Source organism: Dendropsophus ebraccatus, chromosome 1 (assembly GCF_027789765.1).
Source record: "Dendropsophus ebraccatus isolate aDenEbr1 chromosome 1, aDenEbr1.pat, whole genome shotgun sequence".
Taxonomy (NCBI): Eukaryota; Metazoa; Chordata; class Amphibia; order Anura; family Hylidae; genus Dendropsophus; species Dendropsophus ebraccatus.
This window is the reverse complement of record NC_091454.1, coordinates 217,635,588-217,707,676: the sequence shown is the minus strand read 5'-3', so window position 1 is coordinate 217,707,676 and position 72,089 is coordinate 217,635,588. Positions and strand designations below refer to the sequence as shown.

General features: G+C 45.7%; 1 protein-coding gene across 1 annotated transcript; it reads right to left on the bottom strand.

The window, feature by feature from the left end:
- Nucleotides 1-20,534: 20,534 nt before the first annotated feature.
- GAL3ST4 (galactose-3-O-sulfotransferase 4) lies at nt 20,535-50,043 on the bottom strand. Its single transcript, XM_069948451.1, has 4 exons — nt 49,290-50,043; nt 38,343-38,453; nt 32,191-32,485; nt 20,535-22,053 (listed from the first exon to the last, which is right to left on the bottom strand). The coding sequence occupies exons 2-4, from the start codon at nt 38,447-38,449 to the stop codon at nt 21,226-21,228; spliced, it is 1,230 nt and encodes a 409-aa protein (XP_069804552.1). The 5' UTR covers nt 38,450-38,453; nt 49,290-50,043; the 3' UTR covers nt 20,535-21,225.
- Nucleotides 50,044-72,089: the final 22,046 nt, after the last annotated feature.

Sequence of the window (72,089 nt, the reverse complement as noted above, 5' to 3'; positions counted from 1 at the left end):
ACTATAATACTGCTCCTATATACAAGAATACAACTACACCATGGACTCCGCTCTAAGTTCCCAAATTGACATGTCGGTGTGGACTCCGCTTAAAATTCTGCGCTAATGTGTGATGGACCCTACGAGGAGATGTGTATGATATGACTGAGCACTCTCTGGCAGACACTGTATATGGGTCTCCATTTGAGGAACACTTTATCAGGCTGTGTATGAGGGGTTAAATAACGTCACACCCATATGTACTAGTACTAGGCAGTTTTCTCTTGGCTATCGGCCATGCTGTGATGCTGTATTTTATTGTGCATTACGGTACATCCTATTGCTCAGCACATATTAGTGCCAAGCCCTCGCCGTGCCCATCCTGATCATCAGTCATCCGGCTACATGTAAGTTATTGATGTCCTGTCACGGCATGCTCTCTCTCCTCCTCGTCTCCCAGCTTACGTTGGTAGCCGTACACTGGCTGATTTTCCCCAGATCTGAACATATTTACCATCATTTCCACAAGTGACTCTTTATAGTCCAGGTCAAGTGTGGTCTGGGGTCTGTAACAACCTAGGAGGGGGTCTAGGGTCTGTAAGAACCTAGAAGGGGGTCTGGGGTCTGTAACAACCTAGGAGGGGGTCTAGGGTCTGTAACAACCTAGGAGGGGGTCTGGGGTCTGTAACAACCTAGGAGGGGGTCTAGTGTCTGTAATAACCTAGGAGGGGGTCTGGGGTCTGTAACAACCTAGGAGGGGGTCTAGGGTCTGTAACAACCTAGGAGGGGGTCTAGGATCTGTAACAACCTAGGAGGGGGTCTAGGGTCTGTAACAACCTAGGAGGGGGTCTGGGGTCTGTAACAACCTAGGAGGGGGTCTAGTGTCTGTAACAACCTAGGAGGGGGTCTGGGGTCTGTAACAACCTAGGAGGGGGTCTAGGGTCTGTAACAACCTAGGAGGGGGTCTGGGGTCTGTATCAACCTAGGATGGGGTCTAGGGTCTGTAACAACCTAGGAGGGGGTCTAGTGTCTGTAACAACCTAGGAGGGGGTCTGGGGTCTGTAACAACCTAGGAGGGGGTCTGGGGTCTGTAACAACCTAGGAGGCGGTCTAGGATCTGTAACAACCTAGGAAGGGGTCTGGGGTCTGTATCAACCTAGGAGGGGGTCTGGGGTCTGTAACAACCTCGGAGGGGGTCTGGGGTCTGTAACAACCTAGGAGGGGGTCTAGTGTCTGTAAGAACCTAGGAGGGGGTCTAGTGTCTGTAATAACCTAGGAGGGGGTCTAGTGTCTGTAAGAACCTAGGGGGGGGTCTAGGGTCTGTAATAACCTAGGAGGGGGTCTGGGGTCTGTAACAACCTAGGAGGGGGTCTAGGGTCTGTAACAACCTAGGAGGGGGTCTAGGGTCTGTAACAACCTAGGAGGGGGTCTGGGGTCTGTAATAACCTAGGAGGGGGTCTGGGGTCTGTAAGAACCTAGGAGGGGGTCTAGGGTCTGTAATAACCTAGGAGGGGGTCTAGGGTCTGTAATAACCTAGGAGGGGGTCTAGTGTCTGTAATAACCTAGGAGGGGGTCTAGTGTCTGTAAGAACCTAGGAGGGGGTCTGGGGTCTGTAACAACCTAGGAGGGGGTCTAGTGTCTGTAATAACCTAGGAGGGGGTCTGGGGTCTGTAAGAACCTAGGGGGGGGGGTCTAGGGTCTGTAATAACCTAAGAGGGGGTCTAGTGTCTGTAATAACCTAGGAGGGGGTCTGGGGTCTGTAAGAACCTAGGAGGGGGTCTGGGGTCTGTAACAACCTAGGAGGGGGTCTGGGGTCTGTAACAACCTAGGAGGGGGTCTAGGGTCTGTAACAACCTAGGAGGGGGTCTAGGGTCTGTAACAACCTAGGAGGGGGTCTAGGATCTGTAACAACCTAGGAGGGGGTCTGGGGTCTGTAACAACCTAGGAGGGGGTCTAGGATCTGTAACAACCTAGGAGGAGGTCTAGGGTCTGTAACAACCTAGGAGGGGGTCTGGGGTCTGTAATAACCTAGGAGGGGGTCTAGGGTCTGTAACAACCTAGGAGGGGGTCTAGGGTGTGTAATAACCTAGGAGGGGGTCTAGGGTCTATAACAACCTAGGAGGGGGTCTGGGGTCTGCATTTGTTTAGGGACGACTGGTCTGGGGACTGACTGTACTAGCTTCCGACAGGGTCTGAGGCCTCTGTTTGTATAGAGGTCTGGTCTGGGGTCTGAATAATTTAGAGGTCTTGTCTGCTTTTAGAGGGTCTGGTTTGGGGAGAGCATACTGTATTCTAAGTGGTCTATGTTCTGTATTTATTCGGGGGGTCTGGTTTGAGTCTGTTCTAGGATCTGTAATGGTTCACAGTCTGGGGTGTGTAATAGATAAGGGGGGTGTGGGGTGTAATAGATAAGGGGGAGGTGGGGTGTAATAGATAAGGGGGAGGTGGGGTGTAATAGATAAGGGGGAGGTGGGTGTAATAGATAAGGGGGAGGTGGGGTGTAATAGATAAGGGGGTGTGGGGTCTGTAATAGATAAGGGGGTGTGGGGGGTGTAATAGATAAGGGGGTGTGGGGTGTAATAGATAAGGGGGTGTGGGGGGTGTAATAGATAAGGGGGTGTGGGGTGTAATAGATAAGGGGGTGTGGGGTCTGTAATAGATAAGGGGGTGTGGGGTGTAATAGATAAGGGGGTGTGGGGGGTGTAATAGATAAGGGGGTGTGGGGTGTAATAGATAAGGGGGTGTGGGGTGTAATAGATAAGGGGGTGTGGGGTCTGTAATAGATAAGGGGGTGTGGGGGGTGTAATAGATAAGGGGGTGTGGGGTGTAATAGATAAGGAGGTGTGGGGTCTGTAATAGATAAGGGGGTGTGGGGTGTAATAGATAAGGAGGTGTGGGGTGTAATAGATAAGGGGGAGGTGGGGTGTGTAATAGATAAGGGGGTGTGGGGTGTAATAGATAAGGGGGTGTGGGGTGTAATAGATAAGGGGGTGTGGGGTGTGTAATAGATAAGGGGGTGTGGGGTCTGTAATAGATAAGGGGGGTGTGGGGGGTGTAATAGATAAGGGGGTGTGGGGTGTAATAGATAAGGGGGTGTGGGGGTGTAATAGATAAGGGGGTGTGGGGGGTGTAATAGATAAAGGGGTGTGGGGTCTGTATTAGAGAAGGGGGTGTGGGGTCTGTAATAGATAAGAGGGAGGTGGGGGGTGTAATAGATAAGGGGGTGTGGGGTGTAATAGATAAGGGGGGTGTAGGGTGTAATAGATAAGGGGGTGTGTGGTGTGTAATAGATAAGGGGGTGTGGGGTGTAATAGATAAGGGGGTGTGGGGTGTAATAGATAAGGGGGTGTGGGGTGTAATAGATAAGGGGGTGTGGGGTGTGTAATAGATAAGGGGGTGTGGGGTGTGTAATAGATAAGGGGGTGTGGGGTCTGTAATAGATAAGGGGGTGTGGGGTGTAATAGATAAGAGGGAGGTGGGGTGTGTAATAGATAAGGGGGTGTGGGGTGTAATAGATAAGGGGTGTGGGGTCTGTAATAGATAAGGAGGTGGGGGGTGTAATAGATAAGGGTGTGTGGGGTGTAATAGATAAGGGGGTGTGGGGTGTAATAGATAAGGGGTGTGGGGTGTAATAGATAAGGGGTGTGGGGTGTAATAGATAAGGGGGTGTGGGGTGTAATAGATAAGGGGTGTGTGGGGGGTGTAATAGATAAGGGGGTGTGGGGTGTGTAATAGATAAGGGGGGTGTAGGGTGTAATAGATAAGGGGGTGTGTGGTGTGTAATAGATAAGGGGGTGTGGGGTGTAATAGATAAGGGGGTGTGGGGTGTAATAGATAAGGGGGTGTGGGGTGTAATAGATAAGGGGGTGTGGGGTGTGTAATAGATAAGGGGGGTGGGGTGTAATAGATAAGAGGGAGGTGGGGTGTGTAATAGATAAGGGGGTGTGGGGTGTAATAGATAAGGGGTGTGGGGTCTGTAATAGATAAGGAGGTGGGGGGTGTAATAGATAAGGGTGTGTGGGGTGTAATAGATAAGGGGGTGTGGGGTGTAATAGATAAGGGGGTGTGGGGTGTAATAGATAAGGGGGTGTGGGGTCTGTAATAGATAAGGGGGTGTGGGGTTTAATAGATAAGGGGTGTGGGGTGTGTAATAGATAAGGGGGTGTGGGGTCTGTAATAGATAAGGGGGGTGTGGGGTGTAATAGATAAGGGGGTGTGGGGTGTGTAATAGATAAGGGGGTGTGGGGTGTAATAGATAAGGGGCTGTGGGGTCTGTAATAGATAAAGGGGAGGTGGGGTGTAATAGATAAGGGGGTGTGGGGTCTTTAATAGATAAGGGGGTGTGGGGTCTGTAATAGATAAGGGGGTGTGGGGTGTAATAGATAAGGGGGTGTGGGGTGTAATAGATAAGAGGGAGGTGGGGTGTAATAGATAAGGGGGTGTGGGGTCTGTAATAGATAAGGGGGTGTGGGGTGTAATAGATAAGGGGGAGGTGGGGTGTAATAGATAAGGGGGTGTGGGGTCTTTAATAGATAAGGGGGGTGTGGGGTCTGTAATAGATAAGGGGGAGGTGGGGTGTAATAGATAAGGGGGTGTGTGGGGTCTGTAATAGATAAGGGGGTGTGGGGTGTAATAGATAAGGGGGGTGGGGTGTAATAGATAAGGGGGGTGGGGTGTAATAGATAAGGGGGGTGGGGTGTAATAGATAAGGGGGTGTGGGGTGTAATAGATAAGGGGGTGTGGGGTGTGTAATAGATAAGGGGCTGTGTGGTGTGTAATAGATAAGGGGGAGGTGGGGTGTAATAGATAAGGGGGTGTGGGGTCTGTAATAGATAAGGGGGTGTAATAGATAAGGGGTGTGGGGGGTGTAATAGATAAGGGGGAGGTGGGGTGTGTAATAGATAAGGGGGTGTGGGGTGTGTAATAGATAAGGGGGTGTGGGGTCTGTAATAGATAAGGGGGTGTGGGGTCTGTAATAGATAAGGGGGGTGTGGGGTGTAATAGATAAGGGGGTGTGGGGTGTAATAGATAAGGGGTGTGTGGGGTCTGTAATAGATAAGGGGGTGTGGGGTGTAATAGATAAGGGGGTGTGGGGGTGTAATAGATAAGGGGGTGTGGGTGTAATAGATAAGGGGGTGTGGGGTCTGTAATAGATAAGGGGGTGTGGGGTGTAATAGATAAGGGGGTGTGGGGTGTGTAATAGATAAGGAAGGGGGGGGGGGGTGTAATAGATAAGGGGGGTGGGGTGTAATAGATAAGGGGGGTGGGGTGTAATAGATAAAGGCGTGTGGGGTGTGTAATAGATAAGGGGGGTGTGGTGTAATAGATAAGGGGGTGTGGGGTCTGTAATAGATAAGGGGGTGTGGGGTGTAATAGATAAGGGGGGTGTGGGGTGTGTAATAGATAAGGGGGTGTGGGGTCTGTGATAGATAAGGGGGTGTGGGGTGTAATAGATAAGGGGGTGTGGGGTGTAATAGATAAGGGGGAGGTGGGGTGTAATAGATAAGGGGGTGTGGGGTGTGTAATAGATAAGGGGGTGTGGGGTCTGTAATAGATAAGGGGGTGTGGGGTGAAATAGATAAGGGGGGTGTGGTATAATAGATAAGGGGGGTGTAATAGATAAGGGGGGTGTGGGGTGTAATAGATAAGGGGTGTGGGGTCTGTAATAGATAAGGGGGTGTGGGGTGTAATAGATAAGGGGGTGTGGGGTGTAATAGATAAAGGGGTGTGGGGTGTAATAGATAAGGGGGTGTGGGGTGTAATAGATAAAGGGGTGTGGGGTGTAATAGATAAAGGGGTGTGGGGTATAATAGATAAGAGGGGTGTGGTGTAATAGATAAGGGGGTGTGGGGGGTGTAATAGATAAGGGGGTGTGGGGTGTAATAGATAAGGGGTGTGGGGTCTGTAATAGATAAGGGGGTGTGGGGTGTAATAGATAAGGGGGTGTGGGGTGTAATAGATAAGGGGGTGTGGGGTCTGTAATAGATAAGGGGGTGTGGGGTGTAATAGATAAGGGGGGTGGGGTGTGTAATAGATAAGGGGGTGTGGGGTCTGTAATAGATAAGGGGGTGTGGGGGGTGTAATAGATAAGGGGGTGTGGGGTGTAATAGATAAGGGGGTGTGGGGTCTGTAATAGATAAGGGGGTGTGGGGTCTGTAATAGATAAGGGGGTGTGGGGTGTGTAATAGATAAGGGGGTGTGGGGTCTGTAATAGATAAGGGGGGTGTTGGGTGTAATAGATAAGGGGGGTGTTGGGTGTAATAGATAAGGGGGTGTGGGGGGGGTGTAATAGATAAGGGGGGTGGGGTGTAATAGATAAGGGGGTGTGGGGTGTGTAATAGATAAGGGGGTGTGGGGTGTAATAGATAAGGGGGTGTGGGGTCTGTAATAGATAAGGGGGTGTGGGGTGTAATAGATAAGGGGCTGTGGGGTGTAATAGATAAGGGGGTGTGGGGTGTAATAGATAAGGGGGTGTGGGGTCTGTAATAGATAAGGGGGTGTGGGGTCTGTAATAGATAAGGGGGTGTGGGGTGTGTAATAGATAAGGGGGTGTGGGGTGTAATAGATAAGGGGGGTGTGGGGTGTAATAGATAAGGGGGTGTGGGGTGTGTAATAGATAAGGGGGGTGTTGGGTGTAATAGATAAGGGGGGTGTTGGGTGTAATAGATAAGGGGGTGTGGGGGGGTGTAATAGATAAGGGGGGTGGGGTGTAATAGATAAGGGGGTGTGGGGTGTGTAATAGATAAGGGGGGTGTGGGGTGTAATAGATAAGGGGGTGTGGGGTGTGTAATAGATAAGGGGGTGTGGGGTCTGTAATAGATAAGGGGGTGTGGGGGTGAAATAGATAAGGGGGTGTGGGGTGTAATAGATAAGGGGGTGTGGGGTGTGTAATAGATAAGGGGGTGTGGGGTCTGTAATAGATAAGGGGGTGTGGGGTGTAATAGATAAGGGGGTGTGGGGTGTGTAATAGATAAGGGGGTGTGGGGTGTAATAGATAAGGAGGTGTGGGGTGTAATAGATAAGGGGGAGGTGGGGTGTGTAATAGATAAGGGGGTGTGGGGTGTGTAATAGATAAGGGGGTGTGGGGTGTGTAATAGATAAGGAAGTGTGGGGGGGGGGGTGTAATAGATAAGGGGGGTGGGGTGTAATAGATAAGGGGGGTGGGGTGTAATAGATAAGGGGGGTGGGGTGTAATAGATAAGGGGGTGTGGGGTGTAATAGATAAAGGGGGGGGGGTGTGTAATAGATAAGGGGGGTGTGGTGTAATAGATAAGGGGGTGTGGGGTCTGTAATAGATAAGGGGGTGTGGGGTGTAATAGATAAGGGGGGTGGGGGGGCCTGTAATAGATAAGGGGGTGTGGGGTGTAATAGATAAGGGGGTGTGGGGTGTAATAGATAAGGGGGAGGTGGGGTGTAATAGATAAGGGGGTGTGGGGTGTGTAAAAGATAAGGGGGTGTGGGGTCTGTAATAGATAAGGGGGTGTGGGGGTGAAATAGATAAGGGGGGTGTGGTATAATAGATAAGGGGGGTGTAATAGATAAGGGGGTGTGGGGTGTAATAGATAAGGGGTGTGGGGTCTGTAATAGATAAGGGGGTGTGGGGTGTAATAGATAAGGGGTGTGGGGTCTGTAATAGATAAGGGGGTGTGGGGTGTAATAGATAAGGGGGTGTGGGGTGTAATAGATAAGGGGGTGTGGGGTGTAATAGATAAGGGGGGTGTGGGGTGTAATAGATAAGGGGTGTGGGGTGTAATAGATAAGGGTGTGTGGGGTGTAATAGATAAGGGGGGTGTGGGGTGTAATAGATAAGGGGGGTGTGGGGTCTGTAATAGATAAGGGGGTGTGGGGTGTAATAGATAAGGGGTGTGGGGTGTAATAGATAAGGGGGTGTAGGGTGTAATAGATAAGGGGGTGTGGTGTGTAATAGATAAGGGGGTGTGGGGTGTAATAGATAAGGGGGAGGTGTGGTGTGTAGTAGATAAGGGGGGTGTAGGGTGTAATAGATAAGGGGGGTGGGGTGTAATAGATAAGGGGGGTGTGGGGTGTAATAGATAAGGGGGTGTGGGTGTAATAGATAAGGGGGTGTGGGGTGTAATAGATAAGGGGGTGTGGGGTGTGTAATAGATAAGGGGGGTGGGGGTGTAATAGATATGGGGTGTGGGGTGTAGTAGATAAGGGGGTGTGGTGGTGTAATAGATAAGGGGGGTGGGGTGTAATAGATAAGGGGGGGTGGGGTGTAATAGATAAGGGGGTGTGGGGTCTGTAATAGATAAGGGGGTGTGGGGTGTAATAGATAAGGGGGTGTGGGGTCTGTAATAGATAAGGGGGTGTGGGGTCTGTAATAGATAAGGGGGTGTGGGGTCTGTAATAGATAAGGGGGTGTGGGGTGTAATAGATAAGTGGGTGTGGGGTGTAATAGATAAGGGGGGTGGGGTGTAATAGATAAGGGGGTGTGGGGTGTAATAGATAAGGGGGGTGGGGTGTGTGTAATAGATAAGGGGGTGTGGGGGGGTGTAATAGATAAGGGGGGTGTAGGGTGTAATAGATAAGGGGGGTGGAGGGTCTGTAATAGATAAGGGGGGTGTGGGGTGTAATAGATAAGGGGGTGTGGGGTGTAATAGATAAGGGGGTGTGGGGTGTAATAGATAAGGGGGGGTGGGGTGTAATAGATAAGGGGGTGTGGGGGGTGTAATAGATAAGGGGGGTGTGGGGTGTAATAGATAAGGGGGTGTGGGGTGTAATAGATAAGGGGGTGTGGGGGTGTAATAGATAAGGGGGTGTGGGGTGTAATAGATAAGGGGGTGTGGGGTGTGTAATAGATAAGGGGGTGTGGGGTCTGTAATAGATAAGGGGGTGTGGGGGTGAAATAGATAAGGGGGTGTGGGGTGTAATAGATAAGGGGGTGTGGGGTGTGTAATAGATAAGGGGGTGTGGTGTAATAGATAAGGGGGTGTGGGGTGTGTAATAGATAAGGGGGGTGTGGGGTGTAATAGATAAGGAGGTGTGGGGTCTGTAATAGATAAGGGGGTGTGGGGTGTAATAGATAAGGGGGTGTGGGGTGTGTAATAGATAAGGGGGTGTGGGGTGTAATAGATAAGGAGGTGTGGGGTGTAATAGATAAGGGGGAGGTGGGGTGTGTAATAGATAAGGGGGTGTGGGGTGTGTAATAGATAAGGGGGTGTGGGGTGTGTAATAGATAAGGAAGTGTGGGGGGGGGTGTAATAGATAAGGGGGGTGGGGTGTAATAGATAAGGGGGGTGGGGTGTAATAGATAAGGGGGGTGGGGTGTAATAGATAAGGGGGTGTGGGGTGTAATAGATAAAGGGGTGTGGGGTGTGTAATAGATAAGGGGGGTGTGGTGTAATAGATAAGGGGGTGTGGGGTCTGTAATAGATAAGGGGGTGTGGGGTGTAATAGATAAGGGGGGTGTGGGGTCTGTGATAGATAAGGGGGTGTGGGGTGTAATAGATAAGGGGGTGTGGGGTGTAATAGATAAGGGGGAGGTGGGGTGTAATAGATAAGGGGGTGTGGGGTGTGTAATAGATAAGGGGGTGTGGGGTCTGTAATAGATAAGGGGGTGTGGGGGTGAAATAGATAAGGGGGGTGTGGTATAATAGATAAGGGGGGTGTAATAGATAAGGGGGTGTGGGGTGTAATAGATAAGGGGTGTGGGGTCTGTAATAGATAAGGGGGTGTGGGGTGTAATAGATAAGGGGTGTGGGGTCTGTAATAGATAAGGGGGTGTGGGGTGTAATAGATAAGGGGGGTGTGGGGTGTAATAGATAAGGGGGTGTGGGGTGTAATAGATAAGGGGGGTGTGGGGTGTAATAGATAAGGGGTGTGGGGTGTAATAGATAAGGGTGTGTGGGGTGTAATAGATAAGGGGGGTGTGGGTGTAATAGATAAGGGGGGGTGTGGGGTCTGTAATAGATAAGGGGGTGTGGGGTGTAATAGATAAGGGGTGTGGGGTGTAATAGATAAGGGGGTGTAGGGTGTAATAGATAAGGGGGTGTGGTGTGTAATAGATAAGGGGGTGTGGGGTGTAATAGATAAGGGGGAGGTGTGGTGTGTAGTAGATAAGGGGGTGTAGGGTGTAATAGATAAGGGGGGTGGGGTGTAATAGATAAGGGGGTGTGGGGTGTAATAGATAAGGGGGGTGGGGTGTAATAGATAAGGGGGTGTGGGGTGTAATAGATAAGGGGGTGTGGGGTGTGTAATAGATAAGGGGGGTGGGGTGTAATAGATAAGGGGTGTGGGGTGTAGTAGATAAGGGGGTGTGGGGTGTAATAGATAAGGGGGGTGGGGTGTAATAGATAAGGGGGGTGGGGTGTAATAGATAAGGGGGTGTGGGGTCTGTAATAGATAAGGGGGTGTGGGGTGTAATAGATAAGGGGGTGTGTGGGGTCTGTAATAGATAAGGGGGTGTGGGGTCTGTAATAGATAAGGGGGTGTGGGGTCTGTAATAGATAAGGGGGTGTGGGGTCTGTAATAGATAAGGGGGTGTGGGGTGTAATAGATAAGTGGGTGTGGGGTGTAATAGATAAGGGGGTGGGGTGTAATAGATAAGGGGGTGTGGGGGGGGGTGTAATAGATAAGGGGGGTGGGGTGTGTGTAATAGATAAGGGGGTGTGGGGGGGTGTAATAGATAAGGGGGGTGTAGGGTGTAATAGATAAGGGGGGTGGAGGGTCTGTAATAGATAAGGGGGGTGTGGGGTGTAATAGATAAGGGGGTGTGGGTGTAATAGATAAGGGGGTGTGGGGTGTAATAGATAAGGGGGGTGGGGTGTAATAGATAAGGGGGTGTGGGGGGTGTAATAGATAAGGGGGGTGTGGGGTGTAATAGATAAGGGGGTGTGGGGTGTAATAGATAAGGGGTGTGGGGTGTAATAGATAAGGGGGGTGTAGGGTGTAATAGATAAGGGGGTGTGGGGTGTAATAGATAAGGGGGGTGGGGTGTAATAGATAAGGGGGTGTGGGGTGTGTAATAGATAAGGGGGTGTGGGGTCTGTAATAGATAAGGGGGGTGGGGTGTAATAGATAAGGGGCTGTGTGGGGTGTAATAGATAAGGGGGGTGGGGGTGTAATAGATAAGGGGGTGTGGGGTGTAATAGATAAGGGGGTGTGGGGTGTAATAGATAAGGGGGAGGTGGGGTCTGTAATAGATAAGGGGGGTGGGGGGTGTAATAGATAAGGGGGTGTGGGGGGTGTAATAGATAAGGGGGTGTGGGGTGTAATAGATAAGGGGGTGTGGGGTGTAATAGATAAGGGGTGTGGGGTGTAATAGATAAGGGGGGTGTAGGGTGTAATAGATAAGGGGGTGTGGGGTGTAATAGATAAGGGGGTGTGGGGTCTGTAATAGATAAGGGGGTGTGGGGTGTAATAGATAAGGGGGTGTGGGGTCTGTAATAGATAAGGGGGTGTGGGGTGTGTAATAGATAAGGGGGTGTGGGGTCTGTAATAGATAAGGGGGTGTGGGGTGTGTAATAGATAAGGGGGTGTGGGGTCTGTAATAGATAAGGGGGGTGGGGTGTAATAGATAAGGGGTGTGGGGTGTAATAGATAAGGGGGGTGGGGTGTAATAGATAAGGGGGGTGGGGTGTAATAGATAAGGGGGTGTGTGGGGTGTAATAGATAAGGGGGTGTGGGGTGTAATAGATAAGGGGGTGTGGGGTGTAATAGATAAGGGGGGTGTGGGGTCTGTAATAGATAAGGGGGTGTGGGGTGTAATAGATAAGGGGGTGTGGGGTCTGTAATAGATAAGGGGGTGTGGGGTGTAATAGATAAGGGGGTGTGGGGTCTGTACTAGATAAGGGGGTGTGGGGTCTGTAATAGATAAGGGGGTGTGGGGTGTAATAGATAAGGGGGTGTGGGGTCTGTAATAGATAAGGGGGTGTGGGGTCTGTAATAGATAAGGGTGTGTGTGGGGTCTGTAATAGGTAAGGGGGTGTGGGGTGTGTAATAGATAAGGGGGTGTGGGGTCTGTAATAGATAAGGGGGTGTGGGGTCTGTAATAGATAAGGGGGTGTGGGGTGTAATAGATAAGTTGGTGTGGGGTCTGTAATAGATAAGGGGGTGTGGGGTGTAATAGATAATGGGGTGTGGGGTCTGTAATAGATAAGGGGGTGTGGGGTCTGTAATAGATAAGGGGGTGTGGGGTCTGTAATAGATAAGGGGGTGTGGGGTGTAATAGATAAGGGGGTGTGGGGTGTGTAATAGATAAGGGGGTGTGGGGTCTGTAATAGATAAGGGGGTGTGGGGTCTGTAATAGATAAGGGGGTGTGGGGTGTAATAGATAAGGGGGTGTGGGGTGTGTAATAGATAAGGGGGTGTGGGGTGTAATAGATAAGAGGGAGGTGGGGTGTAATAGATAAGGGGGTGTGGGGTCTGTAATAGATAAGGGGGTGTGGGGTGTAATAGATAAGAGGGAGGTGGGGTGTAATAGATAAGGGGGTGTGGGGTCTGTAATAGATAAGGGGGTGTGGGGTGTAATAGATAAGAGGGAGGTGGGGTGTAATAGATAAGGGGGGGTGGGGGTGTAATAGATAAGGGGGTGTGGGGTGTAATAGATAAGGGGGTGTGGGTGTAATAGATAAGGGGGTGTGGGGTGTAATAGATAAGGGGGAGGTGGTGTCTGTATTTTTTACTGGTTGGTGTTCTGAGGGATCTGCATGTATATAGTGGTCTAGTCTATATTTCCCCAGCGCTTGAATATTGTGTTTTTTTTACCCATCCGTCTTTATCAAGAATACTTGTAGAGTTAGAGTGAAGCTTCATTCATTTGAATGTACAGGTTTGGCCGGGGGTCCGATTTACAGCATTGTGAAACTGGTATAACCAAATACGTAAGTGGCCTTCATATTCCCAGTCATCTCTGGGTAGGGCTGGGCGATTAATCGAATTAATTCGATTAATCGCCCAGACAGTTAGAATCGATTTGATTTTTTGTGAAAATCGTAAATTCGATTTTCACAAAAAATCATTGCGGGCGGCGCGGTAAAGTGTCGGGTCCGGAGAGAGTTGCAGGACGGCGCGGTGAGGTGCAGGGCCGGCGGTCAGGAGAGATGTGGTACCGGCGGCTCCAGCCTCTTCACAGAGCCGCGGCTGACCTCTCCCGCCCCTTACACGTTAGTGCCGCGCTGAGCTGCGTCCCGCTCTCTTCCTGTCACACGTGCAGGTCCCGTTCTGTGGAGGAGGCGGCAGGGATCGCAGCAGAAGGAGAGAACGTCGCTGCCCGCTGTACAGCTCCAGGACCCGCAGCGACGTTCTCTCCTTCTGCTGCGATCCCTGCCGCCTCCTCCACAGAACGGGACCTGCACGTGTGACAGGAAGAGAGCGGGACGCAGCTCAGCGCGGCACTAACGTGTAAGGGGCGGGAGAGGTCAGCCGCGGCTCTGTGAAGAGGCTGGAGCCGCCGGTACCACATCTCTCCTGACTGCCGGCCCTGCACCTCACCGCGCCGTCCTGACACTTTACCACGCCTGCCTAGTCCCCCTCAGCTGCCCCATACCCCCTCAGTGTCCCCTCAGCTGCCCCATACCCCCTCAGTGTCCCCTCAGCTGCCCCATACCCCCTCAGTGTCCCCTCAGCTGCCCCATACCCCCTCAGTGTCCCCCTCAGCTGCCCCATACCCCCTCAGTGTCCCCTCAGCTGCCCCATACCCCCTCAGTGTCCCCTCAGCTGCCCCATACCCCCTCAGCTGCCCCATACCCCCTCAGTGTCCCCTCAGCTGCCCCATACCCCCTCAGCTGCCCCATACCCCCTCAGTGTCCCCTCAGCTGCCCCATACCCCCTCAGCTGCCCCATACCCCCTCAGCTGCCCCATACCCCCTCAGCTGCCCCATACCCCCTCAGTGTCCCCTCAGCTGCCCCATACCCCTGAGTGACCCCCAGCCGGCTTCTTATCCCTCAGTGACCCCCAGCCTGCCCCATACCCCTCAGTGACCCCCAGCCTGCCCCATACCCCTCAGTGACCCCCAGCCTGCCTCATACCCCTCAGTGACCCCCAGCCTGCCCCATACCCCTCAGTGTCCCCTCAGCTGCCCCATACCCCTCAGTGACCCCCAGCCTGCCCCATACCCCTCAGTGACCCCCAGCCTGCCTCATACCCCTCAGTGACCCCCAGCCTGCCCCATACCCCTCAGTGACCCTTAGCCTGCCCCATACCCCTCAGTGACCCCCAGCCTGCCCCATACCCCTCAGTGACCCTTAGCCTGCCCCATACCCCTCAGTGACCCCCAGCCTGCCCCATACCCCTCAGTGACCCCCAGCCTGCCTCATACCCCTCAGTGACCCCCAGCCTGCCTCATACCCCTCAGTGACCCCCAGCCTGCCCCATACCCCTCAGTGACCCTTAGCCTGCTTCATACCCCTCAGTGACCCCCAGCCTGCCTCATACCCCTCAGTGACCCCCAGCCTGCCCCATACCCACTCAGTGACCCCCAGTCCACCCCATACCCCCTCAGTAGTACTACTACACCCATCATCTATACCTGTACTACTACCACACTCCTCATCTTTACCTGTACTATTACACCCCTTATCCACTATACCCTCACTACTACTCCCTACCTAGATGAAGGCACAAAGAAGATCGCCTATACTATATGGGGGCACAGAGTACATAGGGCACATATTTGGGAAAACTACTTATATGGGGCACACAATGTGTTTGTCTACTACATGGGGGCACAGGAGGAGCACTGTTACACTGGGAAACAATATAGTTGTCTCAAACGTCAATAAAATCGTATCTGATGCTGCAGGGAGAAAAATGTCCTATTTATTTAGCAAAAACAAAATAATCGAGATTTAAATCGAGAATCGTCCAAAATTTTTTTAAAATCGAGATTTTATTTTTTGGCCATATCGCCCAGCCCTATCTCTGGGGAGTACTTCTTTAAAAAGCCAAGTCAAGGAGGCTCTCTAATGCACATGTATGGGGTCACATTATGGGAGGGGAGGCACATATTGGGGCTTATACTGGAGGAAATGACACTGGATGGAGATCCATGTGTGAAAAGGAAATCTTTGGTAGGTGAACGTTCTCTGGCCGACCATGTATATGAGGGCACTCTCTGTCAGGCCATGTATATGAGGGCACTCTCTGTCAGGCCATGTATATATGGGGGCACTCTCTGTCAGGCCATGTATATAAGGGCACTCTCTGTCAGGCCATGGGTATGAGGGCACTCTCTGTCAGGCCATGTATATATGAGGGCACTCTCTGTCAGGCCATGTATATGAGGGCACTCTCTGTCAGGCCATGAGTATGAGGGCACTCTCTGTCAGGCCATGTATATATGGGGGCACTCTCTGTCAGGCCATGTATATATGGGGGCACTCTCTGTCAGGCCATGTATATGAGGGCTCTCTCTGTCAGGCCATGTATATGAGGGCACTCTCTGTCAGGCCATGAGTATGAGGGCACTCTCTGTCAGGCCATGTATATATGAGGGCACTCTCTGTCAGGCCATGTATATGAGGATACTCTCTGTCAGGCCATGTATATGAGGGCACTCTCTGTCAGGCCATGTATATGAGGGCACTCTCTGTCAGGCCATGTATATATGAGGGCACTCTCTGTCAGGCCATGTATATGGGGGCACTCTCTGTCAGGCCATGTATATGAGGGCACTCTCTGTCAGGCCATGTATATATGAGGGCACTCTCTGTCAGGCCATGTATATATGAGGGCACTCTCTGTCAGGCCATGTATATGAGGATACTCTCTGTCAGGCCATGTATATGAGGGCACTCTCTGTCAGGCCATGTATATATGGGGGCACTCTCTGTCAGGCCATGTATATATGGGGGCAATCTCTGTCAGGCCATGTATATGAGGGCACTCTCTGTCAGGCCATGGGTATGAGGGCACTCTGTCAGGCCATGGGTATGGTGCACACCCTGGCAGACCCTGTATACAAGGCACTCCCCAGCAGGCCCTGTCTATGGTGGCACCTTCATAGACTGTGGCGCCCTGAAGAAACTGCCTCAGTATCCTCCCCAGGTTCATTACTGTGTAAAGTGTAGACTTTGGGACGGTTCTAATAGAATTAACTATGTGTCTATAAATCCAGACCTGTCCTCCCCCAAGTAATGGTTCTGAACCTGACCTGAGTTCCCGTCCACCAGTGCGGCTTTTCTTATTTATACGACGCTTTCTGCTGAGCTTGCACATTTAGGATCACTCGAGGAGCGTCCTGCTGTGTTTTACTATTGACTTGCCGAAAAAATGTTGGCTCAGCACCCCACAAACCTCAAGTATGTGAGCAAAGATCCAAATCCTCCACCTCAGTATTCCTTCATGTTATATTTAGCTCCTTTGTTAAAAAGAAATGTTGGGGGGGGGGGGGGGGGCTGGTCAGGTTTTGTGATCTGTGAAACTACTTGGTTTTCTGGTAGGATCATCAGCAAATCGGACATGTGTAATCCGAGCGGAAAACGACTGGATATGTATTATGGCTACTTCCCATGTAGACTAATATTAAGAAGCAGAACAGTCTACAGATCCCATGCTATACGTAGATTTCCTGATTTAGTTTCCACAATTGGCACTACTAATGCTACGTTTACAGGGAGCGATAATTCGCCCGATCGTACGATTAACGATTTCGAAGTAACAATTTTTTTTATAACGATCAGTGTTTAGATGGAACGATATATCGTAAAGAAAAATTTTTTGCTAACGCTTAAGCCTATCTCGCACATAGGTAAAATCGGTGAACGACTGTTTACACGGAACGATCTGCGAATTTTTTACGAACTACGATTTAAGAACATGTACATTTACACGTAGAATTATCGTTCGAGTTTGATCGTTATCGTGCACATTCGCATGATAATCGTTCCGTGTAGACGCAGCATAAGTTGCTCTGTGATGTAGTCGGCATGTCTAGTCTAAAGTAAAATTGTCACTCCCTTGATCATGGTCCATTCCAATGACACTGCGGAGGAGGCAGGGGACTAGATGTTGATGACGTCATGGAGGGGGTGGGGCCTACAGCACAGATGTGGGCGGAGATACGGGCATGACAGTTGTTAACCCCTGCCCCTACTGCACTGTCCACCAACAATAACATGCATTTTTGAGTAAAGAGCCCACCAAGAAATGAACCGTCCAAAATATAAGCTGAAGAGGGTTGCTGAGAACTCCTTATCTAGAAGGTTGTGGACAATATCACTTTAGGGTGCGTTCACACGTATAGGATTTGCAGCAGATTTGATGGGGCAGATTTGATTTGCTTTGAATCTGCAGCTTCAAATCTGTGTGCGCCCGCATCAGAACTCCTCACTGCACACAATGGAGCCTGCGGCCGTAGCTGGAGTTTTTTCTGCGGACGCTACTCAATGAATAGCGGCCGCAAAAAAAACTGGCATGTCCTGTTTCTCGCGGCGCCGCTTGGGATCCCGGCCGGAGTGTATACACTCCCGCCGGGATTCCTCAGAAGGCTGCACTACGTAAGTACCGTAGAAATCACGGCTGTTGTTACAACAGCTGTGATTACTACGGAACTTACGTAGTGTGAACATAGCCCTAAAGGGGTTGTGAAAGATCAACAACATGGCACCGATCCTGTTTACAGATTGTACATGCTATTGCAACAAGAAACAACCCATGGACACCTGCAAAAAAAAAAGTAGCTTTGGTTTTTTACGTGTTGAATCCCTTTAAGGCAGCCATAGATGGAAGGACTTTCCCTAAATAGGCAGTTTCATAACTGTTAACACCCCCATTGGTCAGAAGATTCATGGTTCTGTAAAGTTGATCTTGGTCCTTAGTGGTAAAGACTGAGATCATAGCCTTAAAGGGGTATCACCATCACATAAACTGATGACCTATTGGTAGGAATTGCTGGTACTTTATAATTGGAAGGGGTCCGACTGTTTGGACCCCCATTGATTATAAGAATGAACAGAGCTGTAACACAGCTCGGAGCTGTGCACAATGTAATTCTCCAAATGGATAAGCATCCTTTTAAGTCAGGATCTTACCTATATATCATAGTTTTCTATAATGGGAATACCCCTTTAGGACATGTTCACACTCTGTATGAACATCTGCTGATGTGTGCGATGTTCAACCGGCCGATACTATACTATGAACACCACTTTGTGTGCGTGCCCGCACCCTAATTAGCCATACAACACAATGTAAAGTACGGCCGGAAGCCACACTTTACATTGTGTGCACAGGCTATGTTGTGCGGCCGCTATTCACTGAATAGCAGCTGCACAAAAAAGACCTATCAATTATTTTGTGCGGCCGTAGAGAACCAGTCGTAGTGTATACAGTGTGTATACGCTACGGCCGTGGTTCCATATAATCTAATGTAATGCCACAGATTGCAAAATACACTGTGTGAACAAGGCCTTAAAGTGTACCTAAACCTTCATACAACCTGTGACACGTAATAAGTTGTGGTCAGCACTGGTCCGGCTGCTGAGATCCTCAGATCGCTTAACACTATTCATTTCTGCTCTGCATTTCTAGATCTGACAATCATGTCACTTGGCAGCTCACTCATCAGGGGAAGGAGATGAGCACAGGCGAAATTCTCTCCCCCCGTGTATGGCACGATGGGACAGACACGTCGAATAAGAGGCACAGATGCACCACATGATCAAACATGAGCATTTATTCAGCTTTCTGCATTAAACCCGATACACCCATAGTTTCCAGTTTTCCGTACAAACATATAAAACATACAAAATATCTGCGCCCGCTATGATTATCTATAAATACTTTTTAAATTATAAGAAAAAATATATAACTAGAAAAAATACTCTGACAAAAAGCCCTTATGTGTGGATCCTGCTGGCTGGAGATCAGTCAGGTGCTCCGGAGGACGGTCTCACGCACTGAAGAGTATCGGAAGGCAGTGTGGTATACTGTATTAAGGTGAGTAGCAGTCTCTGTGGGAAGTAATACATCTCAAGTATTGTATAAGTATCAATTAGTCTTTCGCATGGTCCTAGAAGCTTCAATAAGTCACCTGATGCAACAGATGCCGAGCCTCAATTCTGCTGACAGAACTTCTTCTGCTGACTGAACTGTCTTCATACCCATTGCAGATGCTCTGATAACTCATTATAAATATTTCTCATTTGGGACAAGTCAAACATTTTAAAAATAATAAACTAAGACATACTCCGCCTTCCCCGATGTCCTGCTAGCTTCGGCCTCTCACGTGAGACACGGGAGAGCGGGCCAAAGCTAGCAGGACATCAGGGAGTGTGGTGAGGTATGTATGAGTTTATTATTTTATTTTTACACAGTCCTCTGCCGACAGCCACGCATCACTATTACATGTAGTGATGCGCATCCGATGGCCAAATATTTTTGATCATGTCCAAAAGACACAGTGAGCCGAAAAACACTGTCATCTGCTGATCATTGGCTTTATTACACGGAGTGATGATTTGCCAAATCGGCCTGATTTGGCAGATTATTGCTCCGTGTTATAGGGCCCTCACAGACTACAAAATCTGTAGTCATGTGATACACCTTTGCATCTGTATCCTTTGATTCTCTTCTACATACCCTGTAGATGATAATAGAATAGACTAAAACATGACTGTGGGATCAGACTACACATGATTTGTTTGTAGTCTGTAGCCATGGAGACACACACTTCTATTTGCAAGTGTATATACGCTTTAGTTACTATGTGATTTATTTATCTTGTGGACATGGCATGGCGCCCACTGAAATCAGTGGACTGTCCATGAATTTAATGAGCCAGATCAGAGCTTCTCTTAAAGGGGCTTTATATTTTGGGCAGTAGAAGGAAGTTTTCATTGTCCAACCACATCATTGACTTTCTAGACAAGTCCTTCAATAGATTGATAGATATTTCCAACCCTCAATAGAGGTTATCCAGGACTTGATGACCCACCTTTTAGGATAGAACATCAGTGTCAGATAGTTGTGGGTCTGACCTCCGGGACCCACACTGTGTAACTGACTGAAGGGACTGTGGTTCTTCACTGCTACAAAAGTTTGAACCTGTTTTTTATATGTTCTACCACATAGCCTCAACAATGGTCTAGCTTAAAAAGGATGTACCATCAGGTACATCCTCTTTAATCTGACCAAGGGATAGAACGGCGCCTTCACGGGGAAGTCCCGTGTACGGCACCGTTCTATCAACGGGTCCCGGGCCGGAGCTAAAGCACAGGAGGGAATTCCCTCCCCTCTATGACGCGGCTTCATTAGAATCAATTTTTAATTTTTTTTTCCCCTCGCAAGCCGGCATATTTACTAAATCTGTGAAATTACTGTGGATATTTTTGATAATGGATCTATTAAATATTGCTTATATATAAATAAAACATGAATTAAAAAAAAGAATCAATGGAGCCGCATCATACAGGGGCGGGGGATTCCTCCCACTAGGGGCGGGCCAGCCCGCCTCCAGTGCTTCAGCATCAGCCTGGGACCCGTTGATAGAACGGCGCCGTACACGGGAACCAGGCCGCGGTTCAAAAAACGGACCGGGGCACCGGCTTCCCTGTGACGGCGCCGTTCTATCCCTGGGTCAGATTAAAGAGGATGTACCTGATGGTACATCCTCTCTAAAGCTTCCAGGTCCATATGCAAAATATTCACCAGGGACCACCCAACCCACCATAGGCTGAGTCTGACTGGTTCATCACCAATATACGGAGAATCCCATAGGACCTCCAACAGCAATGCAGTCATAGGAATGGTCACAGTCTTACGCAGTAGTGTTATATCATTCAATTTGTAGCAGTCACGGGCAGTGTATCACCTAAATTCAAGATGGTCCAGACCAAAGTTTCATGGTCCACGGTATCAGAAATTGATGTCTATGAAGTTTGGATTATTGGATTCACATTCAGTCAAAGGCAATCATCGAAGTTCCGCATCGTATTTAAGATATTCATAGTTGATTGCCAATTCCCATCAGACTCTTAGAGGTTTTAGAGGTAGCGCTGAGTCAGTTGGGGCAGTATTAAAGAATCAGTACCATAGTCATGATTAACAGCGTATTGATTGCACTATGTAGCAACACTTTTAGTGTCTTCTCCAATATCGAGTCTCAAGGCCGGAGAAAGAATGTCGGAAGTGCAAGGGCTATAAAGTGCTTGTCGAGCCTAATGGTGTAGTGTTTACATTGAGGACACGGTTTCCATATATTATTCAGGCACATTAGTTTAAAGCAATAACATCTTCAACTTTGTGCATTAAAAATTTGCTAACCACACAAATCACCTGTGCTCTTCTCATCGTCCTTTGGCTCTTGCTGGAGTGGCTGCTAAGGCTGAGCCATTAGATGCTTTCAATGGAAACTGGCGAGCATCTAAGAGATCCTTATACTGAAGTTCTGGAGTCACCATGCGAACACAACGCGTACGAACCTCAGGAGGAAGATCTTTCCGAATGGCCCAACCTAGGATCTTCTCCTGTCCAAACTGGAAGGGCTTAATAGCTTCTTCTTTAATTTGGTCTGCCACTACAGGTTCTGAACCCTCAAGACAAAGTTTTGCTAAGTGTTGCCTCCTTTCCTGCAACTTTTTGACCTCATTCTCCATCTTTACCCTCCCAAAATGCTCCACCTTATCCCAGAAGGTGCGGTTGAAGTAAGAGTAAAGATACCAGTCTAGAGCATTCCATGCCCTCAACCTCTCAATGTCTCCATGACTTAGTGTTCTTGAAGTCCCACGGCTGTTCAATTTGAAGGTCACCACATCGTCAAGATCCCAACACAACTCCTCCTTGAGGAGAATCATTGATTCGTCAAAGTGTTCAGCTAGAAGAACCAAGTTAAACGTGTCCTCCACTGCTCGGATTCCAGCTTTGGCGTACATTTCCGTAAATGGGGCATCTGAGTTAAAACCTAGGTCAAACCATAATGGGTTACGGGCATAGTGGTTGGATCTTTCACCCTGCCGATAGTAATGTGACGGGTGAGAAATAAACGCTTTGAAGTTAGGTGACTTCTTAAAGGCTGATGACACAGCACGATAATAGGAAAAAGATGACTCTGCCATGGTTGCTGGGTCCCGAAGAATGGTAAAGTAGAAGGAGTCTGAAGGCATTACTTTCCGTACCTATAAAATAAATGCAGTGTTAAAATCTGGAAAATTGGGAGAATTGAAAGAAATTACTGGCCTAAAGTCAAGTATCAGCTAGATTTGTTTCTACATATTAGAGCCAGATGCTAAAACATGTTCTTTTTCTAATCTATTCTTATTTTCTGATTGTAATTTTATATATATTATTTTTAGATTATAATATGATGGGGCAGCCATCTTTCCTGAATCGTTTTTAACAGCAATTAATGACATGCTTTATGGCAAGCCTCATAGATGCAGTGAACATCTGTTCTTTGTATGGGACACACTTGTAAGCATGCTCTGTAACCTCTTTGACCTGGGGGGACCCTAGAAATATACTAGGGCCCCGAGATATACCATGCTGCCATATGTGCCCCAAAGCAGTTAAGACTGCAAAATAAATGTAGCCCCAGACTGGTTGCTAAGATTCATTCAGACACCATTCCAGACTTTTAACTTCATTCCGACCCCAGACCAGAACCTTGAATAACCACAAACTAAATTTATTATAAACACCAGACACATCAGATACTATCTGAGACCTCAAAATAAATTTAGACCCCAGACTAAACTCCTAAAATGAAATTAAACATGGACCTCAAAAGTAATCGAGATCCCAAACCTTATATAACAGTCGTGTCAAACTCTGGGCCGCGGTGCCCTTTTTTTTGGCCCGCCAGGCAATTTAAAGTTTGAATTACATCTGGGCCACCATGGCTACTATAAACGAGACTATGGAGGAGGGCTGGCTACTATATAAGACTATGGGGAGGGCTGGGTACTATATGAGACTACTGGGGAGGGCTTTCTACTATATTAGAGACTATGGGGGAGAGCTGGCTACTATATAAGAGACTATGGGGGAGGGCTGGCTACTATATAAGAGACTACAGGGGAGGGCTGGCTACTATATAAAAGACTACAGGGGAGGGCTGGCTACTATATAAGAGACTATGACGGGGTGGCTACTATATGAGACTACAGAAGAGGGCTGGATACTATATAAGAGACCACAGGGTGGGCTGGCTACTATATAAGAGACTATGGGGGAGGGCTGGCTACTATATAAGTGACTATGGGGAAGGGCTGGCTACTATATAAGAGACTATGGGGGAGGGCTGGCTACTATATAAGAGACTATGGGGAGGGCTGCCTACTATATGAGACTATTGGGGAGAGCTGCCTACTATATGACACTATGGGGAGGGCTGGCTACTATATGAGACTATGGGGGAGAACTGGCTACTATATGAGACTACAGGGTGGGATGGCTACTGTAGGAGAATATTGGGGAGGGCTGACTACTATATGAGACTATTGGGGAGGGCTGGCTACTAAAGGAGACTATGGGGGAGGGCTGGCTACTATATAAGAGACTATTGGGGAGGGCTGGCTACTATATAAGAGACTATAGGGAGGACTGGCTACTATATGGGACTATTGGGGAGGGCTGGCTACTATATGGGACTATTGGGGAGGGCTGGCTACTATATGAGACTATTGTGGAGGGCTGGCTACTATATGAGACTATTGTGGAGGGCTGGCTACTATATGATACTATTAGGGAGGGCTGGCTACTGTAGGAGACTATTGGGGAGGGCTGGCTACTATATGAGACTATTAGGGAGGGCTGGCTACTGTAGGAGACTTGGGGAGGGCTGGCTACTATATGAGACTATGGGGGAGGGCTGGCTACTATATGAGACTATGGGGGAGGGCTGGCTACTATATGAGACTATGGGGGAGGGCTGGCTACTATATGAGACTACAGGGGAGGGCTGGGTACTATAGGAGACTATTTTGGAGGGCTGGCTACTATATGGGACCCTTGGGGGGCTGGCTACTATTTGGGCACTACTGGGAGGGCTGGCTACTATGTCAGGCAATTTTGGTTGGGTTTGCTACTACATGGGGCAATATTGGGGAGGGGGGGTTGTCTATTACATGGGTCTGGGTTTAATCATAGCGATTTATCATAGTGCACAGCGCTGGGAGACGCACACCACTGACAGTGCCAGGACTGCTGAATTCGCGCTTCAATTATTTATTTTTTTTGTCCAATTTTTTCATTTTGGCCCACTGTGTATTTGAGTTTGACACCCCAGTTATATAACATCAAAACTCAAAATCCAAACCAGACCCGTCTATTTACTTATCACTCCTTGCTCCCAGACCTTCTTCATATTTACGTCGCACTACTCACAAGCTACTGACTGGTATTAGGACCCTGTTTGCAACAGCGACCAGATGTTAAAGGGGTATTCCAGCATCATCATTTTTTATATTATGCTAGGAAGGCTGTAAATATAAAGAAAAAAGTCATACCTACTTACCCCGATATCCCAAACTCCTGTTCCTTTTGGTTGTTTAATGCTACTTCCAAGACAATCTCAGCAGGAGCTGATCGCTCAGCCAATCACTGGCCACAGTGGTGTCCCACCTCGGTCAATAGATGGCTAGGTGGGCAGGTACTTGGAAGTAACAATGGGTGGGAATTACTGGAAAAACAATACTGACAGCAATGGGAGGGTAGGAATGAATTATTTGTTATTTTAACGACATAATATTAAACATTTTATGATACTGGAATACCCCTATAAGAGGAACCAGAAGTGGTGAGAGATATTAACCGTTCCCTATAGGTTTAAATTTAGTAGGTATTGGCTGGCACTGGGTTATCTGAAGAGCAGAAAAGGTCCTACCTCTTCTGCTCTCCGGTGCTCTGCTTCCTCTGTTTTCCCATCTGCGCTGATACCTCTAGGCGATGGGAACATGTTGCTGGAGCTGCTAGCATTGCATGTGGGTGAAAACCATACCCGCACACAATGTCCAATAAATGGCCAACGTCGCTGTAACATCGGGCAGTTAGCGATCACTGCCTGCAACATGCTCCCATGTGGAAGTGGAATACTGGAGAGCAGGAAGGGTAGGACCTTTTCTGCTCTCCAGATAACCCTTTAAAGTCCTAATATACAAACAGAGAGATTGAAATCCTTGGTATATGGGCACACAATGTCTAACCACAAAGACATTCTCAATTTCTCTATAGCTGATCAAATTATTTAAAAAGTTTTACAATTCCATCTCAATGACTCAAGTTGAGTTGGGGGAGTATGAACGAGTAACGAGTAATTTACAGCCAGTTTACACTTCATGCCATAGGTAGATCTCTATAGTAGAGTGACTCCATGAAGACCTTATATTTAGTAATACGCAAAACTATAGGAGTAATGCCAGCCATCTGTATCTAATGTTATTGAGTTTGGATGCGACAGATCCAGTCCTGCTTAGGCCTTATTCACACGTTCCGTAATTTACGGATCCGTATTTCCGTATCCGAGTTAGTGCACATTGAAGTCTATTGGGCTATTCACACGATCAGTAGCAGAAATAGATGAAAATCAATCCGTAAAAATGTCCTAGTGCGGACCGGGTGCGGACCCATTTTTTTTTGCGGATCCTCTCATTGAAATCAATTGCGTACGGATTGTTTACGGATTGTAACATGTTGGCATCCGTATTTCCGCAAAAAAATCCGGATGAAGTGCATTGAAAAGCAATGAGTAGTAAAAAAATGGAATTACGGAAATACGGATGGAATACGGATGTCCAATCCGCAATTTCTCACGGGTTGTTTCAGGACCAGAAAAAAATACTGAACGTGTGCATAAGGCCTTACACAGGTAACATTTACAGAGTAATCATTAAAGGGGTCGGCCACTTTATATTAAAATTGTTCAGTGTACAGTAATAGTGAGTGTACTCGGTGCACTTACTGACAGCAGCTCCCTGTACTCACTGTATATACTGACAGCAGCTCCCTGTGTACTCACTGGATATTCTGACAGCTGCTCCCTGTGTACTCACTGTATATACTGACAGCAGCTCCCTGTGTACTCAATGTATATACTAACAGCAGCTCCCTGTGTACTCACTGTATATACTGACAGCAGCTCCCTGTACTCACTGTATATACTGACAGCAGCTCCCTGTGTTCTCACTGTATATACTGACAGCAGCTCCCTGTACTCACTGTATATTCTGACAGCTGCTCCCTGTGTACTCACTGTATATACTGACAGCAGCTCCCTGTGTACTCAATGTATATACTGACAGCAGCTCCCTGTGTACTCACTGTATATACTGACAGCAGCTCCCTGTACTCACTGTATATACTGACAGCAGCTCCCTGTGTTCTCACTGTATATACTGACAGCAGCTCCCTGTACTCACTGTATATACTGACAGCAGCTCCGTGTGTTCTCACTGTATATACTGACAGCAGCTCCCTGTGTTCTCACTGTATATACTGACAGCAGCTCTGTGTGTTCTCACTGTATATACTGACAGCAGCTCCCTGTGTTCTCACTGTATATACTGACAGCAGCTCCCTGTACTCACTGTATATACTGACAGCAGCTCCGTGTGTTCTCACTGTATATACTGACAGCAGCTCCCTGTGTTCTCACTGTATATACTGACAGCATCTCCCTGTACTCACTGTATATACTGACAGCAGCTCCCTGTACTCACTGTATATACTGACAGCAGCTCCCTGTGTACTCACTTTATATACTGACAGCTGCTCACTGTGTACTCACTGTATATACTGTGCCCCCCAGTGTCCACCACTGAACCTGTATATGCCTATTGAGGACACAAAGGGAGGGGCATGGCCACATTCTCCTCCATGTCGGCCATCCTTTAAACAGACTCACCACAGAGCAGGACAGCGCAGCCTGGATAAGGGGAGTCTGCTATTAGCTCTTTGAGGTACACAGGGAGCTGCTGTCAGTATATACAGTGAGTACAAAGGGAGTGGCTGTCAGTATATACAGTGAGTACACAGGGAGCTGCTGTCAGTATATACAGTGAGTACACAGGGAGCTGCTGTCAGTATATACAGTGAGTACACAGGGAGCTGCTGTCAGTATATACAGTGAGTACACAGGGAGCTACTGTCAGTATATACAGTGAGTACAGGGAGCCACTGTCAGTATATACAGTGAGTACAGGGAGCCACTGTCAGTATATACAGTGAGTACAGGGAGCTGCTGTCAGTATATACAGTGAGTACACAGGGAGCTGCTGTCAGTATATACAGTGAGTACACAGGGAGCTGCTGTCAGTATATACATTGAGTACACAGGAGCTGCTGTCAGTATATACAGTGAGTACACAGGGAGCTGCTGTCAGTATATACAGTGAGTACACAGGGAGCTGCTGTCAGTATATACATTGAGTACACAGGGAGCTGCTGTCAGTATATACAGTGAGTACACAGGGAGCTGCTGTCAGTATATACATTGAGTACACTTACTAAGGACGGGTTCACACACTGTAAAACACCGTCTGTTTTGTGAATCGGCCGGATGAACTTCATTTGTGTTGAATTGGGATGCGGGCGCATCTGTGGGCGCCTGCATCCCAATTCACCATAGCACATGATGGAAAATGCGGCCGGAGCTGCGCTTTCCATTGTGTGAACTGACAGTTCTGTGTGGCTGCTATTCAAAGGCGGAAATATCACTGGTGCAGCCCAGGCCAATAGAGGGGCCCACCAGGCTCAGACTCTAAAGTGTCAGCTCAGCATGGTGCATGTCTGTAGTGGGCCCCCAGGCGGTATCAGTACTTGGGAAGTGCGGGCCCCTGCTCCTGTGGGGCCCACTTAGTGACTGGATGCTGTGCTGGAGCTGGTTCTCCTCTCTCCTCCTCTCCCTCTGCAGGCTGCTGCTGCTGACAGCCCCTCCCCCTCCTCTAGTCCACTGTCCAGCATACCTTGTGTGAGGAGGAGAGGAGAGAGCATGTGATGACAGGGGCTTGATCCTGCAGGGTTATGGCTGCCAGGGACAGGACTGTGAAGAGGAGCAACAGCAGCAGCAGCTCTGACAGTGAGTGCTTATTGTCAGTGTGTCCGTCAGGCTGCTGGAAGTTGTAAGATAGAGGTGGACTGTGTAAGAGAAATCACAGAGCCCCCCATCCTCTGATGCTGATGTTTGATTGTAAGTTTATGCCTTTTTTTGCCAATAACTGTGCCCCTCTCCCCCTTGCAGCATGTTTGTTTTTCTCTTTCATCTCAACCGTAAGCAGCCACATACAGTACATGTCTCCCACCTGTGCAGCCATATACAGTACATGTCTCCCACCTGTGCAGCCACATACAGTACATGTATCGCACCTGTGCAGCCACATACAGTACATGTCTCCCACCTGTGCAGCCACATACAGTACATGTCTTCCACCTGTGCAGCCATATACAGTACATGTCTTCCACCTGTGCAGCCACATACAGTACATGTATCGCACCTGTGCAGCCACATACAGTACATGTATCCCACAGGTGCAGCCACATACAGTACATGTATCCCACCTGTGCAGCCACATACAGTACATGTCTCCCACAGGTGCAGCCACATACAGTACATATATCCCACCTGTGCAGCCACATACAGTACATGTCTCCCACCTGTGCAGCCACATACAGTACATGTCTCCCACCTGTGCAGCCATATACAGTACATGTCTTCCACCTGTGCAGCCACATACAGTACATGTCTCCCACCTGTGCAGCCACATACAGTACATGTATCCCACCTGTGCAGCCACATACAGTACATGTCTCCCCCGTGCAGCCACATACAGTACATGTATCCCACCTGTGCAGCCACATACAGTACATGTCTCCCACAGGTGCAGCCACATACAGTACATGTCTCCTACCTGTGCAGCCACATACAGTACATATCTCCCACCTGTGCAGCCACATACAGCACATGTATCCCACCTGTGCAGCCACATACAGTACATGTATCCCACCTGTGCAGCCATATACAGTACATGTCTCTCACCGGTGCAGCCACATACAGTACATGTCTCCCACAGGTGCAGTCACATACAGTACATGTCTCCCACAGGTGCAGCCACATACAGTACATGTATTCCACGTGTGCAGCCACATACAGTACATGTCTCCTACCTGTGCAGCCACATACAGTACATGTATCCCACCTGTGCAGCCACATACAGTACATGTCTCCCACAGGTGCAGTCACATACAGTACATGTCTCCCACAGGTGCAGCCACATAAAGTACATGTATCCAGCTTGTGCAGCCACATACAGTACATGTATCCCACCTGTGCAGCCACATACAGTACATGTATTCCACGTGTGCAGCCACATACAGTACATGTCTCCCACCTGTGCAGCCACATACAGTACATGTCTCCCACCTGTGCCCCAACAGTGATTAAGGGCCCATCTGTTCTATCCCCTGTTAGTGCTGCTCTGAGGTCACTTCCACACTCTCAGCTATATACTCTCAACCCCCATACAGCATCCTGTATAATATAATGCTGCAAACACTACAACTCCCAGCATTTACTGCAGTCTGCAGCCCTCAGGATGTGCTGGGATTTGAAGTACAAATGAGCAGACAACACAAGGGGGGAGATTTATTAAAGGGTGTAAATATACACCTGGTGTAAACTGCCCACAGCAACCAATCACAGCTCCTCTTATATTTTACCAGAGCTGAAAGCTGAGCTGTGATTGGTTGCTGTGGGCAGTTTACACCAGGTGTATATTTACACCCTTTCATAAATCCCCCCCAATGGGTTGTCTGCTCGGAAACTACAACTCCCAGCATTCTCTGAGAGCTTCATAAGTGTAAGGCATTCTGCGAGTTGTAGTTATTGTTATTCCGGGAGTCGTGGTCACAGATACGTCAGTACAGGATGGGACAAGGTCAGCACGTCGCTTCTGATGTGTCCTTTATTTGGGTGCCCCCCATGATCAGTTCTATTGGCGGCCACAGGTACCCCAGTCCCAATCTGAAGCCTGCACAGACTGTAGTACAGTCCTCTAGTGGGCCCTGGCATCTGTGCTGCGCTGTAGGGCCCTCCCGAGAAACCAGGACACATGTACTGGATACCCGGGCATTCATATGTGTGGAGAAACAAATAGGTTATGGGGGCCCGAACACTTGATTTTGCACCGGTGCCCTCTGCAGTCCCTGTCCGCCCCTGCTGCTATTCAATGAATAGCGACCACCCCAAATCGACATGTCAGTTTTTTATGCGGCCGCTAGGAATCCCAGCCTTAGTGTACACTATGGGGGACATTTATGAACGGTCCGTCAGAGGCGTATGCTGCTGTCAGTAAGTGCAGTGAGTACACAGGGAGCTGCTGTCAGTAAGGTGCAGATTTGCCCCCTCTCCCCATGGGCGGACTGGGGGAACTTGGGGGGGTGGGGGGGCGTGGCCTCCTTCCATGCCTCATTTATCATGATTTACACCTAAAGCATGATCCAAATCTACACCTGCTTCCAGCAGGTGAAGATTTAGTACGCTGGGCGAAGGTTCGGGTGCCCGGCCAGCGTGATTTACTAAGAGGCGTGAATCCTGGCGGGAAAAGGGGGCGGGGCCTTATATAAGTCTTATATAAGCCATGATTAATAGAAAAGATACGTTGTTTGAACTTAGCCTAATACAGTACACTGAACTGTTTTACTATAAAGTGCTGATGATGTTCTAAACATGATGTTCTGGAAGAAGGGAATATAGACAAGGGAGATCTATGAGGTGCCGAATATTTCAAGCATGAGAGAAGCTTTGTGAGTACATGTCTGTTTTCTCCTGGTAGCGCCTGATACTCCAGATAAGTAAGGTCAGGGTTTTGGAAAGGGCTGCTACACTTGCAGAATATATCTGATGAACACATAGGTAGGGGTAGCTGAGGATCAAAGGCCTAATGCCAGTCTGCTGCTTGTAAAGCCCAACAGTAACGGGCAGAAGGGATTCTTTTAAGATTAGTTTCTTTTTATTAAGCGCTGGAATGTTCTTCTGTGATACCTGATACTGGAAGTTGTGTAATAAGCACAAGAGAGTAATATACTGCACCAGGCACTGGTTTTAGCTTTGCAAAGTAGTTTTCCTAGCAAAAATGTTTTTGTACACCTGCCCCGCTTCATAATTTTTTAGTCTAATTAATAAAAAATGTGTAAATTTAGTGTTTGCAGGCTTTTATTTGCCCTAAGGTAACAAGTGGCAGGTGTGCTACGTAATGGCTTGAGACGTGATGTCTCAAACCCCTTCATCCATTCAGCGGCAGAGGCAGGACTCCGCTAAAGCTGCTCAGTGACTGGATGGGCTTGAAACGTCACATCTCAAGCCACAAGAGAAACAGATCGCTGATCTCAGGGAAACCAGCCAAACCATAACACTGGCAGCTGCTAGTGAAAGCGCTCAATGCAGTGAAATCCTAGGTGCATTGCCACCTGGAAAACATGATTATGCAAAAGAACCCATGGAGACTCATTGAAGAGTCTTGAAACACAGAACTAGCCAGATATCCCTCCAGGAAGGACCCGGCCAAGGGGTGGCTCTTGTAGGGAAACCACCAAAGCCACCATATTAAGTGGCCCTTTAACTCCTACATGCAGAGGAGATATGTATGGGGCATCAGTGGATGAGGAGGGGTTGTAGGCTGAACAAATATCTTGTATATATGCCCATCTTAATGGACATAATAAGTTGGAAAAGATTACATATATATATATATATATATATATATATATATATATATATATATGATATAGATATTACTTAAATGTAGCACATACATATATGTAATAGAGAACAAATGTGCTGTTTTTAATTAAGCAGCTTAATTCATCCCTATTATTCTAATTACTTCCTGGTTTCCTCTCTGAACTGTGACCCTGTGGTTGCTATGCAACAGTGCAGACACTTTCCCACAATCCCTTTTGCTGTATATAAAGTGAAAACCAACTGACAGTACTAATCAGAAAGATCAGGAAACATGGTGTAAAGTGAAACTGGCTCAGTTGCCCCTAGCAACCAATCAGATTCCACCTTTCATTTTCCAAAGAGTCTGTGAGGAATGAAAGGTGGAATCTGATTGGTTGCTAGGGGCAACTGAGCCAGTTTCACTTTACACCACGTTTGATAAATCTCCCCCTATATGTCTAGAACAATAGATTTTAAGAAATGCTTGTAAATTTGGAATATTTTTGAAATGGAAGGTATATTTTAAGCTTGTTTTTTTGCCAGAATTGCCCTTATACATGAATCCTGGTAGTGACGGCTCCTCACAATGCTTAGGTGTTACCTCGGGGTAATTGAAGCGCATGTGATGGCACATGATGTCATAGTGCGGCCGAGAGGAGGCATTGTATCCTTTCACTCTATGAGCTTGGAAGGAACTCGGATAGTTGAATTGATACTTGAAAGGCAGAGCGAAAAATAACCCATTACGGTCACCATATCGGTGCAGAAGGTTCAATATGGTGCTGCCAGCTGTCTTGTGCGTCTTCAGAAACATGACATGCCGTCTAGGTTGGCACGTCCGGTGGGAAGGCTGGGGCACCGCGGTTATAAGGCGCAGAGGAGATATTTGTTGTGACCTAAAGACATGAAGACAATGTATAGGGTATCAGTATAAGCAATAAAGGCTGTATATATATATATATATAGTATATATATATATATATATATATATATATATATATATATATACATATATACAGTATATATATATATATATATATATATATATATACACACACACCACCTTATCTAGCACAAATTATGCCCATCAAATACATCAACTCCTTAAACATTACTGGTACATTGAAAACTCCAATAGTCCATTCTTTATCTACACTAGATTTTTGATCTTCTATACATCCTATGTATGTTCTCCTTCTTTGATACCACCATGCCTAAAAGACTACGTATCCGAGAGGTTTCACTATATATCTGCTAATGAATATATATATATATATATATATATATATATAATTATTATTTACTGTATTTATTTATCTATTTGTTTTTATTTCAAAGTTTTTTCATATTACACATATAAAATAAACAAATGTATCAACCCACAAACACAGGCTATAACAAAACAAAAATTCACAATTGAGATTTGACAAGCAATATTAGAGAATAAACTAGTTGGCAATCAATTAGAAAACTAATGAATGAATATATTGTACATTGTCTACTACTGTTTGTCTGATTCCTCTGGTGACTTACCACCCCCGTATGCCGCCTCTCATTATTCTAGCCGGTACTTAGGGATCTAATGGTTTCTTTCCTAATTACATTAATGCAAATGTGGCATTCTACCTGATTCCAGACCCCCTCTCCTATGTCTTCCACCCCCCATGTCTCTTATGTCTCCCCATCTCCTGTGTCTTTTCCCAGATCTCACGTCTTCTGTCTCTCATGTCTTCCCCGTCTCTTATATCTCCCATGTCTCCCTGTTTTCTGTGTTCTACACTTCCTATGTCTTCCCCCATTTCCTTCATCTTCTGTATTTCTTCTGTCTCCTGTGTCTCCTTTTTCTCATTTCACTTATCCTGTAAGGAGTTTCCCCCGAAACGTGTTATTATTTGTGCATTAAGGGCCCGTTACACCGAACGATTACCATGTAAAAAATTGTTATATCCTTTGAAGTTAAGCGATAATCTTTCCGTGTGTATGCAGACAACGATCAAATAACTAACGGAAATTTGTCCATGTGTCATTGAACGTTTCTTTTGAGCTGACCCTAAAATCGTTGTTAATTCTTTGGTAATCGTTGGCAAATCTTTTGGTGTATGTACACATTGTTGATTTGTTATAACAATCGTTCGTATTCTGTATGAACAATCATAATTGCAGTTGTAACTAACGACTATCGCTCAGTCTACTATGGTGAACAACTTGAGGTTCTTCGCAAAAGCGTTTGTTTGCAATCATTTATCGTGAATTGGAGAAAACGAAAATCGCTTCATCTAATCAGACCCTAAGGCTAAGGTTTCAGTCACCAAGACTGCTAGCTCGAGGCTTGTTTTCTCTTATTCTTCATAGCTCCAGCCTAATCTTCTGAGAACAATGGATAGGGGTGGCAAAAATCAAGCAAGCCCAAGAAGCCTCCATGCACTTTATAGTATGAGGTGTATGATACCTTTATGTCTCCACTGTCTCCCGTATGTCCCTTGTCACGTCTATCTCTCCGGTCACTTCTATCTCTCCGGTCACTTCTTTCTCTCCGGTCACTTATGTCTCTCTGGTCACTTATGTCTCTCTGGTCACTTCTATCTCCATTGTCACTTCTATCTCTCCGGTCACCTCTATCTCTCCGGTCACGTCTATCTCTCCGGTCACTTCTATCTCTCCGGTCACGTCTATCTCTCCCCTTCTTCCTGTCTCCTAAGTCTCCTCTACCCCCTTTACTCATCCTACTTTCTCCCATCTCAAAGCATGGCAGGCATAGGAGATGGGAGGCATAGAAGATGGAGAGGACATAGCAGGCATAGGAGATGGGAGACATAGAAGATGGAGAGGACATAGCAGGCATAGGAGATGGGAGACATAGAAGGCAAAGAAGACATAGCAGGCATAGGAGATGGGAGACAGAAGATGGAGAAGACATATCAGGCATAGGTGATGGGAGACATAGAAGATGGAGAAGACATATCAGGCATAGGAGATGGGAGACAGAAGATGGAGAAGACATATCAGGCATAGGAGATGGGAGACATAGAAGATGGAGAAGACATAGGAGATGGGAGACAGAAGATGGAGAAGGCATAGCAGGCAAAGGAGAGAGGAGACATAGAAGGCAAAGAAGACATAGCAGGCATAGGACAGGGAAAACATAGAAGGCAAAGAAGACATAGCATTCAAAGAAGATAGATGGTAAAGAAGACATAGCAGGCATAGGGCAGGGAAGACAAAAGATGGAGAAAACAGAGCAGGCATAGGAGACAGGAGGCATAGCTATGTTTTCCCTGCCTTACCTTTATGTCTCCTATCTCCTATGCCTGCTGTGTCTTCTCTATGTATGTGTGTCACATACATCTTCTCGACAAGTACAATTGCTTACACCTATACCATAGAGCAGCATGATTTACTTACTGCCCTATAGATAACTCTGGGAGGAAACACTAGATGCAACCTCAGAGTCAATAAATAATGGACTATTCCCACTGTTTATATAAATGTTCTCCTCGTGTGTGTTGGAAGCATTCTTGCCTGCCGGGTACGAATACCAAACATTTAGGAAATATTTTAATCCTGGGAAGCTTGGAAAGACGTGGTCCCATGGGGTCATCTCCTCAGAGACGCTCCATGAGACGTGGGAGACAGTGAATCGCAGCTGGTAAGATGTCCTCATTTGGTGGCAAGAGACATCAACAACGTAGGGACCACGGAGAGTAGTGTTCACCAACCTGTGGGTCACCAGCTGTTATATAACTACAACTCTCACCATTACTACAACTCTCACCATTACTACAACTCTCACTATTACAACAACTCCAATCATAACTACAACTCCTATCATAACTACAACTCCCATCATAACTTCAACTCCTATCATAACTACAACTCCCACCATAACTACAACTCTCACCATTACTAGAACTCTCACCATAACTACAACTCCTATCATACTACAACAACCACCATTACTACAACTCTCACTATTACAACAATTCCAATCATAACTACCACTCCTATCATAACTACAACTCCCATCATAACTACAACTTCTATCATAACTACAACTCTCATCATAACTACAAATCCCATCATAACTACAACTCCCATCATAACTTTAACTCCTATCATAACTACAACTCCCACCATAACTACAACTCTCACCATTACTAGAACTCTCACCATAACTACAACTCCTATCATACTACAACAACCACCATTACTAGAACTCCTACCATAACTACAACTCCCACCATTACTACAACTCCCATCATGCCCTGCACCCTGGCATCTGGTTATTTTCTTTGCCTATTAAGCTTTCCATAGAACTTGTGTGTTACCCTCAAGGTTTCTACTTGCTCTCAAGGAATTTAAAGGGGTTATCCAGCATGGCCACTTTTCCCCCTCTCTTGTCTTCAGATTGGGTGGGGTTTTAAACCCAGTTCCATTGAAGTAAATGGAGCTTAATTGCTAACTGCACCTGAACTGGAGACAAGAGAGGGGGAAAAGTGGCCATGTTTTTTTTTAGCGCTTGATAACCCCTTTAAAGTGACTCTGTACCCACAATCTGTCCCTCCCAAACCGCTTGTACCCTCAGATAGCTTCTTTTAATCCAAGATTTGTCCTGGGGTCTGTCCGGCTGGTGATGCAGTTATTGTCCTCAAAAACAACTTTTAAACTTGCAGCCCTGTGCCAAACTGCCGTGGCCTACAGTGTCTGTGCCCTAACCTTTCACCACCCCTCCGTCCCTCCTCCCCGCCTTCTTTATCATTAGGAATGCCCCTAGAACATTTTATCCTGTCTGAACATTGCACAGGTGCCTTAACGATCCAGCCCATGTGCCGTGCTGACACAGCTGAGGAATAGGAGACAATCTGCCTGGAGCATTCCTAATGATGAGGAGGGTGGGGAGGAGGGACAGAGAGGTTGTGCCAGCCTAATGCACAGACTCTCTAGACCACAACAGTTTGGCACAGGGCTGCCAGTTTAAAAAATGTTTTTTAGGAAAATAACTGTATCACCTGCCGAACGGACCCCAGGACAGATCTTGGATTAAAAGCAGCTATCCGAAGGCACAAGTGGTTTGGGCAGATTGTGGGTACAGAGTCACTTTAAATCTTATTAAGGCTGAAAACCCTTTCCTGCTCACAGCTGAGAGCTTGATACAATGTGTAAGTGTAGAAAATGTCTGTATTGGGGAACATTGTCATAAGAAGGGGTGACATAAAGGGAAAGAAAGACATGGAAGTCAGGGGAGGTAGAGGGACATAAGTGGGTTATGGAGACCCATAAGAAGATAGGAGGCATGAAAGACATGGGAGGCATTGGAGGCAGGAAAGACAAAGGAGAAACAGAAGATATAGGAAGCAAAATTAGCATAGGAGACATTGGAGGCAGGGAAAACAGGAAAGGAGGCATAGGAGACATTGGAGGCAGGGAAAACATGAGAGGCATAGGAGACATTGGAGGAAGGGAAAACATGAGAGGCATAGGAGACATTGGAGGCAGGGAAAACATGAGAGGAGGCATAGGAGACATTGGAGGCAGGGAAAACATGAGAGGCATAGGAGACATTGGAGGCAGGGAAAACATGAGAGGCATAGGAGACATTGGAGGCAGGGAAAACATGAGAGGAGGCATAGGAGACATTGGAGGCAGGGAAAACATGAGAGGAGGCATAGGAGATATTGGAGGCAGGGAAAACATGAGAGGAGGCATAGGAGACATTGGAGGCAGGGAAAACATGAGAGGAGGCATAGGAGACATTGGAGGCAGGGAAAACATGAGAGGCACAGGAGACATTGGAGGCAGGGAAAACATAAGAGGAGGCATAGGAGACATTGGAGGCAGGGAAACATGAGAGGCATAGGAGACATTGGAGGCAGGGAAAACATGAGAGGAGGCATAGGAGACATTGGAGGCAGGGAAACATGAGAGGCATAGGAGACATTGGAGGCAGGGAAAACATGAGAGGAGGCATAGGAGACATTGGAGGCAGGGAAAACATGAGAGGCATAGGAGACATTGGAGGCAAGGAAACATGAGAGGCATAGGAGACATTGGAGGCAGGGAAAACATGAGAGGCATAGGAGACATTGGAGGCAGGGAAAACATGAGAGGAGGCATAGAAGACATTGGAGGCAGGGAAAACATGAGAGGAGGCATAGGAGACATTGGAGGCAGGGAAAACATGAGAGGCATAGGAGACATTGGAGGCAGGAAAAACATGAGAGGCATAGGAGACATTGGAGGCAGGGAAAACATGAGAGGAGGCATAGGAGACATTGGAGACAGGGAAAACATGAGAGGCATAGGAGAAATTGGAGGCAGGAAAAACATGAGAGGAGGCATAGGAGACATTGGAGGCAGGGAAAACATGAGAGGCATAGGAGACATTGGAGGCAGGGAAAACATGAGAGGAGGCATAGGAGACATTGGAGGCAGGGAAAACATGAGAGGCATAGGAGACATTGGAGGCAGGGAAAACATGAGAGGAGGCATAGGAGACATTGGAGGCAGGGAAAACATGAGAGGCATAGGAGACATTGGAGGCAGGGAAAACATAAGAGGCAAGAGAGGCATAGGAGACATGGAAGACAGGATGCAGGAAACACATTGGAGACATGGGTACTTGGAAGTTGGGAATACAGAAGGCAAAGGAGATGGGTGAGACAAAACAAAACCTTTGTAAACCACGTGTATTACTGTTCCATGACATTAACCACAGAGGCCCGATTATCAATATTACATGCTCAGTCATTCTCTCACCTCTTCGGGAAGTGTGTCCCCAGGATCTGAATAGTGAATCCGATGGCCATAAGAACTATGAGGCCAAAACCCAGGATTTGTATACTGCAGATGTGACTTAGCCTCATTCTCCTGTAGGGAACAATAAAATAACAGTATGAGATCAGATATCAGCTCCAGGTAATGGGGTAAGAATGATAGAGTATTAACCTCAGGTCCGCACTCCCCAGAGGCTACATCTTAACTTGTTTCCCATCTACTATGGAATCCTGCTTGGCTTTTACGTCTTGGTTCATTTTGGCCTTGAGCATGGGAACATTTTTTAGTTGTTTCCCCTTTGAGAGTCTCTGCCTTGATCTCTGCTGTAGGACTGTGACTGTGTATTACAGTTGTTGGCCCTCTCCCGAATGCCCGGGCACAGCCGCGCGTCCTGACGCTCTCGATGAGCAAAGCTACGAATCCTCTGTATATAAAGAGGGTCTCAGAGGACAAGCTGTAACATAGACCCAGCCCCGCACTGCACTTGGATCGAAAGACATCCCCATGTATTGCTACAACTGCCATAAAATTCTCTCACAGTCGTAGCTTTATCATGACTGTTTCCATTTGGATAATATAGAGAAGGGTGTATAGGAGAGCTGTGTCTATATGCTTGATTCCTTAATGGTACCACTTTCGCCTGAAATATTGCGTGCAAACAGGATCACAGCGTGGGGTGTTTTACTTACTACTAGAGATGAGCGAGGCAAATCATAATTAGCTGCGATTGCACTGTTAATTCACTCGTTCTGCATAAATTCACCCCCCCCCCCCCAAAAAAAAAAAATATTGGCCGCACATGCTGTCTGGAGTGTCACTGGGTGGGAGAAAGGGATTAACCATAATCCCTAGCACCTGTCCAATCAGCTGCAGGCCCCTCTGTGATGTCAGCACCCCCCTCACCTTCTATATAAGGAGGTTCGGTAACGGAGGTGGCCAGTTGGTGGAGGAGAGACCTGAATGGCAGCAAGCAGTTACAGCAGAGCAGGGAGAGACTAAGGGTCCTATTCCACGGAACGATAATCAGATCGATTATGGAATAGAGACAACGATCAGCCGTTGATCGTGTCATCGGCTGATCGTTTATTTAGGGTCAAACCTAAAATCTGACACTCTGAAACGCGTATGGCTAAACATTATGCTCCCACACATGTGCAAGAGCAAGTCCTATACACCATTTTAACTATTGGGGCTCAACTTATGCCATTTTCTCCAAACAAACTGCTGGTTATACCTGAATATTGCTGCATCAGACACTGACAGCAAGAGGACGGTGAGAGCGTCCAGAGCGCGGCCGTGCAGAGTGTGTGAACTGCTACTGCCACTACACAAGGACGCATTGCCACAGGCCGCCCTGATGGCTTCTGCTGCTGTATCTCCATTGGGACCACAGCTAGGGGCCACAACTATGTGATTGCATCTGAACTACTGTACACAGCAAGCTCCGTGGCACATAGCTGCCTTATAATCTATAGCTACTCTGCCTATTGCTGTTCGGACATCACCCATTACAGACTTAACCCGCAGTGCTGGTACCTTTACTCATTTATCCAAATATTCATTTATTTATTTTCCCGCCAGGGCCCGGCGGCATTTTTACTAGTATCTTTGTCCTTTTATTGTACTTTATTGTTTCCATGATCATTATATGTGATTTTATATATTCTAATTAAATCGGCATTTTATATTGTAACTTTATTATGTTTTTTATTATTATATCACATAGGGCTGCTGTGACTTAGAGGACTATATAATTTCTTTGTACTTATATGCCACTATAGGTAGGGGCAGACCATATTTTAACCTCAGTCATTTGCACTTAGACCTGTGAGCTGCGCCACCTCCCCCCCTTTTATTCTAGAAACCACTCAGGAACAGCCCAGCACCAGTGAGGTGGAGCCGAGCAGTGAGCCACCCCCCAAGAACCGCAGACGTCGCTCATCGGGGTGGCAGTTCTTTCGTGTCGGTGATGGAAGAGACAATTCTGTCACCTGCAACATCTGCCATCTGGGTCGGGGTTTGGGTTGAAATCACCACTCATGACAAGATACAGACCCAATACAGATATGAAATATCAGTATTGGGTCTGTATCTTGCCATTGCGGTGAGCACATTTTGTGTTTCTGTGTGTTTGCAATTTCAGCCATAGCAGCGTGCTTCTGCCTAGTGTGAATGGTGTTGGTAGGAGAGCTGACCAAATTTGTCTTTTTTGTCTGTATTCTCACGACTATGTTTCACAAAGAGGATATTTACCTTCTTGTTAAACATGGCCGTGAGGTTCCAACCCTGGCACTTGTGCCAAGGAATCTTACCATTCATGTCTCATTTTCCCAGACATGTAGGGTAACTGGACCGATACTGTTCTTGAGGGTTTTTAAGATATCACAATAGTCCTTAGAGCTCGCACAATGGTTCCTGATAGGGTACTTGTTATGTGACATTTTAATTGCTCTTGTAATTTCTTGAGTGCTTTAAAGCTATTGGAAGGGTTCTTGATGGGGTATATATTACAGAGGATGGTGTCCTCTAAACATGATATAAGAAACCTTTAAAGCTACTACCAGCAGCTGTCTGTTGTTGAGCGGCAGGTTATCCTGTCTCATTCATTCACGAATGGTTGCTTTTTGGTTTCTGTTGCCTAAAATCCTTGACGGATATGCAGGTGTATTTCTGCCACCTTTCAGTACTATGGGGCGAGAGGATAATACACAGGTCAGTGGGTAACTACCTAGTTCAGCACTGAAACTCTTATTTCTCAAAGTCTATATAGTACTAACAGACATAAAGATCCACTGATGGTTTTATGCAGCAGCCCTGTAGGGACATGTGAATGCATCCTAATGCCAGATTAACACGCTATAAAAACAGCAGCTGTTCTGTGTCTGTGATGTTCACCTGGCCAGTACTGCAGCACCGGCCAGGTGAACATCACTTCATGTAAATTGGAATGCAGGCACTTTTGGGTGTGCCTGCGCTCCAATTAACAAAGAAAACAATGTAAAGTACGGCCGGGAGCCACACTTTACATTGTGTGCACGGGCAATATTACGTCTCAAGTCCTGTCTGACAAGTGAGCGGCCAGCACTGGAGCCAGGGAGGTAAGTGGACATGATTGTTTTCATCCACCCCATCCCCAGCGATACTGAAAAAGGCCTCCCGCGTAGAGTACTCCTTTATGTTACCTACTTTTTAAGCCAGATTTATCATGTGCGATTTTATAGTTTTTGTGCAAACAATTGCGCAGCAGTACTCCAGTCAGACCCTGGTGTCGTTTTTCTAGCTAAGCTGCTAGCCCAAAAAAGTGTAAAAATACTCCCTGCACCTTTATGTGGCCCATCCCAGAGCTGTGTTTCCGCCTTCACCCTGTTTTGACCATTTACAGAGCTCTTGAAAACTGTAAAGTTCTAGTGACAGGAGAAGGGGGCATTTTTACTTTCCTCAAAGAAGCAGGAACGCCTTTCATTCTGACAGCAGTCTCTGCTCCTCTACTGTAAGTAGTGGTGAGTTATGCTATGCTCCTGACTGTTCTTACTGTGCATTGCCACTTAAAGTGATACTGTTCTTCTGCACCAACAGCTAGTGTCTTGGCTGTACATTTCTAAAATACTAACACTAAGGAGGAAAGTCTTTTAAACGGCACTTCTGTGTGGTGCTTGCAGTAAGAAAAAAATTCCAGCGATATTGTAAAAGTTCAATCTCGGCACTCACCATAATGCTTCATGATTTTTATTGTAGAAAAAAAATCCCTCACAAGTTTCGGCGTCATGCCAGTTGAGCAAGGCTTGAAGCCGAAACGTCCTGTTGCTGTTGTATTTTGTGGTGGATTTTTTTCTACAATAAAAATCATGAAGCATTATGGTCAGTGCCGAGATTGAACTTTTACAATGAGATCGTCACTAAAACATAACATTTATCAGCCTTAAAATACTATACACAAAATCAAAACATAAAAATAATGCATGGGGTTGCAATCTAAACTATGTCCCCAAAGGCATCTCAAAAAGAATAGAGAGTCTTTGTCAATGGTCTAGTATATACAAGACAAAAATTCTCAAAGGCCCTCTTCACCAGGAAATTACCCCAACGCGTACCCCAAATCTAATGACCTTGCGTAAACATAAGCATGGAGCAGGGCAGCCGCCAGGATATATGGATGGAGCTCCGTGTCCACAAGGAAACAGATATTATACAGAATCACATAGTTATGCGTAGATGAGATTCTGAGACACAAAAACAACAACAGTCCACAAAATATTGGGATCTAAATCATCCAGATGGTATGGAGCAGATCATAGGTCCGTGAGTGTAAAAAGGTGCACTCAATAGATATACCAAATATACACCAAAGCCACAATAGACCAAAAATAGACTCAAGAATCGCTGGAGCCACTCACTCAGATCCATCCGTCCAGCAGGATGTCCTCTGTGCCCTAACGGGATGCTTGACTGATGGGTCTGAGGAACAAGTGTGTGGATTACATTCCTGGAATGAATCGGGAAGAGGGGGGACTCAACGGCCAATAAGCCCCGCCTCGGTGACACTGTCTCAGGACACGTTTCAGTATCTGGTTCTAATTAGCAAAAAAAAAATAAAAATCTTTAAGAAGCCTAAAAGTGCAATACGGAAACACTCAGACTGCAGAAATGTTTCAAAAACCTGTTGAAAAAAAAAAAAAAGCATAAAAGCAAGGTTTTCCTCTTTCCATGTGCGATGGATTATAGCAATAAGGAAATTCATTTTGAAGATGATTAAGGAGGTCTTTTTTTTTTTTAGAAGAGGCAGATTTGATCATTTCAAGGATAAGCCTGAAATAGTATCTGCTATGAATTCAGAAACTAGAAGCAGATTAACTGATGGCTATTGGCTGCTTGGTATTCTCCAGACATCAGGAAGTTGACTTTAAAGAAAACTTCTGACGTATCAGAAGTTTTGATCAATGGGGGTTCCAAGGGCTGAGACCCCCCCCCCATCAATCACTAAAGCAAACAGTCCACACTGCGCTCATTTGCTTCTATCAGCTCCACTTGGGTCTTTACGGATATTCAGAATAAGTCAATAGAAACTCGCTAAAACATTACAGTTTTGTTGCCTTATGCAAATTTTTCTTCTTCTTGGTCCAAAAATTTATCATTTTTAAAAATTCACAATTCTCAATTTGTAAAATGACAATTCTTTTAAAAACAAAATTAGTTTTTATAATGTTTCAAATTCAGAATACTTAATTTAAAGCCAAAAAGAAGAAAATTTGTACTTTTTCAAATTAAGGTTGTCATATTTTTCAAATGGTCAATTAAGGCCAATGATGGGGAACCTTTGGCCCTCCAGCTGTATCAAAACTACAATTCCCATCATGCCTGGACAGCCAAAACTTTAGGTTTAGCCGACCAGGCATGATGGGAATTGTAGTTTTTGCAACAGCTGGAGGGCCAAAGGTTCCCCATCCCTGATTTAGGCTAAAAAGAAGAAGAATTGACTTTTAGCCTAAGGCTATGACCACCCAAGCTTTGACCACCCAACTTTTTTTTGCCGGTTGACGGACAACATTTTAAAACAACAGCTGTTATTTCACAAATAACGGCCGTTGTTGTGAAATAAAGCCATTATTTGGGCGCAAAATGACAGGCGCCCAAAACAGACAAAGTCAAACGGGCAAAAAAAGATATTGGCGAATATTTATCAAGGGCTTTGCACCTCTTATTAGGTGAACAATTGGATTTCTCCCCCTTTTTTTTTGTTTAAAACCTATTTATGAACTAGTATTTTTTAAGTGTGTCTTTTTTTTTTTTTTTTTTTAATCTGCCTGGTTTGAGTATCAACCCAAAAATTTACATAATCCAGGATTTGTGCCCAATTTATCATTTGCAACTTCATAAAAAGTTGCACAAAGTAGTGAAAGCCTACGTCTAGTCAGTACCTGGTGAATTTGTGTGTGCAATTTTTTGCAAATATTTTGCAAATATTCTGAGAATAATCCCAAATTTAGTAAAAGTTTGTTAAATTAGTCCTATTAAGCTGGGTAAAAAAAAAAACCAGACAAATACTCTGTAGAAAAATCACACATTTTAGACGCAATAGTAAATGTCCCCCTTTATGTGGTCGTAGCCTAAAACTGACTATTGTGAATTTAAAAAAATAAATAAATTACTTTGTGGAAAATGTGGAAGGATCGCCAGAAGATTTTCACACGGCAATGTTTAGAAACCTTCACACTTTTATCCCAATATTCTTGTCAAAGTTCCAATAATCTGCTCATTCCGTGTAAATAAGGCCTAAGGGGTGGATAAGGGGAGGGGGGTTGTTCTTGGGAGTCGCAGCCAGATACCTCCCTGTGTACAAAAGGATATATATTTTGGAGGCAACATAACACAATAGATTGGAACGGGGGGGGGGGGGGGGGGGCGCAGAGTTAAGAAGATACATAGTACCTTTCATATATTCTTCTGTGCTTCCATATTATAAAGAAATGCTTTAACTCTCAGGCTCAAAGTGTCAAAGAGGTGTCCCCAAGCCCCTGAAGTGCTGCAAACTAGAATGCGTCCTTGCTTTACAGGCGTTACAGCCCTCAGCACTTGGGGGTTGGGAAGAGTTAAAGCATTCTTTTAGAAGTTACTTCATTTTGTAAGGGAAAAAAAAAACCTCTTGACATGTCATTCAGACACATCAAATACTGTATTTTAATTGGTCGGGGTCTTCTCTCCATCTCTAGACATAGTGAAGAGATAACCCTCAGCGTTGACTATCCTCGCTCGCTTTACTGTTTTCTGTAGCGTCCAACTTTCTCACTTTTACAACTTCACATGGGATTAGCCAGCTGCAAATTTTTGACATTTTTTTTTCTTCAGTAACTACCCCCCCCCCCCACCCTTTTTCCCAAATGAGATAATTTTTGGAGGACGGAGGCGAAAGCTGCGAATGACCATCTGTGAGGAGGTGGGGAGTGATGCAACTACAAGACGAAGCAGCATTCACACTAAGGTCTGAGATCCGAGCGCTCTAAGGGAGGGGTGCTGCGTACGCTTAACGAGGCGGCTCAGGATGGAGCCGGTTACTCATTGACAAGTTTAATTGCGAAGTAACATACAGTATGCGGCCGTATGTTATAATAAACCCCCCTCCTCTGTGATATGTAGGACATCAATCTCACTCAAGAACAGCTTCTTGTCCCCTTCTCAAGTGCTCTTTTCACGGTCGAAGCTTTTGTAACAAGGAACTGGTTTTATTAGCAGGAAAACTTTTCCCGGTAAAGTGAGTGTTTTTGTAGTGCGGATGCCCTTTATAAGTGCTACTTGTGTACAGTCATTTTAATGAGTTTACCTAATGGGACGTGTTTAATGTCTGGTTGTAGAAGGCCAGAGCCGCCCTCCAGCGGGATTCATGATATACAATCTGCATTAGGGGCAAGAGACAGACGACTGAGGGGCTGTGTGCCAAAACAGCATGCGGACCACCTGTAACCTACATAGTCCCATCTTTAGAATGAACGTGAGAGAATTTTCTTCTTTTTTTTCTCTATAAAATAGGCAAGTAGTGTTTATTCCGCTAGAATGGATAAGTAACATCCCTGGTGGACTATGGCAGTGAATGAGTTAATAACATCCCTGGTGGGCTATCACAGTGAAAGGGTTACTGATAACATCACTGGTGGACTATGACAGTGAAGGGGCGATGTGGAGAGCAAGCAAGCGCCTGTCAGGTCAGCGCTCGCTTGCTCCTCATTCCCCTGACCGCTGCCGGTGCTATTACACATGGCGACAGCTAGCGAGGAGGAGCAAGAGCCGGGGGGGAGCTGCCCGGGCGATCGTCTGGGCAGCCTATAGGAGGCAGCGGCGGCCAGCTGCCGCCGCTCCTACTGTGCGGGGCGACAGCAGCAGATTGTTGGCGCTTCAGCCTGTTGAAAGACAACGATCAGACAACATCCCTGGTAAACTATCACAATGAAGGGGTTAGTGGTAACATCCCTGGTGGACTATCACAATGAAGGGGTTAGTAATAACATCCCTGGTGGACAATCACAATGAAGGGGTTAGTGGTAACATCCCTGGTGGACAATCACAATGAAGGGGTTAGTAATAACATCCCTGGTGGACAATCACAGTAAAGGGGTTAGTAATAACATCCCTGGTGGACAATCACAGTAAAGGGGTTAGTGGTAACATCCCTGGTGGACTATCACAATGCAGGGGTTAATAATAACACCTATAGTGGGCCAGGTCAGTTGGAGAGTTGACAGTAACATCCCTGGTGGACTAGGGCAGTGAAGTGGTTAGTGATAACATCACTGTGGTCACTGTGAAGGGTCAAGGGTAACAATACTGGTGAGCTAGGGCAGTAGAAGGATTCATGATAGCATCTCTGGTATTCTAGGGTAGTAAAGGTGTTAACTTTGTTAATGGACTATTACAGTGAAGGGGTTAATAGTAACAATCCTGGTGGGCTAAGGCATTGATACAGCTGAAGTGTCTCAGTAAAGTGGTAAACTATAACATCCCTAGTGTTCTGGGGCAGTAAAAGGACTGACAATGAAAACCATTTTAGATGATCCAAGCCGCCTAGTGAATGAGCACCGATCTCTTTAATTGGAACTTTTAATTGGTGGCCCTATTACATTGGCCCACGTGGCTAATAATCAAGCCATGTTATATACATCTGTCATGGCAGTAGAAGCGTTGACTATAGCATCCCTGGTGGTCTAGAGTAGTGCAGGGAAGGGGTATACTGGTTGTACATAAGACTGTAGTGCTTCTTCTCATTCCCCCATCTATGGCTGTACTGCACATTAACTAGCAGCCAATCACAGGGCAGATCATGTCATATAGCCTCTGTGATTGGCTGTACAGAATGATGTATTGTCTGTGTAATCTATGAGAGATCCTTTCAGTGTTTGTGCAAAAAGGCCAAAGAAGCGGGGTACTTGTCCTTATACACCTTGTTCCCGGGGACCACCGCCAGACCACCATGTATGGCCTGAGAGTCTGCAGAAACACCGGCCCACCAGGGACGGACTGCGGCCAGATCACCATGTTGATCACCACAGATGGACAATCAAACACAAAGATGAACATGAGGAAACATCATCAATCACTACAGAGCTGGGTCACTGGGGTCAAGTCTGCAAGTGGGGGGAGTGAATAGGCAGGGCATGTGGGAATAGTAGTAATATATATCTATATACTCAGAGACATATTTATTATTACTGTATGTAATGCATCTTAACTATATCTAGCAATTCATAGTCCAACTTCCACAAGTCACCTACTAGTCGATCCTGCCATAACCTGACCAGCCCAAAACTATGCAGTAGCCCTGAAGGCAAGTGGCCTCTGACCTCTGGCTCCCCCTATTCTGTCCCATGATAATTACACAAATGTGAAGCCAAGATTGTTTCCAGATGGGAAATCAGAAAGGACACGGGTGGCTGAGAGAGCAGGAGGCGAGAGGACATAAAACATGTTACACAATAGTTATACGGGTTACACAGTACACTGCAGACTACATCAACTATTACACTGTACTGTCTATTATCTATCTCCTATCTATCTATCTATCTATCTATCTATCTATCTATCTATCTCCTATCTATCTATCTATCTATCTCCTATCTATCTGTCTATCTATCTATCTATATATCTATCTATCTATCCATAATCTATCTATCATCGATCTATCTATTGTCTATCTATCTCCTATCTATCTGTCTATCTATCTATCTATCTATCTATCTATCTATCTATCTATCTATCATTTATCTATCTATCTATCTATCTATCATCTATCTATCTATCTATCTATCTATCTATCTATCTATCTCCTATCTATATATCTCCTATCTATCTACCTATCTATCTATCTATCTATCTATCTATCTATCTATCTATCTCCTATCTATCTGTCTATCTATCTATCTATCTATCTATCTCCTATCTATCTATCTATCTATCTATCTATCTATCTATCTTCTATCTATCTATCTATCTATCTATCTATCTCCTATCTATCTCCTATCTATCTATCTATCTATCTATCTATCTATCTACCTATCTATCTATCTATCTATCTATCTCCTATCTATCTGTCTATCTATCTATCTATCTATCTATCTATCTATCTATCTATCTATCTATCTCCTATCTATCTATCTATCTATCTATCTCCTATCTATCTATCTATCTATCTATCTATCTATCTATCTGTCTGTCTGTCTGTCTGTCTGACTGTCTGTCTGTCTGTCTGTCTGTCTATCTCTCCCTAGTTCCCATTCTCCCTGTACTGTATGTGTGAGCGGTCAGGTATCTATCTATCTATCTATCTATCTATCTATCTATCTATCTATCTCCTATCTATCTATCTATCTATCTATCTATCTATCTATCTATCTATCTCCTATCTATCTATCTATCTATCTATCTATCTATCTATCCATCTCCTATCTATCTCCTATCTATCTATCTATCTATCTATCTATCTATCTATCTATCTATCCATCTCCTATCTATCTCCTATCTATCTATCTATCTATCTATCTATCTATCTCCTATCTATCTATCTATCTATCTATCTCCTATCTATCTATCTATCTATCTATCTATCTATCTATCTTCTATCTATCTATCTATCTATCTCCTATCAATCTATCTATCTATCTGTCTATCTATCTCCTATCTATCTATCTATCTATCTATCTATCTATCTATCTATCTCCTATCAATCTATCTATCTATCTATCTCCTATCTATCTATCTATCTATCTATCTATCTATCTATCTATCTCCTATCTATCTATCTATCTATCTATCTATCTCCTATCTATCTATCTATCTATCTCCTATCTATCTATCTATCTATCTATCTATCTATCTATCTGTCTATCTATCTCTCCCTAGTTCCCATTCTCCCTGTACTGTATGTGTGAGCGGTCAGGTAGCACTCACCTGTCTGGGTGTAGTTGTGGAGGTGTCTCTTGTCCTCAGTTTATTGGGTTGCAGCCCGGCGTCCCTCTCCCTCCTCTCTTACAAGTCACAATGTGTCTCTTTCTTTTGTTCCTCATTTATCTCTGCTCTTTGTCCCTCTCGCTCACCCTTGATAATGGGATGGGGCCTCTCTTCTCTCATTCATACACTCCGGCCTGTCTCAGAACTTTCTGCTGCGCCTGCCCTATATCTGAGCTGCTCCCTCCTGGTGCTCTCTCAGTCTCTTCTCTTCATAGTTGACTTCACTCACTCTCTTTCTCTCCCTCCCCTTCTGTCTCTATCCCTCTCTATCCCTCTTCTCTCTCTCTCTCCTCCCTTTGCCTCTGATTTTCCGCCCTCTGCTTCTTCTCTCCGTCTTGTTTGCCTCTTTAGCTTTTATCCCTGCTTCTTCTCCATCTGTTCTTCTCTTATCCCTCCTTTAGTTTCTCCTCTCTCCCTGTCTCCTTCTCTCTCTCTCATTGAGTCCCCCCACCCCTTCACCCTCTCATTTTGTCTCCCCCTCCTCTCTCTCCCCTTCTTCTTTCTTCATCTCTTCTTACTTCTCCATCTGTCCTCAGAATTCTTTCCTAACAAAAGTGCTATTTAGTGATCCTGCTGTTATTCACCAGGAGACAGGAGGAGGAGGAGGAAGAGGAGGGAGGTCCAAAGAAGAGAGAAAGAGGAGAGTGTGCTGTCTGTATGGGGGAATCTCATTCCCTGGGCACAGGAAACTTCCTGACTCCTGATTCAACCTGAGGCAAAGAAGACAGAGAGACAAAAGTCTAGAGAACAGGGGCGGGAGAGCTCGGAAGGAGTCATAGACACTTCTGTTATTCCCACCGGGGTTATCGGAGGCATCGCGAATATTTTCAACCATCAACTTGCTCTTCTTATCCGTAGACATCTAGGTGTGAAAGATGGCGGACAATATCGATTGTTGGGCACTTTGATACAACACCTTAGAAACCTTCTCATGGCTCAGAAACTTGGAGAACATCATCTCACGTCCTTCCTATAACTGACCCACATCCTCCCAGTAGATCCCACCGATTTCCAACCTATCATTAATGGGAGTATTGGATTTCAACCTGTCTGATCCTAATGAACGTGCTCACCTGAGTACACTTACCAGGGGAAGGAAGAGTGTGGGGAAGTTAGGGTCACCAGCTATGTCATGTCTTTACAATTTCTATGTTAAACTTTTAACTCTTTAGGGGCCAAAAAGTTTTGGGGGTTCTTCTTTAGTATAGGACGGTGAAGTCATGTTGTAGTCATGTCTTGGCCCCCTTGTCTATGGTGGTCATAGGACCACATCTGTGATCACTCTAAGGGATTGTCAGAGTCACTTCCTCTGGTGGACCCAAAGTACCCCAGGCAGCCGTTCGATGACATATCCAAATAACTGCGCCTCTAATACAAGTGAGCACTTCATAGCTCCACAGCCTGAACCTCATGATCTTCATATACATAGCGGTTTGACAGTATAGCTTTTGTGCCAAAGCCCAGGAGTCTCCAGCTACGCCTCTGGTTGGAGACGTGCCATGCTTTTAACTCTACTTGCGTAAAACTTTTTATACTGTCTTGGTTTTAACTTCTTCCCTGCTTAACTGCAGATGGTAGCAGCAATGTTTTTTTTTTTTTACTCATACTCCTAAAGGTTATCCCTAGTACAATATATATCAGAAACTTGTACATATAATGTTTCTTCACTTGCAATAAATTGACCACTAGAGTATGCCTCCTCTTGGTCCTCCATCGGTCAGTTGTAATCTATGGAGAAACCTGATAGTAAGTGTTCACTTTCCCTACAACGCCACCACAGGGGAAATTAAGAACTACATTATGTCCATAGAAATCAATGGGTTGCCTGTGTAATGCAAGACAGGTAATGTGCTCCAGAGTCAATAACCAAAAAGTAGAAACAGGCGGCAGTATAGGTAAATACAAGCGGCATATACGTGATACAATGTCTGCTAACAGTCTTCTGTAAAAGTGGACTCAACAAGTGGTGCGAACTCCAAAAAGCAATATACTGTATAGTCCAATGTAAGCACATTTCAAGAAGGAAGAAAAGAATGGGTTGCACTCACTGAAGGAATCTTCATAGGCTTTATTTCTTCATATCAAACGATAAAAAACTGGACATAGTGCAAACATGGACATAGCAGACGTTAGACAAAACAAGATGGTGACAGACTGTTTCGCGCGTAGCTGCGCTTCTGTGGACCTCCCCCTTCCTGGAAGGGGGACATGGGTAGAAGCGCGGCTACGCGTGAAACAGTCTGCCACTGCCTTGTTTTGTCTAGTGTCTGCTATGTCCATGTTCGCACTGTGTCCAGTTTTTTATCGTTTGATATGAAGAAATAAAGCCTATGAAGACTCCTTCAGTGAGTGCAACCCATTCTTTTCTTCCTTCTTGGAATGTGCTCCAGAGTCACAGATGCTCTTCGTAGCAACTTTCAACCCTGGATCCTGAACGTAGAACCCCTTTTAGTAAAAGGCATGAACAGTTTTTAAAAGTTGATGACTTATACTTTAGATAGGTCATCAATATTAGATTAGTGAGCTACAACTCCTAATACCCTTGTGATCATCTGATTGATGGGGATTCATTGCCTCTTCCATGGTTACACATACTCCCTTCCTGCACCTGCCATACTTTTAGTAGTGGTGGTGCAAGGAACTACGGCGTGGTTCTGATCACTCCTCCTATATATTCTTTGCCGTTTAAAATCATTGTGTGGCTCCAGTACTGTAGAACTCTCCCTAATATTCACAATGTAAGCAGCTGGAAGTGGGTGGAGCTACAGTGTGATTGACAGCTGTGCCTTAAGGTAAGATATTGGTGCACAAAGCTTATGGCACCATGATCCTCATCATCCTATCTTCCCCATTATACAGGACTGTGGTAGGTTTATGATGTTTTATAGAGCTGATAGCTGCATATTCCAACGAACTGGTTTGTGTACAGCAGGTACTCTCACACCTTTCATACTTGCTGGATCTTGTATCCGAGTATGTTACTGCAGTATACATCCTGTTCCTCAATGTTTAGACCTCTCTAGGCCTCTGTTTGGAAATGTGGTGAGCGTCTCATAAAATTTCACCATGTTCACCACAGACGCCAGCATCTAAGTGTAAGAACGTGCGCCCATAGTCTCATGAGTTCATGTGGTGCACAGAGGATTAGCTGTGCGCTGGATATGTGAGATTATGGGGCTAGGCCTGGTGCTCAGATTTCAGCCGTGGAGGCCAAGTACCAAGCTGGTGTGTGCTGAAGGTGCAGCTTCTAACTCAGCAGTGTATGAGGTTACATCGGAGGCTCTAATTGTTTCCAAAAACAGAACCACTTTTTCATGGTTATCGATCTAAGAATATCAGCTGTCAGTGACACATCTCCCTGTGTAATAGGACGAACATGCGTTGGCTGATCATATAGAATATTGATCTGGGAATATCAGCTGTCAGCGACAAATCTCCCTGTGTAACAGGACGGACATGCCTTGGCTGATCATATAGAATATTGATCTGAGAATATCAGCTGTCAGTGACACATCTCCCTGTGTAATAGGATGAACATGCGTTGGCTGATCATATAGAATATTGATATGAGAATATCAGCTGCCAGCGACACATCTCCCTGTGTAATAGGATGAACATGCATTGGTTGATCATATAGAATATTGATATGAGAATATCAGCTGTCAGCGACATATCTCCCTGTGTAACAGGACGGACATGCCTTGGCTGATCATATAGAATATTGATCTGAGAATATCAGCTGTCAGCGACACATCTCTGTGAAACAGGACGAACGTGCGTTAGCTGATCATATGGAATATTGATCTTAGAATATCAGCTGTCAGTGACACATCTCCCTGTGTAATAGGACGAACATGCGTTGGCTGATCATATAGAATATTGATCTATGAATATCAGCTGTCAGCGACACATCTCCCTGTGTAATAGGATGAACATGCATTGGCTGATCATATAGAATATTGATATGAGAATATCAGCTGTCAGCGACATATCTCCCTGTGTAACAGGACGGACATGCCTTGGCTGATCATATGGAATATTGATCTGAGAATATCAGCTGTCAGCGACATATCTCCCTGTATAACAGGACGGACATGCCTTGGCTGATCATATAGAATATTGATCTGAGAATATCAGCTGTCAGCGACACATCTCCCTGTGTAATAGGACGAACATGCGTTGGCTGATCATATAGAATATTGATCTTAGAATATCAGCTGTCAGTGACACATCTCCCTGTGTAATAGGATGAACATGCCTTAGCTGATCATATAGAATATTGATCTGAGAATATCAGCTGTCAGCGACACATCTCCCTGTGTAACAGGACGGACATGCCTTAGCTGATCATATAGAATATTGATCTGAGAATATCAGCTGTCAGTGACACATCTCCCTGTGTAATAGGATGAACATTCCTTGGCTGATCATATAGAATATTGATCTTAGAACATCAGCTGTCAGTGACACATCTCCCTGTGTAACAGGACGGACATGCCTTAGCTGATCATATAGAATATTGATCTTAGAATATCAGCTGTTAGCTACACATCTCCCTGTGTAACTGAGTATGGGTGACTGACAGCTGATTGCATGAAGGGGCTTTGTGAAGATTCTGAATCAAGTGCTGATCACTGATATCGGTGCTCATTTACTGGCTAACTGCAATACTAACCAATGGACACAACCAATGGACACAAGTGGCACTTTTTTTTCCTTTTCTCTTTAATAGCAAGTATCTCCTGTTGGCTTTCCAGTCTTAGAGCTCTTGTCCGCCTGTCTGTATATGCACGTGTAAATAAATCACTTTGCAGAAGTTGGCGAGTGCCGGGATTTTTCCTTTTGATATTTCCTATTTGGCCCAGGCACCGCTTTTCATCGGAGTGCCGACCTTTTCCAGATCATATTAGAGCTCTTGTAGACATACCTGATCCTGTCTGTAATGGGACCGATCTTACCCGCAAGGAACACCGATCCGATCTGTAAATGAGTGCTGATCTCTGTGATCGACGTTTGTTTGTAGAGCCTTCACGCTGTGTGATTAGTGGTGCGGCCAAATCTCACGAATGATCACTGGATCGCCGTTTCCTGCTATTACACAGGGAGATGTGCGACTGACGGCCTATGACTTTTCAGTCAAGACAACAAATGAGCATTTACTCATTCAATGGCTGACTGCTAGCCCTATTAAAAAAGATAATATCATGATAGCAAAGGGAAATATGACTATATCTGTGCTGTCAGTTTCCAGGTCACAAGCAGTGTGTACTTACCTTCTGCACTGCTTGTGATCTGGCATCCCGCTCTCCGGCTCTCCTGTCTTTCGGCGGCTGCTTTATCTTCAGGTTGCCGCCTCCTCCAGAAAGATTGACAGCCGTAAGATGGGTCGGCTGGAGCTGGAAGAGAGAGCTTGAGAGCAAGATGGGAGAGCCGCAGAGTGGGATGCTGGATCACAAGCAGCACAGGAGGTAAGTATGCACGGCTTGTGTGATCTGGAAACTGACAGTGTTGTAGATACAGTATATGTAAATCCATGCAGTCAGTTTCCATGGCTGCTGATCAGCACTAGTTTGCGTCCCACGTCGGGCCATGTAAAAAGAGCCTTAGTTGTTTTTACAACCCCCAATCCCAACGTGATGGCACATGACACCATATCAGAACAGGAATATGGAACAATGTGAACACAACCAAAACAACAGAGGAAATGATCAGGAAAAGTGTAACCTTGGGCTAAAGAAGTGTTCATCCTTAGCTTCCTGGTCCATAAGTACAGTTCCAAAAAGTCAATAGGACATGACCTAGTGCGGGTTGTGATTAGACAATAGAAGTCTATGGGATCCGTGTTTTTCATGGACACCACATCTGTGACGTCTGTGAAAAACACGGATCAAATCTAAGCAAATTAGTTAGTTTTTTTTTTTTTTACCATTTTAATATTTTCATGGACGTAAATACAAACAATAACGTGTGAAGTTCTCACACAGATCTTATCTGACCTTTGACTGTCCAGGGATGATGGGAATAGTAGTTATGGAGGGCTGCAGGTTGTGCACCATTGATATTGTATAGCAGATAGAACTTTCTATGACTGCCTTGGTGCATGTACAGTAGTTACATTTGCCAAGATGGTTGTCACCTACTTAGGAATTCAAGAACACATCCAGAAATTCACCGTCTGCAGAATACTGTACAGCAGAAATAAACATCAATTTTCTATAGCTCTGTAATACTAGTTATGCTTCATATGTAGTTAACTCCATGGAGTCCCCCTTTAAATTACAGATCTTCCTCTTCCTATATAAACATTTGTCATGCCAGTTGTAATCCAATTAAATATTCTTCGAAATGCTATTTATCCTTCACCATTCTGCCACCGGGGGCAGTATTAGAGCAATTACATTCTTCATCATAGCTTCATACCTCCTGTTATATGAGGCCTCCTCTAACAGAATAGTTTATACTACGGCTCACATTCTATATGTGGGTATAGGGGCCGATGTCTGACAGCTACAGGTTGTAATTACTCACCTTCTGCCATAAGACACTTTGCTGAAGATCAGATTAAAAGCTTCACCCTGAGCTTGCCATCTGTGCAGAAGTCGGTAGACAAGACGCCAACCAGCCGGAGAGGTCACAGTGACAGAGCTCAGCAGACGTGACAGGATGATGGGGACCAGACCATGTGACCGTCGGGGATAAGACACTGCTTTCTAGGAAAAACTTTCTATTAACATAAATGATTAATGTACATAGGAGCAGTATTATAGTAGTTATATTCCTGTATATAGGAGCAGTATTATAGTAGTTATATTCCTGTATATAGGAGCAGTATTATACCAGTTATATTCCTGTATATAGGGAGCAGTATTATAGTAGTTATATTCTTGTATATAGGAGCAGTATTATAGTAGTTATATTCTTGTATATAGGAGCAGTATTATAGTAGTTATATTCCTGTATATAGGAGCAGTATTATAGTAGTTATATTCTTGTATATAGGAGCAGTATTATAGTAGTTATATTCCTGTATATAGGAGGCAGTATTATAGTAGTTATATTCCTGTATATATGAGCAGTATTATAGTAGTTATATTCTTGTATATAGGAGCAGTATTCTAGTAGTTATATTCTTGTATATAGGGGGCAGTATTATAGTAGTTATATTCCTGTATATAGGGGCAGTATTATAGTAGTTATATCCCTGTATATAGAAGCAGTATTATAGTAGTTATATTCTTGAATATAGGAGGCAGTATTATAGTAGTAATATTCTTGTATATAGGAGCAGTATTATAGTAGGTATATCCCTGTATATAGGGGGCAGTATTATAGTAGTTATATTCTTGTATATAGGGGCAGTATTATAGTAGTTACATTCTTGTATATAGGGGGCAGTATTATAGCAGTTATATTCTTGTATATAGGGCGCAGTATTATAGTAGTTATATTCTTGTATATAGGAGCAGTATTATAGTAGTTATATTCTTGTATATAGGAGCAGTATTATAGTAGGTATATTCAGTGTCGGACTGGGGTACCTTGGCCCACCAGGGAAATTGATTCTTGGGGCCCACCCAACATATAAAGACATAATCAGCGCCAAACCTTTCACGTTAGTACAGCGACTTTGCATAGAGCTGTGTATGTGACCAGCAACGCTAGTGCACTGCCAGTCACTTATACAGTTGTTACTGATTTATGCAGTTGTGGTAAAACTGCACCATTTATGTAGAAACTTTAATGAAATTCCAACAATATTGCTGTAAAAACACATCAAAAATGTCATGTGTGAACACAGCCTCAGAAGATGAAGGAAAAAATGACCATCTAGTCTGCTCCTCTATTACAATCTCCAGCAGAGGAGACCCATGACGGTTTATTCTAGCCTCACCACAAGCTGTTGGGCTGGAATAAGACTTTAAAGGACCATCATGAAAAGCACATCAGTGGTCATTAAAGTGTTAAAGGGGTACTCTGGTAAAAAAATATATATATATATTTTTTTTTAATCTGATGTCAGAAGTTACAGATTAGTAAATTACTTCTAATTAAAAATCTTCAGTCTTTCAGTACTTATCAGCTACTGTATGTCCTGCAGGAAGTGGTGTATTCTTATTAATCTGACACAGGGCTCTCTGCTGCCACCTCTGTCCATGTCAGGAACTGTCCAGAGCAGCAGCAAATCCCCATAGAAAACCTCTCCTGCTCTGGACAGTTCCTGACATGGAGAGAGGTGGCAGCAGAGAGCACTGTGTCAGACTGGAAACAATACACCACTTGCTGCAAGACATACAGCAGCTGATAAGTACGGGAAGACTGGAGATTTTTAATTAGAAGTAATAAATAAATTCGTATAACTTCCTCACACCAGTTAGTTTAAAAAAATATTTTTCACTGGAGTACCCCTTTAAGGTCAATACAAAATGTCAGACAGACGTGATTAAAAGTTTAATCTGTCTCAGGGGTGAGACACCCAACAATGGCCAGAATGTCACTCAGTCCATCATAATGCAAGTGAGGGGCTGAGCACTCATTATAGGAGATGGGTTCCATTATAGTCTATGGGCCCGTCATGTGTAACATGACTGATGGAGTGATGATCTAGCCCCCAGATGAGGTCTCAGCACTGACACCCCGACTGATCGAAACATTTCACACATCTGCATGATGTCAAAAGTTTTTATAATGACAGTCCAGGCTCTTGCACACATCCGTGTATGCCTCCATAAATGCACCGTCCATAACCGCACGCTGGCCAAATCTATGCAGCCCGGGTGCAATCTGGGCCATTTAATAACATGTATTTCTTAGGGGTTCTGCTGATTACAGGAAACAAACTTCATATAATATAGTGGAGACAGTGACCTGTAATCAGCCGGACTGCGCACAAGGTCTGGGAGTGATGCTTCACCGGGCTGTTACTATCAGAGAGACCCCGACCAAGCTAAACCTCTCATATGTCAAAAGTTCATTCAAATAACAGTTAACACTTTAAAGACTGCAAATATTCACAATCAATGGCTGCAGCAGGTCATTGCAGTGATTGGCTGAGCGGGTTGTCAGCGAGTCAGGACCAGTAGAAGCAGCAGGAGTGCACCAGTGGAAAGAAAGCGGTAAGCATGGTGTCACACAGCTAGGTTCACACGGTATTTTGGTCATTTTTTTTGTAACCAAAACCGGGAGTGGATTTGAAACACAGAAAGGCTCTGTTCACACGCTGTTGAAATTTAAAATAACACCAATTATTTGCCATTAAATGGCGGCCATCCACTAAATTTCTACAGTGTGGGAACATAGCCTTTCTGTGTTTTCAATCTACTCCTGGTTTTGGTTGCAAAATACTGAGCAAAAATACTGTGTGTAAACCTAGATTTAGGCTGGGTTCACACCACATATTACACCGGCTGTTTTGTGACGCAGCCGGGTCACAGAGCAGCCGGTGTTACTGGAGATCATCCCGGATAGTACTGCAGTACTGGCCGGATGATCTTCATTTCTGCTGAATTCGGATGCAGGTGCACCAGTGTGCACCCGCATCCGAATTCACCACTGCACACAACGGAGCGTGTGGCCGGAGCCGCACACTCCATTGTGTGAACTGCCATGTCTGTACGGCCGCAGAAAAATGACATGTCAGTTTTTCGTGCGGCTGGAGCGTATACTATGTGTATACGCCCCGTCTGGGATTCCATTCATTCCAATACAACGTATGTTTTGCATAAATCGCGGCTGTTATTGCAAATTGCAACAACAGCTAAGATTTATGCAAAACATATGTTGTGTGAACATGGCTTTAAGATGTAATCTGCCATTTTATACATCTACTAGTAGAAGAGAGAGAACACCATGCGGCGCACATAGCGTATTACTGCAGAACAAATGTGTGTAAGTGGCTAAACTTGCTGCTCACCTTGGGCGGTCATGCTACAAGCCCAACACCGCCAGTCACTTTAGCGGTGGTTTGTACACCTTGATGCCGCTTGCAGCCCTTTCAACGGAACCAGGAGACTTGGTACAATAATTCAGCAGCGAAGACAGCACCAAAGTAGTAAAAAATCTTGTGACTTTATTCACTCCCTCTTGTGCAATGTTTTGCCTTTCTCGGAGCTAAAACGAAGAATTTTTACTACTTTAGTGCTGCCTCTGCTGCTGCTCCGGAGAGGGTGCAGTCAGATGAGGGGTGCATAATCCTACCTATCACTGATACTGCTGCTCCGGAGGGGGTGCAGTCTGGTTAGGGGGCATAATCCTACCTATCACTGATACTGCTGCTCCGGAGGGGGTGCAGTCTGGTGAGGGGGTATTATCCTACCTATCACTGATACTACTGCTCCGGAGGGGGTGCAGTCTGGTGAGGGGGTATTATCCTACCTATCACTGATACTGCTGCTCCGGAGGGGGTGCAGTCTGGTTAGGGGGCATAATCCTACCTATCACTGATACTACTGCTCCGGAGGGGGTGCAGTCTGGTGAGGGGGGGCATAATCCTACCTATCACTGATACTGCTGCTCCGGAGGGGGTGCAGTCAGATGAGGGGTGCATAATCCTACCTATCACTGATACTGCTGCTCCGGAGGGGGTGCAGTCTGGTTAGGGGGCATAATCCTACCTATCACTGATACTGCTGCTCCGGAGGGGGTGCAGTCTGGTGAGGGGTGCATAATCCTACCTATCACTGATACTGCTGCTCCGGAGGGGGTGCAGTCAGATGAGGGGTGCATAATCCTACCTATCACTGATACTGCTGCTGCTCCGGAGGGGGTGCAGTCTGGTGAGGGGGTATTATCCTACCTATCACTGATACTGCTGCTCCGGAGGGGGTGCAGTCTGGTTAGGGGGCATAATCCTACCTATCACTGATACTGCTGCTCCGGAGGGGGTGCAGTCTGGTGAGGGGGCATAATCCTACCTATCACTGATTTTGCTGCTCCGGAGGGGGTGCAGTCTGGTGAGGGGGCATAATCCTACCTATCACTGATACTGCTGCTCCGGAGGGGGTGCAGTCTGGTGAGGAGGCATAATCCTACCTATCACTGATACTGCTGCTCCGGAGGGGGTGAAGTCTGGTGAGGGGGGGCATAATCCTACCTATCACTGATACTGCTGCTCCGGAGGGGGTGAAGTCTGGTGAGGGGGGGCATAATCCTACCTATCACTGATACTGCTGCTCCGGAGGGGGTGAAGGCCGATGAGGAGGGGGCATAATCCTACCTATCACTGATACTGCTGCTCCGGAGGGGGTGAAGTCTGGTGAGGGGGGGCATAATCCTACCTATCACTGATACTGCTGCTCCGGAGGGGGTGAAGGCCGATGAGGAGGGGGCATAATCCTACCTATCACTGATACTACTGCTGCTGCTCCAGAGGGGGTGCAGTTTGGTGAGGGGGGCATTATCCCACTTGTGTCTGTGTCTGCTGCTTATATCTTTATTCTTGAGTCGGTACAATAGTTGAGAAGAAGTTCACACTCTGGAGGTCCCAGTTGTGCAGGAGATCCGTGAGGCTGGGGCGATGATCAGCTGATTCAGGATTCTTACATTAAAGATGATAGGTGTCGTATTAGACGTAGGAGTAAGATTTAAATCAATGGATGAGGCGTTTCTAAGGGAATCCTCAATAGATCTGATGATCTCATTTGATGAAACACGTCATCCATTGATTAAAGTCTTACTGTTATATCTACTACAACACCTATCATCTGTGATGTGAGAATCCTAGGCTGATCAGAGCCCAAGCCTCACAGATCTCCTGCACAACTGGACCTCCAAAGTGTGAACTTCTCATCACATACATACAGTATACATATATACACAAATAGACATACTGCAGCCATACACACTGTATACATATATACACAAATAGACATACTGCAGCCATACACACTGTATACATATATACACAAATAGACCTACTGCAGCCATACATACAGTATACATATATACGCAAATAGACATACTGCAGACATACACACTGTATACATATATACACAAATAGACATACTGCAGACATACATACAGCATACATATATACACAAATAGACATACTGCAGCCATATACACTGTATACATATATACACAAATAGACATACTGCAGCCATACACACTGTATACATATATACACAAATAGACATACTGCAGCCATACACACTGTATACATATATACACAAATAGACATACTGCAGACATACACACTGTATACATATATACACAAATAGACATACTGCAGACATACATACTGTATACATATATACACAAATAGACATACTGCAGACATACACACTGTATACATATATACACAAATAGACATACTGCAGACATACATACAGCATACATATATACACAAATAGACATACTGCAGCCATATACACTGTATACATATATACACAAATAGACATACTGCAGACATACACACTGTATACATATATACACAAATAGACATACTGCAGACATACACACTGTATACATATATACACAAATAGACATACTGCAGACATACATACTGTATACATATATACACAAATAGACATACTGCAGACATACATACAGTATACATATATACACAAATAGACATACTGCAGACATACATACAGTATACATATATACACAAATAGACATACTGCAGACATACACACTGTATACATATATACACAAATAGACATACTGCAGACATACACACTGTATACATATATACACAAATAGACATACTGCAGACATACACAAACATGCAGACACAACACACCTTACATATATACATCTAATCATACTAACACACACACACAGACTCACCAACATAGATACACAGATACAAAAGCATGCAGATTACACATATAAACTATCTATAGAACTACATTACATAATATACACTATATACATGATAGAAAACACACGCATATATCACTCACATGCATAAACACATGACACATGTACAGACACACACTGATGACAGATAGACAAGTATATACACACACTTACATGTTCAGCAGGGCAGGAAGCTTCAGTCTTCTTGTCTCCATCTTCTCTTCTCCCAGCCGGGCAGCCTGCAGCCTCTCCCCATCTCCTGTGCACCGACTGCACACATAGCAACAGGAGAGTCACATGATTGCAGAGGGGAGGGGGGATGGAGGAGGCCCTGCTGCTGCTGCTGCTGCTCTCCTGACAGGCAGGAAGAGGTCAGCGCTGAGGTCCAGAGCTGATGTAAGGGAGTCAGGTGAGCAGGGGGAGGGGAGGGCCAATCATTATAGAAAGAACGGGCCCTGATGCCGTGCTGAACTCACCCCAGCAGTGTGGGAGCCAGCAGGGGGCCCCTTGAGCTCCCGACACTAGGCAGCTTCCAAACGGGAGTCCCCTCTCTGGCTTAGGGGAAGGGCCCTGCAAGAGGGAGGAGGGGGTGGGGCCCACCGGGGGATCCCCCGGCTCCCCGGTGGCCCAGTCCGACGCTGGGTATATTCTTGTATATAAGAGCAGTATTATAGTAGTATATCCCTGTATATAGGGGGCAGTATTATAGTAGTTATATTCTTGTATATAGGAGGCAGTATTATACTAGTTATATTCTTGTATATAGGAGCAGTATTATAGTAGTTATATTCCTGTATATAGGAGCAGCATTATAGTAGTTATATTCTTGTATATAGGGGCAGTTTTATAGTAGTTATATTCTTGTATATAGGAGCAGTATTCTAGTAGTTATATCCATGTATATAGAAGCAGTATTCTAGTAGTTATATTCTTGTATATAGGAGCAGTATTATAGTAGTTATATTCTTGTATATAGGAGCAGTATTATAGTAGTAATATTCTTGTATATAGGAGCCGTGTTATAGTAGTTATATTCTTGTATATAGGAGCAGTATTATAGTAGTTATATTCTTGTATATAGGAGCAGTATTATAGTAGTTATATTCCTGTATATAGGGAGCAGTATTATAGTAGTTATATTCTTGTATATAGGAGCAGTATTATAGTAGTTATATTCTTGTATATAGGGGCAGTATTATAGTAGTTATATTCTTTGTTGCCTGAAACACTCTCTAAGCCACATAGTCTGTGTATTAGCATTCTCCTAGAATTGTTGCCGTGAGTCTGGAGCCTGTTTAGTTCTTGGATCCCCTTTTGGTAGTGCTGCCCGCTATTGCTTTATACCTGGTTCTAATTATAGTGCTTATTTTCTTGCACATAACCAATAACACAACCTATAGACTAGAGTCATTTCTGTAATAAAAACAGAATTATCTCACGATCCTTATATCAGACGGCAGGAAATATACATGCATGCATTGACCTGTAGCTGCATCTGGAGACGATGCTTTACCCTTGATATTGTGTAATTATCCTTCATACAACTTCAAAGCCTTCTGGTTGGTTATAATGACCACTTTCCCTGGAACTCTAATGATGGCCCAGTTAATAATCTGGTTACAGATGCCTACTTGTCCTGTAATAAGTACCAACCTGCCAGGTCTTGAATTATATGCCCAATGTTATTGGTTGTGATAGTTTACAGCATGTAGCATGTTATTAAATGGAAACCACTTAACTAGAATGTCTGCTACTTGTCCAGGACCTAACAATCATATATCTATAGATATACTGTAGTACTAGGAAAATACCCTGATGATCATTTTTAGGATCCGCTGACAACACCAGAAGAAGCACCAATTTTTTTTAACCAATAACTATGCAGGGGGTGTGGGACAGGCACGAGGAGCACACAGGAAGTGAAAAAATCCATCTACATTCATTGACTGCTAAACCATGTGACCTTCACAGTAATAGAATAGTGGATTTCAGATTCATTATCACATGCTACTTGAAGCTAGACAGTGTGTAGTAGAAACAGTTAGGTGTTAGGTGATATTAGGCAGGAGGGACCCCCAAAAGCCTTTGTTAGGGCTAAAATTATAGATAGCAGAGCTCAATCACACATCTGTACAACTAATAAACTGGCTAGCAGCATATCCGTGTGTTCAGATATGCAGGCAGCTGGAGTACACTGTGAGGAAAAGGCTGCAGTGTATCTACTTGGTGAAAACATCAGATATAGAGTATACAGCTGTATACTCAGAGTATGCCAAAAAAATAAATAAATTATTTGGTACTACTTTTTTTGCGTTCTGTGTGTAAAAGAAACCATTGGAACGCCTGTTGCCTGAAGGCATTTCTAAAAAATCATATATAGGGTATATGGACGTATACTGAGAGTGTGGCAAAAAAATATAATGTGATATTACTTTTTTTTGTGTTCTGTGTATAACAGAAACCATTGGAACGCCTGTTGCCTGAAGCAATTTAAAAAAAAAAATCATATATATATATATATATATATATATATATATATATAGTATATGGCTGTATACTGAAAGTGTTTGGAGTGTATTGTTGAGAGGCTGTAATAATGGTGTAATGCTGCGACTTTGGCTTGTTAGATGCACCCAGGCATGCTTCCCCTGCGGTCACAGTTGCACTCCAGAGGTGTCTGCATCATTTATTGAGGTGTCATGGTGGACTTGGAAACCTAAATTCGACCACTTGGAGTCACAAGCATTTTTTCCCATAGACTTTAATGGGATTCGATATCCAATTGAATAGTCAAACATCGCAGTCTACTCAAATGGGATTTGGAACTTTCGAATATTTCACTACGCTCTCATTTCTAATACATACCATTAAATTGTCGAGAATTGAAAGAACAGGCTTGTTGTTAGGATTTGTAAACACCCCGGGCACTGGTTTAGAAGAATGCTATTTGCTTTGGCATATACTGTACATAAACCTTCATAGACACTGACATCTACATGTATATAATACGGGAAACAGATCTGTGATCTCAGGGAGACCGAACAGAGAAGACACTGTCGGCTGCTAGTTAAAGGGGTTATCCAGCGCTACAAAAACATGGCCACTTTCTTCCAGAGACAGCCCTACTCTTGTCTCCAGTTTGGGCAGGGTTTTGCTGCTCAGTTCCATTGAAGTGAATGGAGCTTAATTGCAAACCGCACCTGAACTGGAGAAAAGAGAGGGGCTTTCTCTGAAAGAAAGTGGCCATGTTTTTGTAGCACTGGATAACCCCTTTAAAGCGCACAATACAGTGAAATCCTAGGTGCATTGCCCCATGAGAAACATTAATATGAAAAAGGTCCACAGAGCCTCAAAACATGGGATAAGCCACATATCCCTCAGGAAAAGACCTAGCAAATGTGTGGCTCCTGTACGGAGACCACCAACACCACCATATTAAGTGGTCCCTTCTGTCAATATCCAATCCAATTACAAGTCTGATGATATGACCAGGGAAATACTAAGGCCAGGTATCCATCCATATACAGCTGTTTCTGGGTGTTGCCCCTCATCAGTGTGGAGCAGGATACTAACTAGGTGGGAGCAATGCCTAGGAGACCAATATGGCAAACAGATCACTGATCTCAGGGAGACCGGCCAAAGAAGACACTGCCGGCTGCTGGTTACAGCGCTCAATACACTGAAATCCTAGGTGCATTGCTCCCTGGGAAACATCAATATGTAAAGAGGCCCGCTGAGCCTCAATTATGAGTCTGAAAACACGGGACTAGCCAGATATCCCTCCAGGGAAGGACCTATCAAAGGGATGGCTCCTGCCAGGAGACCACCAAAACCACCATATTAGGTGGTCACTTCAACAATATCTAACTCCATTACAAGTCTGATGATATGACCTGCAGTTTCTTCAGTGAAGAAAGCATCTAATAGTCCCTACATATTCTAAGTGAGGCTTCACAAATAGACACCATTAAATTGTTGAGAATTGAAAGGAATCGTGAACAGACTTGTTGTTAGGATTTGGATGCACCTGGGGCACTGGTTAAGAGAAATGTTATTTGCTTTGGCACATGCATAAACCTTTAACATAACTCCCCTATCACAGACACTGACATCTACATATAATACAATTCCTCATAATAATACTGTCATATAGCAACCCAATAATCCAAGGACCAGAAAATACCGCTATACAGGGGCGGGCTGGGCCGGGGGGCAGGAGGGCATGTGCCCCCCGGGCCGGTCTTCCCCACCAATGAGTGGGCCGCGACCCGCGGCCGACTCTCTGCAGTAGTTGAGACTGAAAGAATAGCGCGGCCGGCCGCCGCGCTATTCCCTCAGTCTCTTCCGGGCCGCCTGCTCCCCCCAGGAGCCGCAGACGTGCTGTACGCAGGCACGTCTGCAGGCACCTACATCAGGTCCCCAGCGGTGACGTCACTTCCCTGACGCGCCGCTGAGGACCTGATAGGAAAGGGAGAGGAGAGGAGCCGCCGCGCTGCAGCAGCAGGGAGAAGCTGCTGCACACTGAAGATCCGGCCCGAGGAGAGGTGAGTTGGTTTTCTTTTTTTTTAAACCCATTAACATGTGGCCACACCGGGGGGGGGGGGCTATTCTATGAGGGGGGGGGGGCTATTCTATGAGGGGGGGGGGGGCTATTCTATGAGGGGGGGGGGGGGGGGCTATTCTATGAGGGGGGGGGGTGCACAAGGGGGCTATTCTATGAGGGGGGATGCGCAGGGGGGCTATTCTATATTGGGGGGATGCACAGGGGGGCTATTCTATGAAGGGGGATGCACAGGGGGGCTATTCTATGAGGGGGGATGCGCAGGGGGGCTATTCTATATTGGGGGGATGCGCAGGGGGGCTATTCTATGAAGGGGGATGCGCAGGGGGGCTATTCTATGAGGGGGGATGCACAGGGGGGCTATTCTATATTGGGGGGATGCGCAGGGGGGCTATTCTATATTGGGGGGATGCACAGGGGGGCTAGTCTATGAAGGGGGATGCGCAGGGGGGCTATTCTATGAGGGGGGGATGCACAGGGGGGCTATTCTATATGGGAGGATGCGCAGGGGGGCTATTCTATATTGGGGGGATGCACAGGGGGGCTATTCTATGAAGGGGGATGCGCAGGGGGGCTATTCTATATTGGGGGGATGCACAGGGGGGCTATTCTATATTGGGGGGATGCACAGGGGGGCTATTCTATATTGGGGGGATGCACAGGGGGGCTATTCTATATGGGAGGATGCGCAGGGGGGCTATTCTATGAAGGGGGATGCGCAGGGGGGCTATTCTATGAGGGGGGATGCACAGGGGGGCTATTCTATATTGGGGGGATGCACAGGGGGGCTATTCTATATGGGAGGATGCGCAGGGGGGCTATTCTATATTGGGGGGATGCACAGGGGGGCTATTCTATGAAGGGGGATGCGCAGGGGGGCTATTCTATGAGGGGGGATGCACAGGGGGGCTATTCTATACTGGGGGGATGCACAGGGGGGCTATTCTATGAGGGGGGATGCACAGGGGGGCTATTCTATGAAGGGGGATGCACAGGGGGGCTATTCTATATTGGGGGGATGCACAGGGGGCTATTCTATGAAGGGGGATGCACAGGGGGCTATTCTATAAGGGGGGATGCACAGGGGGGCTATTCTATAAAGGAGAATGCACAGGGGGGCTATTCTATGAAGGGGGATGCGCAGGGGGGCTATTCTATATTGGGGGGATGCACAGGGGGCTATTCTATGAGGGGGGATGCACAGGGGGAGCTATTCTATAAGGGGGGGGTGCACAGGGGGGCTATTCTATGAGGGGGGGATGCACAGGGGGGCTATTCTATGAAGGGGGATGCGCAGGGGGGCTATTCTATGAGGGGGGATGCGCAGGGGGGCTATTCTATATGGGAGGATGCGCAGGGGGGCTATTCTATATTGGGGGGATGCACAGGGGGGCTATTCTATGAAGGGGGATGCGCAGGGGGGCTATTCTATGAAGGGGGATGCGCAGGGGGGCTATTCTATGAGGGGGGATGCACAGGGGGGCTATTCTATATTGGGGGGATGCACAGGGGGGCTATTCTATGAAGGGGGATGCGCAGGGGGGCTATTCTATGAAGGGGGATGCGCAGGGGGGCTATTCTATGAGGGGGGATGCACAGGGGGGCTATTCTATATTGGGGGGATGCACAGGGGGGCTATTCTATGAAGGGGGATGCGCAGGGGGGGCTATTCTATGAAGGGGGATGCGCAGGGGGGCTATTCTATGAGGGGGGATGCACAGGGGGGCTATTCTATATTGGGGGGATGCACAGGGGGGCTATTCTATGAAAGGGGATGCACAGGGGGGCTATTCTATATTGGGGGGATGCACAGGGGGAGCTATTCTATAAAGGAGAATGCACAGGGGGGCTATTCTATGAAGGGGGATGCACAGGGGGCTATTCTATATGGGGGGGTGCATGGGGGCTATTTTATATGGGGGGGTGCATGGGGGCTATTCTATATGGGAGGATGCACAGGGAGGTTATTCTATATTGGGGGAATGCACAGGGGGCTATTCTATGAGGGGGGGATGCACAGTGGGGCTATTCTATGAGGGGGGGATGCACAGTGGAGCTATTCTATAAGGGGGGATGCACAGGGGGGCTATTCTATAAGGGAGAATGCACAGGGGGGCTATTCTATATGGGGGGATGCACAGGGGGAGCTATTCTATATTGGGGGGATGCACAGGGGGGCTATTCTATGAAGGGGGATGCACAGGGGGGCTATTCTATGAAGGGGGATGCACAGGGGGCTATTCTATGAGGGGGGATGGACAAGGAGGCTATTCTATATGGGGGGGGTGCATGGGGGGCTATTCTATGAGGGGGGATGCACAGGGGGATATTCTATTAGGGGGATGCACAGGGGGGCTATTCTATAAAGGAGAATGCACAGGGGGGGGTATTCTATTAGGGGGGGATGCACAGGGGGCTATTCTATGAGGGGGGATGCACAGGGGGAGCTATTCTATAAGGGGGGGGTGCACAGGGGGGCTATTCTATGAGGGGGGGATGCACAGGGGGGCTATTCTATGAAGGGGGATGCACAGGGGGCTATTCTATGAGGGGGGGGGGATGCACAGGGGGCTATTCTATGAGGGGGGGATGCACAGGGGGAGCTATTCTATAAGGGGGGATGCACGGGGGGGCTATTCTATAAAGGAGAATGCACAGGGGGGCTATTCTATGAAGGGGGATGCACAGGGGGCTATTCTATATGGGGGGGTGCATGGGGGCTATTCTATATGGGAGGATGCACAGGGGGGGGTTATTCTATATTGGGGGAATGCACAGGGGGCTATTCTATATGGGGGGATGCACAGGGGGGCTATTCTATATTGGGGGGATGCACGGGGGGGCTATTCTATAAGGGGGGATGCACAGGGGGGCTATTCTATAAGGGAGAATGCACAGGGGGGCTATTCTATATGGGGGGATGCACAGGGGGGCTATTCTATGAAGGGGAATGCACAGGGGGCTATTCTATGAGGGGGGGTGCACAGGGGGAGCTATTCTATATGGGGGGATGCACAGGGGGGCTATTCTATGAGGGGGGGATGCACAGGGGGAGCTATTCTATGAGGGGGGGGATGCACAGGGGGAGCTATTCTATAAAGGAGAACGCACAGGGGGGCTATTCTATGAAGGGGGATGCACAGGGGGCTATTCTATGAGGGGGGATGCACAGGGGGCTATTCTATATGGGGGGATGCACAGGGGGGGCTATTCTATATGGGGAGATGCACAGGGGGGGGCTATTCTAAATGGGGGGATGCACAGGGGGGGGGCTATCCTATATGGGGGATGCACAGGTGGGCTTTTCTTTATGGAGAGATGTGCAGCGGGGGGGGGGGGGCTATTCTATATGGAGAGATGTGCAGCGGGGGGCTATTCTATATGGAGGGATGTATTGATGAGGATGTTGCTGGAGCAAGAAGCCTAAAATGTCTGTCTGACAGATCCCGTGGAAAGGAGTCATGGCCAGAGAAGCCTTCATGATGGCCAGTGCCAGATGGAGAAGAAAAGGAAAAGTGGACGTCTCTTCATGCAGAGAAGACGCTTACTGTGAGTCACTGAATGTAACTGCACTATAATAACTTATAAGGTCTTATAACTTATCAGGGGTGTCAAACTATGTCCCTCCAGATGTTGCAAAACTACAATTCCCGTCATGGTTTATCTGTCCAGTCATGATGGGATTTGTAGTGTTGTAACAACTGGAGGGACGGAGTTTGACAACTGTGTTCTATTGTCAGTGTTCTTATACCGGAGATAGATAGGAGATAGATAGGAGATAGATAGGAGATAGATAGGAGATAGATAGGAGATAGATAGGAGATAGATAGGAGATAGATAGGAGATAGATAGATAGAAGATAGATATATAGGAGATAGATAGATAGGAGATAGATAGATAGGAGATAGATAGATAGGAGATAGATAGATAGATAGATAGGAGATAGATAGATAGATAGATAGGAGATAGATAGATAGATAGATAGATAGATAGATAGGAGATAGATAGATAGATAGATAGATAGGAGATAGATAGATAGATAGATAGATAGGAGATAGATAGATAGGAGATAGATAGATAGATAGGAGATAGATAGATAGGAGATAGATAGATAGGAGATAGATAGATAGGAGATAGATAGATAGATAGATAGGAGATGGATAGATAGATAGATAGATAGGAGATAGATAGATAGATAGATAGGAGATAGATAGGTAGGAGATAGATAGATAGATAGATAGATAGGAGATAGATAGATAGATAGATAGATAGATAGATAGATAGGAGATAGATAGGTAGGAGATAGATAGATAGATAGATAGATAGATAGATAGATAGGAGATAGATAGATAGATAGATAGGAGATAGATAGATAGATAGGAGATAGATAGGAGATAGATAGATAGATAGATAGATAGGAGATAGATAGATAGATAGATAGGAGATAGATAGATAGATAGATAGATAGATAGATAGATAGGAGATAGATAGATAGATAGATAGATAGATAGTAGATAGATAGATAGATAGATAGATAGGAGATAGATAGATAGATAGATAGATAGATAGATAGGAGATAGATAGATAGATAGATAGATAGATAGATAGATAGATAGATAGGAGATAGATAGATAGATAGATAGATATCCAGTAGGAAATAGCTATCTAGCAGTTCATTATGTATCTTTGATTACACATGAGATCACAACCAGCAGACACATTTTAATAATGAGAACCTTCTATGGGGATGATCCTGGTATTTGTACAGTGGATGTTAGTTAGTAATGGCGGTGGTGGTGAAGGGGTTGTGATATTTGTTTCTTTTATACTGGTATTATTGGTCTTGTTATACTGGATCTCAGTTATGGTGTGGTGGTATTAGTTAGTATGGGGTGGTAATGGTTGTGGTCACAGTGACAATATATGTTTCTTATATACTGGTGTATTGGATTTGGTCAGTAACGGTATATTTCTTCTATCCCCTATTAGTTCTGTTCTGGGGTCACAACCACACACTGATCCCCCACAGAACTCTGTATACTGATCTCTCACAAAGCCTCCAGTATACAATACACCAGGAATCCTCCAAGTACAACAGCTGCAAACACTACAACTCCCAGCATTTACTTACAGTCTGCAGCCCTCAGGATATGCTGGGAGTTGTAGTACATCCTCTGATAACAGCTGGTGCTGCAGAGATTCAGGGCTGATGGTTTTAACATGATAAGAGAACCAAAAGGGCATTACAGCACTGATAACAGGGTCACCGGGTACACAGCATGGTACCTTAAGGGTGCATTCACACAGACAGATTTAGCTGACAGATTTTTGAAGCCAAAGCCAGGAATGGAGTTGAAAAGAGGAGAAATCTCAGTTTTTCC

Bases quoted from the DNA above. Each gene is read 5' to 3' on its own strand.
- GAL3ST4 (XM_069948451.1), bottom strand. From the start codon at position 38,449: ATGAGGCTAAGTCACATCTGCAGTATACAAATCCTGGGTTTTGGCCTC. The intron at 32,486-38,342 runs GTGAGAGAATGA...TCATGTCTTTAG, and splicing joins GGGACACACTTCCCGAAGAG to GTCACAACAAATATCTCCTC. The intron at 22,054-32,190 runs GTAACACCTAAG...TTTATTTTATAG, and splicing joins TGCGCTTCAATTACCCCGAG to GTACGGAAAGTAATGCCTTC.